Here is a 72,089-nt window from a genome sequence, read left to right on the forward strand (position 1 = left end):
TTCAAAAATTCCATCCATGTCCTATTTTGTCCATGAACTTAGAAATTGGTCAAATTTTATTTAAACCCTCCTAATTAATATTCCAAAGCAATTTCATACTAAAAACTTCTAGAATGCAAGTTTTGTAAATTATTCGATTTAGTCCCTAATTTCAACTTAAGCACTTTATGCATAGAATTTCCTGACGAAATTTTCACACAATCATGCAATCATATCATGAACCTCAAAATAATAATAAAATAAATTTTTCTACCTCGGATTTGTGGTTTCGCAACTACTGTTCCGTTTAGGCCCTATTTCGGGATGTTACATTAAACAATATAACATGTTAGTATATATGTATAATTAATAATATTTATTTCATTTCAATTATTTAATACCAATTCTACCATTTCATAACTTTATATCATATTCACAATCCAAAACATTATAATCATTTATATACAACCAAAATCATTTAACTTAATGTATACATATAGTTTATATGCAACTACCTAGTACATGCCACTTAACCAAAGGAAGAAATACATCACCAAAATCTTTTTGTTCGAGTCGGGTTTGTTTTGGATGCTAGACCGGATCCGAAACTCTAAAGACCTGCGCACGGAAACAACCGTACGCTGAGTATTTCATACTCAGTGGTATTATTATAAATCAAAACTATTTAACATTAATAAATTACAAACATCAACCATAAATTTTATAATTATTTAAACTAATTTTATATATAATTATTTTACTTCATAAATCTTAAATTCATAATTCATTTTTCTCATACCAACTCAATTCATAATTTAGTTCATACATTCTTTCTCATACTTTTCAATAGTGCCAAAACAAATAATCTCATTTTCAAAATTTTATTTCAATTATTTACCCTATTAACAAGGCTCGGACTCTGACAGATACGCGGATTCCACCCAAACACACTAGAATGTCCAACCCAAACACACCTGGAATATTATAAATCCTCCATAACACACCAGTAAGGCATTTAATGCCTCTTCGGACAAACCGAAGTATATAATAACATAAATCTCTTCTCGGCCGAACTACAAATCTCCTCATCACATCACAAATCCAATGGCATGCCATTTGTATCAAATCTAGTCCAACAAGTTAATAGGGTATTATTTTATTTTTCCAATTTCGATTTCATTTACACACAAATTTTCAATTCACAATCAATTCAAACTGTAATACCCTGAAAATTTTTATAGTAAGATATTATCCTTGATATAGTAAAATAAGGAAATAAAGTGACAAAAAGGGAAATTTTGAGTTATGTCAATATTGAGAAGTATATTATGATATATTAATTCAAGAAAGGACTAAATTGTAAAAGTGAGAAAAGTTTTGTTGCACAATAGTAAATATTCATAATTTGAGGGGTTAAAGTGTAAATATGAAAAAGTTGAAGGACCAATAGTTTAAATAATTTAAGAGTGGAATGATCTAGAAACTAAGGAAAATGGATGAATTAGGACCAAATTGAATAGATGAAGAACTATGAGGGACTAAATTGTAATTTTATCAAATTAAATGATGACTCAAGGATGGAATTTTAAAAGATAATGAAGGGCAAAATGGTCAATTGGAAGAGAGAGAAATCTAGAAAGTAATAATGATGCTAGAGATATTTTGATATTTTATAATTATTTAATTAGATAAATATTATTTTATTAATACTTTAATAAGATATTTTATTATTATTTTATTAGTATATAAAGAAAGAAAGAAGAGAAATTCTCATCCATATTTTCCCATGCACTAACGTGAGAGAAAGAGAGGAAGAAAGAAAGTTTTGCTTTCTTTACAATTTGGTCCTTTTACAAAAAATTCACCATTTTCACCCAAAAATCAAATGAATTTCCATAGCTACCAAGAGACAAAAATATTAAGGAGCATGGAGAGTTAGAATATCAAGTTGGATTCAAGAAATAGAAGCTGGAGGAGAGAGAAAATCAAGTTAAAGATTACTATCAATAGAACAAGGTAAGTATATCAAGATTTCAATATGTTTTTAAGTTTGTTATTATTGACAAAGCATGGAAATAATGTTATAGTAGAGTTTTCTTACATAAGGTCCTATGTTTTTGATATGTTAGTGAAGAGAAAATAAGAGAAAGTGATGAGAAATGGTATAGAAAAAGAAAATAAGGGTGTTATAACATGGTAATTAATAGCTTGCACAAAAACAGTTTGGACAACAACAGTAGACTAACTTTGAAAAATCACCATAAATTTTAGAAATCGAATTAGAAGATGAAAAAATATGGAATTAAATATTATTGAGTATAGTTTCTCATAGAAGAAATAGTGTAAGCAATGGATTTGTAAATTTTCAGATATAATGAATTTTGTGAGACAAGGTCAGAATGAATTCGGGTTCCCCTGTTCTGACTTTTAAAAATCATAAAAAATTCAATAAAAATAATTATGGGCTTAAATTTATATTTATAAAATCCTGAATGAGTATATTTTTAATAGAAACAAACAAGAACATCATTTGAATTCTGTATGAGGAGATAATTAATTTTTGGTGAAGAGGGGTCAGAACTGTTAGACAGCAGAATAGGGGTAACTTTAAAGAATAAACTGTACTTATTGGCTAAACCAAAAATTCTGAAATTTTTATGGTAAGAATATATATGAGTATAGATTTAGGGAAAATTATCGGATATTAATTTGGAGTTCTACAGATCCAGATATAAATAATTTAGTGACTATGATGCAGATAGACAGCTTGAATATTCATAAAAGTAAATAATAAAAATTATGGATAATGTTACTTACAAGTGTGTTATCTACATTAATGATGTGGAATGGAGAGGAGGAGGAGGAAAAATATGTATGAATATTCATCTAGCATGGCTAATTTGCATATTTTAGGCTCAGGGACTAAATTGAATAAAAGTAAAACTTTGTGGGCAATTTTGTAAACATGTCAGAAATGACCAAATTGCATGAAATGGATTATTTTATTATTTAAATTACAAAATTGAATGAAATTATTAATTTAGTTCAAGATCAGGGGAAAACATGTTTTAGGGATTAAATTGAAAAGTGTTGAAATTATGAAAAATTCTGATATTTTATAGAATTCATGGATTGTTATCAATATATATGAGAATAATAGCTGGAAATAAGGATTAAATTGTAAGAATTTTATTTTCCTGACCCTAAGGATGAAATCGTCATTAATTAAAAGTTTAGGGGCAAAATGGTAATTTTGCCTAGAGCATTAATTAAATGCATTAGAATATGAAATGAATGAAAAAGATGATCAAATTTATTTATAAAGATCCGGACGACTCAAATATGAGACTTGATTGTGGAAAAGAAAAGATATCAGATTAATGAAATTATAAACACAAACAAGCAATGAGGTAAGTTCGTGTAACTTGAATTATATTCTTAAATGCTTGAGATTGTATGTTATTTATGTGAATATGATTTGAATGTTCATTGTATGAAAATTTATGAAACATTGATAAATTTGATAAAAGGAGAAGAAATCCCGGTTAAATGAAAGGAAAATTCGATGGATCTCTGAAAAAGAATTGACGGTAAAAAGGATCTAGCCCGGACGGGTGATCCTATCCTAATATAGCCCTCCTGAAGAATATGTGTAAAATGGATTTAGCCCGGACGGGTAATCCGAATTAGGGTCTGAATTTGGCCTGGACTGGTAATTCAGATCCAAGCTCATTAGAGTAATTGTCGTTGCAGGGGATTTAGCCTGGACTGGTAATCCCGACAATACTCTATGAGTTTATATTACAGGGGATTTAGCCTGGACTGGTAATCCCACTGTAAGGATGAGGTTCGCGGGAGTGTGCTCTCTGATATGAAATGTGTAAGACCATGGTTGAAAGATACCATGGCAACCTGATATGAAATGTGTAAGACCATGGTTGAAGGATACCATGGCAACCTATGTGTAAGACCATGGTTGAAAGATACCATGGCAACGTGACATGAAAAGAATAAGACCATGGTTGAAAGATATCATGGCAACATGACAGAAAATGAGTAAGACCATAGTTGAAAGACACTATGGCATCACGTCAAAGATAAATAAGACCGTGGATGGGAGACGCTATAACATCTTTTGAACAATTGATATTCAGGTAAAATGTATCAGATGACGAATGGTTATATGAAATGGTTGTGTGAAATGTTTACAAGAACTGGTCATATGGAAATATATGTACAAAAGCGTTGTATGAAATAATTATGAAAATGGATAAACGAAATAAGTATAAGTACATGGAATATAATTTATGTTAAGTTTGATATAAGCTATTACCAGAATAAATATACATAAAATATATGGAAATGATGAAGCATAAAATATTGATATAATGAAATCAATGATATATGCTTGTGAAGAAACGGTAAGAGCATGATATGTTTCATGACATGTACATATATGATTATCTTTGATATGTGGATACAAGGAAATTATGTAATTGAGACTATTATTAAACTCAAGTGCGACATGTCGAGAAAATAGATATATCAATGTTGAATTTATATGAGATATGTGCAAGTATACTAGCAATGTTGTTGTTTGATGCTTATACAAGTGCCAAACTGTTGATTGAATGGTAATATATTGATTTTATATGATGCATTGAATCGGTAAGTATTTTAATTTTTTTTAAGTGATCTGCAAATGGTAGTAATGCTCCGAAACCCTGTTCTGGCAGCGGATACGGGTTAGGGGTGTTACACAAACATCTATTATTTTAATTCATATATAAATTAATTTCCACACATACTCATATTTACATTCAAATATAATACTTACCTTACCTTAATTATTCCATAACTATAAATTCAATATACATTTAATAAATAGTTTGAGTTATAGTAATACAAACCCGAAACACGAGTTTACTCCTCAACGATCTTTTCTTTTCCTTTGGATGTTGATGCCTCGTTTTCCTTGTTAGCTACAAAAATAATAATAATAATAATAATAATAATATAAATTATTAATTACAGCATTAATTTAATAATTAATTGAATTTTTATTCAATTTATTCCCTAATTCTCATTTAATCCTAATTAACTCTTTTATTTGTTTTATTTGATTTATACTTCATTTCTACTCAATTTCCTTCCATGTTTACCCTAAAAATTTAATTTTCATTATAAAACCCTAATTAAAATTTTCTTTCAATTTAATTTCCTAAAACACAAAACTTATAGCTTCTTTTACAATTTAATCCCTTTTTCAATTTCTAACTTAAAATTCATTCAATTAAATCCCTAATTCTTCTTTTTCTTCAACATGAACTTTGTTTAAAAGCTTTTAAACTTTCAAACTATCAAATTAATTTCATCAAAACCTTGTTTTAAGACTTCTAAAACATCAAATTTAAGAGAAAAGGACTAAATTTAGCTTACCAAACAAGTTTGAAGCTTCAAAATCCCAATTTTCCCCTTTTCTTTTCTTTCCCTTTTCTTCCCCTGTTTTTCGAATGCTCTCTGTTTCTTATTCTGTTTGTTTCTTTTTATTTCATTCTTTTATTCTTTTATTTACTTTATTTATTTAATTAACATATATTATAATATATTTATTTTAAATATCTATTAAGCATTTAATTATATTCACACAAGTGTACACCATCAATACCATACTTTTGTCACCATTTATTTTATTTTATTTTTTTCACACAAGTATTTAATAATTTAATTATTTAATTAACAAATATCTTTTACTTTAATATTAAGTAACTTAATTATTTTATTACAAGTATACATGTATCTATTTATTACAAATGTACCAATATTTTTATTACAATTGTCATTATTCAATTTGTTTGTCAAACAAAAATTTCATAAATTAATTATTTAATTAATAAATATCTTTAACTTAATAATAATAATAATAATAATAATATAAAACCATACTAATAATTAATAATAATAATAATAAAATCTTAGATTTTTTTTAATGCATATGGCGCCTAATCTTTTGTAAATGGTTTAATTACCATTTTAATCCTTTTTATTTTCTATTACTTTAGAATTAAACTTTTACCCCTTATTCAATTTAGTTCTTTTTACTAATTTCTCTAAATTAAGCTAAATTCACTTAATTAAAACCTAATTAGACACGCTACTAAACTCATAAATATTTCTAATAAGTATTTTCGAACTTATTTAACTAAGGCGGAAGCCCTATAACTCACTTTTCCGGTGCCCGTGAATTTTGGGTCATTACATTTCTCCCCCCTTAATAAATTTCGTCCTCGAAATTTACTTGAGAATAGCTGAGGATATTGTGCTCTCATCATTTCTTCCGGTTCCCAAGTCGCTTCTTCCACACTATGACTCCTCCATAACACTTTTACTAGGGGAACCTGTTTATTTCTCAGCCCTTTTACTTCTCGAGCTAATATCTGAACCGGCTCTTCTTTATAAGTCAAATCAGATCGAATTTCAATATTTTCAATAGGAATAACATGGGAATGATCTGATCTATATCTCCGAAGCATCGAAACATGAAAAACATCATGAATTTTTTGTAATTCTGGAGGTAAAGCTAGTCGGTAGGCAACAGGCCCAATTCTTTCCACAATCTCATACGGTCCAATAAAATGTGGACTAAATTTACCTTTCCGACCAAATCTCAATACTTTCTTCCATGGGAAAACTTTAAGAAATACCTTGTCTCCGACTGAATATTCAATGTCTCGACGTTTCAAATCGGCGTAAGACTTTTGTCTGTCGAAAGCCGCCTTCAATCTGTCTTTGATCTTTTTAATTGTTTCCTCTGTTTCTTGAATCAATTCAGGCCCAATTACTTTTCTTTCATTCAATTCTGTCCAACATACTGGTGATCTACACCTTCGACCATACAGTGCTTCATACGGGGCCATTTGTATACTAGATTGAAAACTATTATTGTAGACAAATTTAGCTAATGGCAAATAACGTTCCCAACCTGATTCAAAATCAATAATACAAGCCCGAAGCATATATTCTAATATCTGAATTACCCGTTTGGACTGTCCGTTGGTTTGCGGATGAAAGGCTGTACTGAAACTAAGTCTAGTACCCAACAATTCATGTAACTGTCTCCAAAACCTCGATGTGAATCGAGGATCTCGATCCGAAATTATTGACATCAGAATACCGTGTAATCTAACAATTTCCCGAATATACACTTCTACAAGCTTCTGCAATGACCAATCTGTTCTGACTGCTATAAAGTGAGCGGATTTGGTAAGTCGATCAACAATTACCCAAATAGCATTCGTTTTGCTCGCCGACAGTGGCAATCCAATAACAAAATCCATTGTAATACGATCCCATTTCCACTCAGGAATACTAATAGGCTGAAGCAATCTGGTAGGAACTTGATGTTCTGCCTTTACTCGCTGACATGTCAAACATTTATTAACATATTCAACTATGTCTTTCTTCATTCCTGGCCACCAATATAGTTCTCGTAAATCACGATACATCTTTGTTCCACCAGGGTGCAAAGCAAAAGCACTATCATGTGCTTCTCGAAGAATTAACTCTTTTAGTTCAGAAGTAGCTGGAACACAAATCCAGTTTTGAAACCTCAAACAATCATGCTCGTCAATACTAAAACTCTTGGTTGTACCATCCTAAACCATTTCTCTTTTCTTCAATAATCTATCATCTTTCATCTGAGCTGCTCTAATCTGATCAAACATCATCGGCTTAACCCTTAACTCAGCTAACAAGCTCCCATCATCATTAATACTGAGTCGAGCAAACATTGCCCGTAATTCAATTGCAGCTTTTCTACTCAATGCATCCGCTACCACATTTGCTTTTCCCGGATGATAATCTATAACACAATCATAATCTTTTAGAAGCTCGATCCACCGTCTTTGTCTTAAATTCAACTCCTTCTGTGACAGAAGATATTTAAGACTTTTATGATCCGTGTAAATGTAGCATTTTTCACCATATAGGTAATGCCTCCAAACCTTTAAAGCAAAAATTACTGCAGCTAGCTCCAAGTCGTGTGTCGGGTAATTACGTTCATGTGGTTTTAACTGTCGAGATGCATAAGCTACGACCTTCCCTTCTTGCATCAAGACACAGCCTAGACCGCTCAGAGAAGCATCACTATACATGACAAAATCTTTCCCCAACTCTGGTAATGTTAATACCGGTGCCTCTATCAACATTTGCTTCAAAGTCTTAAAACTCTTCTGGCACTGATCATCCCAGATAAAAGGAACATTCTTCTGCAATAGTTTAGTCATTGGTAGTGCTATCTTCGAGAATCCATTTACAAACCTCCTGTAATACCCAGCTAAACCGAGAAAACTGCGCACCTCTGATACATTCTTTGGCGCCTTCCACTGAACAATTTCTTCGATCTTCTTTGGATCAACTCTAATCCCGTCAGTGGATACTACATGTCCTAAAAATACAACCTCTGATAACCAGAATTCACATTTACTGAGCTTTCCATACAACTGTTTCTCTCGCAAAATTTGTAGAACTATTCGAAGATGCTGATCATGTTCTGCCTCTGTCTTCGAATATACCAATATATCATCAATGAAAACCACCACAAACTGATCTAAATACGGCTGGAAAATGCGGTTCATCAAATCCATGAAAGCAGCTGGGGCATTGGTCAATCCAAATGGCATTACCAAAAATTCATAATGGCCATAACGAGTACGGAAGGCAGTTTTAGACACATCACTTTCCTTCACCTTCAGCTAATAATACCCGGATCTCAAATCAATTTTTGAAAATACTAAAGCTCCCTTAAGTTGATCAAACAAATCATCTATACGAGGCAACGGATATCGGTTCTTGATCGTCACTTTATTCAACTGTCGATAATCAATGCATAACCGCATAGAACCATCTTTCTTTTTAACAAACAACACTGGAGCTCCCCAGGGTGAAATACTTGGTCTAATAAATCCACGATCTAGTAAATCTTGTAACTACACCTTCAACTCTTTCAACTCAGTGGGCGACATTCGGTACGGAGGTATAGAAATTGGTGTTGTACCTGGATACACCTCAATAGCAAATTCAACCTCTCTGTTAGGTGGTAAGCCCGGTAATTCTTCTGGGAATACATCTGGAAACTCACATACAGTCCTAATCTGACTGCACTGACTCCCAACTGAACCAGAATTAATAACGTATGCCAAGTATGCTGGACAACCTTGCTGCAGTAATTTATTACCCTTCATTGCTGAAATAATGCGTGTCGAACCACTGGTACAGATGCCATTCACTTCAATTCTATCCCTATTTTCTGTCTGAATACTAAACCTCTTTTTATAGCAATCCAAAACTACCCCATGTTTATATAGCCAGTCCATACCCAAAATGATATCAAAATCACCAAAAGGCATGATTAACAAGTCCACAAGAAACATTTTATCATGTATTATTAACGGGTACCTCCGACATACTCTATCTACTGACACCGTTTGTCCCAAAGGGCTAGACACTTCTATAGAAACTCTAGACATTTTAGATTCTAACTTCCCCGATTCAACTAGTTTTGAATTTATTAATGAGTATGACGAACCCGGATCAATTAAAGCATAAATAGGCTCAGAATACAATAGAAATATACCTGTAACAACGTCATGTGCATCGCCCTCCTCACGGGTCCCGACTACGTACGCTCTGGCTGGCGCTCTGGCCTCTGACTGTTGTGTAACTATATCACTGTTTCTTCTGACACCTCCACCTTTAGACACAGAACCCGAACCACCCCAACTAGATCCTCTGCCACGAACAGTAGGTACTGATCTTGTTACAAAATCCATCGTGATGCATTCTCATTTCCATCGTGATGCATTCTTATTTCCACTCAGGAATAGAAATAGGTTGAAGTAATCCTGTGGGAACCTGATGTTCTGCCTTAACTCATTGACAAGTTAAACATTTAGCCACATACTCGACCACGTCTCTTTTCATTCCTGGCCACCAATAAGATTCTCACAGATCGCGATACATTTTTGTTCCTCCAGGATGCAATGCAAAAGGACTATCATGAGCTTCGTGAAGTATCAACTCTTTCAATTCAATAACATCCAAAACGCAGCTTCGGTTATGAAATCTCAAGCAACCATAATCATCAATGCTGAGATTTTCTAATATGCCATTTTGAACCATTTCTCTTTTCTTCTATAACTTGTTATCATCTAACTGTGCTGACTTAATCCAATCAAACATCATTGGTTTGATTTTTAGTTCAGCCAACAAGCTTTCATCGACATTGAAACTGAGTTGAGCAAACATTGCTTGCAAATCAAATGTTGCTTTTCTACTCAACGCATCAGCTACGATGTTAACTTTAATGGGGTGGTAATCAATAACGCAATCAAAATCTTTCAGAAGCTCGACCTAATAATGTTGTCTCAAATTCAACTCATTTTGAGATAAGAGATATTTGAGACTCTTATGATCGGTATAAATGTGACACTTTTCACCGTAAAGTTAGTGTCTCTAGATCTTTAGAGCAAAAACCACAGCAGCTAGCTCTAAATCGCCCGTTATATAATTGTGTTCATGCATTTTTAGCTGACAAAGCGCATAAGCAATCACTTTCTCATCTTGCATCAAAACACAACCAAGACCGCTCAAGGAAGCATCACTATAAACTACAAAATCTTTTCCCTATTTTGGTAAAGTAAAAAACGGCGCTTCAGTCAACATTTGCTTCAATTTCTCAAAACTTTCTTGACACTTATCGTTTGAGATGAATTGAACATTCTTATATAACAACTTTTTCTCGGAAAAGCTATCCTCAAAAATCCATTTACAAATCTTCGGTAATAACTAGCTAGTCTAAGAAAACTATGAACCTTTGACATATTCCTAGGTGCTTTCCACTGAACAATTGCCTCGATCTTTTTCAAATCAACTCTAATTCCATCTGTCGAGATAACATGACCCAAAAATATAACCTTTGATAACTAGAACTCACACTTATTGAGCTTTCCATATAACTGTTTCTCTCGTAACACTTGCAAAACAATTCTGAGGTGTTACTTATGCTCGGATTCAGATTTCAAATAGATCAAGATTTCTTCAATGAAAACTACCACAAATTGATCCAAATACAGTTGGAAAATATAGTTTATGAGATCTATAATGTCGTCGAAGCATTATTCAACCCAAAAGGCATCACCAAAAATTCATAGTGGCCATAACGCGTATGAAACGCCATTTTAGATACGTCACTATCTTTCACTTTCAACTGATAGTACCTCATCTCAAATCTATCTTGGAAAAGACAGAAGCTCCTTTAAGTTGATTGAATAAGTCATCAATACGGGGTAGAGGGTATAGATTCTTAATCGTTAACTTATTCAATTGCCGATAGTCAATACATAGCCGCATTGAGCCATATTTCTTTTTGAAGAAAAGCACTAGAGCTCCTTAATGCAATATACTAGAGCGTATAAAGCCGTAATCCAGTAAGTCTTGTAATTGTAACTTTAATTCCTTCAAATCCGTGAGTGACATATGATAGGGGGACATTGACACCAAAGTTGTACCAGGAAGCACTTTTATTGCGAACTCAACCTCCCGATCTGGTGGTAATCCTGGTAATTCCTCGGGAAACACATTAGAGAATTCAAAAATAGTTCGAATTTTACTGCACTAACTATCACTAGAATTAGAATTGATAACATAGGCTAGAAAAGCTTCACAGCCTTAATTGAGAAGTTTATCAGCTCGAGTTACTGAATTGATACGAGTTGAACCACTCGTTCGAACACCATTCACCTAAATCATACCACCACCTTCACCATGAACCACAAACTTCCTTTTACGACAATCCAGAATCATCCTGTGCTCCGTAAGCCAATCTATACCCAAAATCATATCAAAATCGCCAATCGACATAATCAACAAATCAACAGGGAATGTTATATTCTGTATCACTAATGAGCATCTCCTACACACATGATCCACTAACAAAGATTGTCCCAATGGACTAGATACCACTATCGATACTCTAGACATCTCAGATTTTAAACCTCCCAGCTTAATCAATTCAGTATTAACATACGAATGCGAAGATCCCGATTCTACCATAGCATAAACAGGTTCTAAATGTAATAAAAAGACATGTCACAACGTCATTAGTATCGCTATCCTCATGTGTCTGCACCACAGAAGCTCGGGCTGGTGTTCTAGCCTCCAACTGATGAGTAACAACATTGTTCCCTTTTCTAACACCACATCTTCAAAATGAACCACCTCGACTCGATTCGCAACCTCTAGGAGCAGGCACAGATCTCTGAGAAGTAATAGGTGTAGCATTCTCATTCTTCGGACATTCTCTAATAAAATGTTCCGTCGATCCACAATGAAAACAACCACGAGTTAACTTCTAACATTCACCACGGTGTTTTTTCTTCTAGTGCTCACAAATCGGAATATTAGTATCCCTGATTGGACTTAGCATACTACTCGTGAACACAGTCAGTTGTCGATCACGATTTCTATCAGGTCTATCTGACTTAAAATTTGACCTCTAGCTACCATGAAATTCTTTTGATCTCTTCGGTTGTGGATTTGAAATAGCAGTTCCAGGACGCTTTCTGGAAGTGCGGGTAACCTTAGCCTTTTTTTAAGTCCCAAGGCTTATTCTACCATATTTGCTCGTTCAAGTAAATCCACAAACTCAGTAATTCTGTGCGATACTAACTGTACCCGTAACTCATCGCGTAAACCACGCAGAAATTGCTTGCAACTATCAAGTTCAGTCGGCACAAACTCAACGGTGTATGATAAACCGTAATTTATACATATTTTTATCCCATGCTTAGCACATTTATGGATGATTTCTCCTTAGATTTGGTGAATTCAATGCTCCTAATCCTTTAATTTCATGTTTTATACTTAGGTGAGCATAGAAGAGTAAAAAGAGCGAGAAACGGGCCGAAAATGAAGAAAATGGATGAACAGGGGAAATTAACACGGCCTAGACTTCCTCACATGGGTAAGCCACACGGCCTTGTCCATTTCCCAGGATCGATGCACGACTTACATGGGTAGACCACACGTTCGTGCCTATTTAACAGCCTTGACCACGGTCTGAAGCAATCGTACACGGGCGTGTCCCTGTCGAGCCCAAGTATAGTTTTATTCGGAAAAGGCCACTTTTGAGGGCTCTTAGGCATTCTTAAGCCTATTTAAAAACCTGAGGAGGCACTGAAAAAGGGGACACGGAGTAGGAGGCAAGGAATTACTCAAGGAATGCCGATTGATCCATCTTAGAAGCGGGATTCATCGTCAAGACTGAAGATTTCCCTTCAATTTCCTTCAGAAGTTTTGGGTTTTCTTTATGTTTTGTTATCTTCATTCTTTTGAGATGTTTTCTTTCATAATTATGAAATAAAACCCCTAAATACCTAAGGGGAATGAAACCTAAGACGGATATTATTATTATCTGAATTGCATGATAAATAGTTGACTTGTTCCTAATTATGTGTTCTTAATTCTTGTTTTAATATTCCAAGATATTGATTCAAGTTTATACGTTTATTTAGAGGAGCAAAAGTCCCCGTCTAAGAGTAAATTTGTCATAATTAAGTGGAGTTGATTGCACGCCTAGAGATAGGGTGACAAGATTTTGCCGGATTAGGGTGAAACCTAATAAGGGAGTTTATAGATCAAGTTAATGTAACACTATGGTGTTAATTAGAAAGAGATTTCAATTAATCAACCTAGGGTTAGACGTTATTAGTCTCGAGAGAGATAATAATATAACTTAGGGATTTCTACGGATCAAGTCAAATGAATAAATCGTCTGATTCAGAGTTAAATAACAAGTGAAGTCTAGGTGGATTTTCCTTGGGTATTGTCTTCATCAATCGAGTTTTCCCAAAAGCTTTTCCCCAAATTTTCTCTCTACGCACCCTTAGTTTAGTTAATTAGTTTAGATAAACAAATCCCTTAATTTTTAGGCTAGATAATAAAAAGAAAGTAATTACTAGTACTCTTGGTTCCTTTGGGTTCGAAAATCCGGTCTTGCTAAAACTATACTATTGTTCGATAGGTACACTTGCCTTCATCGTGATAATAGTTAGTTTCAAGAACAATTAATTATAAATTTTTTAAAACCTATCGCGAATATCACGTACCAGTGTACCTACTAAGTCGCGAAAACTCTCGCTCATAATCCACCACAGACATTCCACCTTGTTTCAACATAAAAAATTCTTGTCTTCTATTATCAATATAAAGTTCGCCGACATATTTCTTTTGGAATTCCTTTTGGAAGAATTCCTAATTAGCTTGGTTTGCGGATATGTGACATGACATGGATTGCCACTAGGTATATGCTTCTCCTTACAATAAAGAAACAACACATATAACGCTTTCACGCGGGTTGCATTCAAGTTGTTGCAAGATGCAATTAAGTGATTCAATCCAAATTTCAGCTATGGAAGGATCAACTCCTTTCAACCCCAAAAACTTAATGGCAACATATCTCTACAGTTCTTTTATCGGAGCCTGTCAAACGGTAGGTGCAAGCGCTATAGTAGATGTAGTTCTCGCAAGCCGCTGAAATGCATCAGTGATAACTCTAAGTAAATGTGAATCACCTGCTCCATCATTATCATCTCGCTTAACATTAGGTTGTTGAGGACCAGTTGGGTTAACCTTTGGAGTTAACGACTCCGTTGCCTCACAATCATCACTATGCTCATCACTAGAGTAGAACTCTTGTTGCACTTCATTATCTGATTCATTTTCCATCTTTTAACTATAGAACGAAAACAATTATCATCAGCATCCAAATCCCAACTCAATTTGACTCAATTATGGCATGTACCTCTAGACTCAATTCCGAGCTCAATTTAGTTTGAGAATCGGCTAAACCTGCAAGTTCTGATACCACTAAATGTAACACCCCTAACCCCTCCCTATCGTCAGATTAGGTTCATGAGCATTACTAACTAATCAAGCAATTAATTCAATCATAATCAACATATAAACTAACTAATAACATTATAATATGCATGGATAAGTCACGAAAATATGATATTTTAATGCTAGAATATTATACAATCGAATAATGATTCATGCTATGCAATGTTAAACTTGGTCTTCCACTGTCTGCACTCTTATCAATATTTATCTCTTCTAAAATATCAAAATTCGGATACATACAAGACTATTCCAATTATTAGCATCAGAGTATTAGTCCATACTCCGTCTACAATTATCTTTTTAATTATCTTCGATGATGTTAGTGGAATGCACTTAATTTAGGTTTGCTAATCCATCCCAATTCCAAAAATAGTTACTCTTACAGCCCCTATTACGAGTCTACGGAACCCTAAAAATAGTTCAAAAATAGGCAAGGACTTATTTGATACAATTATGGAAGTTTAGGAAATAATTACAAAATTTTTAATTGTAGGGGTCACACAGCCATGTAGGCATTCAAAATAGGGACACACGGCTGTGTGGGCATTCAAAATAGGGACACACGGCCGTGTCATAGCCCGTGTCTGTGCCAGTGTAACTCACTGACTTGGGTCACACGGCCAAGCCACACGCCCGTGTGCCAAACCGTGTAACCTTTCGAAATGGCCTCGCACACCTCTGTGCTAGCTATGTGTCTCACACGGCCAAGTCACACGCCTGTGTGTTTGGCCGTGTGGACCTAAAATGTGCCTTAAACCACAAGTTTACCATTTCCTATTTACTTGGACGCTAAGCAACTCAATTGCTAATCCTTTAACCTATGCAAAACACTATTAAACATGCCCAAAAATACACCAAATTCATCACCTAATATGCCTAACCAATGTACCATCATTGGTACCACATTTTATATGTTCAAATACATCAACAACACATCAAACATTCAAGTTTTTCATTCATATCACACTTACCATATTTGAATCATATCACACTTACCATATTTGAACTAACTTCCAAACTTCTAAAGTTACCAAATATGAAGCTAAGCACATACCAAGCATTATGCTAAGCTACCAATTTTAAACTATCACATATCAAAAGATAAACTAGGCTAGCATACCAACATAGCCTCAACTTCAACCATATACACATTTAACCATCATTTCACTAACAACTAAGTTAACAACATCTTATTAATGATATCAACAAAAGACTCCTTAGGTACATGCCCTTACTATCAACACACTTGAGCTAGGGATTTGTGATTTGATGCTGAGTCGATAATAATTCGAATAGTACCTAGCCTGCGCATGGAAAAACAAAACCGCATACTGAGTAAAACTCAGTGGTATTTCTATAATCCGAATAACATAAACTTGATATAAGTATTTAAAATGAAAAATGCAACAAGTAAGCTATATTCATGTGTTCAATTCAATAGTAAATTTTTTGCTCATTCCTTATTCACCTCTACTAAGATTTTCACATGTTGAAATATATAAGTACATATATATCAATGGCATTTCATTTAACATTTGAATACATCATCTCATGCACTAGCATGATTCATATCTTTGATCAATACTTGAATTCATCAAGTTTCACATCTCAATTCATCATTTCATGTTTCATTTCTCATCTCATAATCATTTCTTATATTTATCGTTTCAATATTTTCTCATCTCATAAATTATTATTTGACTTTCCCCTACTAACATGACACGGACTCGAACGGATGCACGGATCCAACCAGCACACCAATTTGGCACCTAGTGCTTTATTGGATAAATTTGAAGTAATAATTGCGCCCAACGCTATATAAATTAACACCCAGTGTCTTTTCAGTTAAACTGAAGCAAATTGGCACCCAGTGCCTCATCGACTCGAGGTCGAAGTAATCCCTGAACTCTTCCTATCCTATGTCATGCCCTCTATATCCGACTCAACCCGATACAATTAATAGAGATTCATTTCACTTTTCAAGACACCCAATGTCTCAGTTTCATGAATAACATATAAGCATATATTCAACTTGATAATAATCACATTTTTCCCCCTACGCACATATTTATAATCTATATATTACATAATATACAAAATCAATCCATTTCATTTCAATTATGAATTTAATTCAATTCCCAAGTACCAAGTACTTACCTTAATTGCTTACCATATGCAAACAATTATATATGCAATAATCTACTATTTAATTCGTATTATAGAAACACAAACCATGATTTCCGAGCTATTCTACGTTGAGTTTATCCTTTCCCTTTTTACTCGAGGATTCCAATACGAATTTAGCTATGGAATAAAATAATTAAATCACATTAATATTACACATTTCAATTTCACATTACATTTCAATTTCCACACTATATTTTGCTTATTCTTCAATTTAGTCCCTAAACCAGGACTAATTTTAATCATCACATTCAACTTCATATTTTTGTACTAATTTCACTCTATACCAAATTTAGCTTCCTCTTTTCCAATTCAACCCCTTAATTTGGAAATTTTCACAATTTAGCCCCTATTGCTCAAAATTTGCAATTTATTCTACAATTTAATCCTTATATATTTCTAACTTATAAATCTATCAATTTAATCCCTAATGCTAAGACTATACAACATTTACAACATTTAAAATCTTACTCAATGTTAAAATTACAACATGGGTCGGATAGCCCTAGGTACCGGGATTCTAAAAATATAAAAATTACAAGAAAATGTACTAAATTGACTAACCAAATGAAGTTGAAACCTAGAAACCCCTTATGGCCGTGCGTTTATCTCCTTTTTTTCTTTTTTCTTTTTTTTTCTTCAATTTATTTGTATGTCTCCGCTTTCTTTTCTTTTATTATTTATTTCTTTTTAATTTTCATTATTATAATATATATACATTAAAGTTAACATATATAAAATATATTTATTTTCATGCATTTAGCTAAGCCCATGGCCGGCCACCTATTTACCAACATTAATTAAGTATCATAATTGCTAATTTAGCCCTTTTAATTTATTTCAATCTATAATTCAACTTTTATACTATACGCGATCTAGTCCTTATACTATAATAACTCTTAATTCATGCAAATTCACTTAATCGAAACTTAATTAACTACACAACTAACTTCGTAAATATTTATTAAAATATTTACGAATCCAATTTACGGGAACGGAGTCCCGAGAATGCACTTTCTAACACCCCTAACTATAGGGTCATTACAGAAATAGTTCTAGAGTATATAGACACCTTAAACCAATTATCTGACATTTTTACAAAACCATTAGACAAAGAAAGATTTTGGACACTTAGGGGAGAAGTAGATTTAACAACCTTTCCTTGACTTTGTGTTACAATCTTCTTGTACCTTATTTGATTACTTTATTGCAAAAAGGTTGTTGAGTATAGATTTCATGGCTTTTATCTGCAAAAAGGTAGGGGGAGTTTCATGTGAAAAACTGTTCCATTTTAACTTAATTTCCTTTTACATTTTAGAGACGTGGTATCAACTTCGTCATTTTTTTAACATATCTTTTGTTCATGCATTTCATGCATTTTACTCACACTACATATCTTTATGCATATAAAATGTTTAGGAACAATTTTAGAGTCATTTTAGGACCCTTAGAAAACTATACAACCTAAAAATCTCGTTTTTACTGTTTTACTACACTTGGAAAATAGAATGGTAATTTGGTATTGATACCAACTTAAAAATATCGATAATTTTATAAAAATATCAATACGCGTGAAAAAATATTGATACCACTGGGGTTTTAAAGGTACCTGTTGCTGTTTTAAACCAAAGAAGCCTAAAATTTATTTTTCCTTTCCATCGAAAAACCTCTCATCTCCTCTCCAATTTTTTTTTCAAATTTCTTTAATTTTTCAAAAAATAATGGCTCTTTTACATCTTTAAACATACTTTTCACAAGATTTGCTCATCCTTGCTTAGAGATTTTTCCTATTTCAACATTTTTGAGGCAAATGACTAAAACTTTCAACTTGTTGATTTTGACAAATGTAGGTAGAAATCATGTTTGTTGATGATTTATTGGGATATTTTGAACAATATATATCATGTTTTATTGCAAGAGGTCACCTATTCCTAAATATCTTTGTTAAAATTTTTCCCAAACCTTAATCCACCAAGTGTTTGACAAAATTCTTTAAAGAGATTTTTTTTTTGTTTTAGTGTTTTTTTAAGTGGTTAATAGTTAGTATAGCCCCAAGGAAGCGTTCTAGGACTAGTGCATCTTCTTCTAATCCATCTAGTGAGTTGGAGTCATCATTAAGCACATGTTTTCAAGACTCACACACTTGGTATACTTTTAACTCATATTTTGCATCAAAACATGTTTGGGAGGCTAGGAAAGTTGATATAGCTATGTTGGAGGCTATTACTTTTGCTTATCTACCTATTTTACAAAATTGGGGGTGGATGGAATTTTTAAGTGTTTCTTCACTAACTTATTTAAATCTTGTTCGAGCTTTCTTTTCAAATTCCAAACTCGAACATGATGAGTCTAGCGATATCATTACTGCCATCACCTCAGTTTTAATGGGAACTCCTATTCTCCTCACTCTCGAAGAGTTTCGCGATTATCTTCACTTACCTTTCGAAGGTTCCTTCGATGAAAAAGGGCATTTTGATCCCTCCCTTTTTATCCAGTCTGGATCGACATCCGAACTCAATCCCCATAATCGTGTCCTCTATTTAATTCTCACTTGGAACCTAAGACCTATAAAAAAGCATGCCAAGCTCCATTTAAATCCGATAGGCATCCTGACCTTGCACTTATCTTGTTTAATTACATTACGAAAGCTATCGGGAGAGGGATGAATAAAAATATCACTCTTTTTCATGGTACGTATTTTTCATACATTTTTAGGCAATTAGGCATTAGCACCAATGGAGACACCCCCGTTTCTTCTAACCAACCTATTAGTTATGGGGCCCTTCATCATGCGGGATATCATTTCAATGCTGCCACCAACACTTAGATGAAACATAACCATCCGACGGACAATGAAGATGATGACCTCGACGTTGTTTTTGATGATTGCTCCATCAGCTTCTTCTTCGGATGTTGTTCCACCCTCCTCCTAGGTTAATAGTGCTATCTTCGATGCTATCCATTCCTTAAGCGACGACATTCAAGCTCTTAGAGAAGATATTAACTCTCATCTCTCGACTTTGGAGACGTAAATGGCATCTCTCTTAGCCCATTTCCCTTTGACGCCTCATTTCTCCCCTCATCATGATGATTAGACCAGCTCTAAACCATACATTTCATTTTCATAACATTTGCACCTTTATTTTTATGTTTATGCCTATATCCTTTTATTGCACTTTATTGTTTTCTTTGTATTTTAAGATACAATTTTTTTTAAATGCTCATTCAACTTTTTTTCTCCTTGACATTTATTTGTCTTTTGATATAACAAAAAGGGGATGAAGAAAATGTAAATTAAGGTAAATTTATTGATTACTCTTTGATGATAACTAAATGCAAATTTTTGTGACAAATTATTTTTCAAGTAAAAATGAATGCCAAATTCAATGACAAATTTTATTTTGGCCTTAAATTTAAAACGTCTTTTACTAAGGGGGAGCAATTATTCAAAAAAAAATACCGAATGTTTTGTTATATAGAAAAGGTGGAGATTGTTAAACTAAGCTTTATCTGATAAAAGATTTTGATATAACAAATTAAAAGTGTTTTTGAATATAAGCTAATATTGACAAAATAATTTTTAAACTTGAAGTCTAAAAGATAAAACTTTGAAACAATTTTAAAATCAAGTGCAATTGATTTTAACAAGTCAAAATGATTTCAATCATGTTAAAATCATTTAAATATTTTTTCAAACAAGTCAAATTTGCTCCAGGACAAAAGGTATCGATACCTTATGGATAGGTATCAATAATTTTGTATATATCGATACCTTTAGAAAAATTGAGACCAAAAAGACATTCTGTTTTCAGAAACACTAAAAATTATCGATACCATGCTTTTGGTATCGATACTTTTTGAAAAAAAATCGATAAATTTCTTAAAAATGATACCAAAATAGTATTTTGTTTCTTATAAACCCTACAAAGTATCAATTCGGTATTGATACCTATTTTAGGAAGTATCGGTAAAATATTTTTTAAGTATCGATTATTTCATTCCAACGGTCACTGAATTAGCATTTATGACAAAGAATATCGATACCCTTTCTGGAGGTATCGATACTCGCAGTTGCAAGTGAAATAAATGCTCTGGTTTTACATCCCCAGCGGCCATATTAACCTCACCAACAACCTCAACGGCTGGAAATCTATTAGGGGGTATAAATACCATCTTTCAAAGTCCTACAACATTCAAGAAAGTACTTTCAAGCAAAAATCATTAATCAAATAACCTTAGAGCTTAAAATTTCATATTCTTCTTACATACACTTATGAGCTTTATCTCTATTCTCTTGCTCAAGTGTATCTCATTGTATTTATGCTTCAATTTTCAAACAATTTTATGTTGTAAGGATTGTTTCTTTGTTTTCTCATTTGTATCTCTTTGAGAGGGTTTGAAACTTAAGATTTAGGGTAGAAATCTTATGGAGTTGTAAGATTAAACATTGTCCTTAAAGGTTGAACAAATTAGTGAATTTGGGAAAATCCTTAGTGGTGGAAAGTTAAGGTAGTGGAGTAGGCAATTGGGGTCGAACCACTCTAAATTCTTTGTGTTCTTTGTTTCATTCTTACCTTTTCTTTCACCAAATTTTTTAAAGGTCAATTCACCGCCCTCTTAGCATTTTCGATTTGCTTCCTCGAACTATCACATTTAAAAGAAAAAGGACACCCAATCATTTGTTGACACATATACATATTATGTATAGTTGATAAAATAAATACTAAATATGATTTTTTTTAATTTGAAAATAAATTAATAAAATAAATAAAACAATAAATTTTGCTGAATTTTTTTTGCCTTAATTTATTTCTAATCCCAAGAAAAGAAATGGAAAGAATTCTTCATTTTTTTTTCTCTTTGGTTTTTTGCAAAATTCTTTTTTATTTTATTTCTTAAATTCCAAAATCATTGCTAGGAAGAAAACATAGTTCATTTGATGTAACACCCCCATACTTGACCCGATCGTTGAGTCAAGGCATCATGATGTCACATTCGTTGTCGAAGCAACTATTGGAAATTTTAGATCAATTTATCATATTATTTAATTAATGTAGATCATTAACTAATTATAGTAATAATTGAATTTACGGTAGAACTAATTATGAGTTAAAGGAGCTCATTAAAATATCCACAATTGATCAAAGGCCAAATTGTAAAGTTCATAAAGATTTTTGAACTGTTGCCGCGACGTTGGGGTTTCTACATAGTGACATGGCGAACTTGTCATCGTGACATCTTCTCCATTTTTCTACAAGTTCCACATTTTATTTTTATTTATTTAAATTATATCATTACTTGAACTGTATTCAGATGTCATAACCGCCGCTTCATTTTACATATCATCCACTTATATCTATTTCTAATCTCAAGTCCTCATAAAAACGTGATACTCAATCAAAGATACAAAATTTATTAAATTAACACAAATTTTAAAGTTTTACAAATAAGACCATTGGAGGACTTGCACTTAAAAAATTAATTTACCCACTTTATGTATATTTCATATTTATTTCTAAATTGTGCCAATCAATTTAATTCTTCATAAAATTTTAACAAAGAATTCAATATCACACCAATTAAAAATTATTTATTTATTATTTTATCAATTTGTTTAAAATATATCCACATGTATTAATGATTCCATCACTTACAACCATTTTGAAACATTTCAAACTCATCTACTATATATATATTCATATATTTTTTCCTCCTCCTCCTCTCCATTCCACATCCTTTATGTATATATTTGTTAAAATTTTTAGCTTTTAGTATGTAACATGCTTATATGTAACATTATCAATAATTCTACTATTTACTTATGTGTTCATATCAAAGCTGTCCACTTGAGTCATAGTCACTAAATTATTTATATCTTGAGCTATAGAATTCGAAATTAAGACCCACTTGATGTTTTTGAAACTAGACTCAAATATATATTTACCATAAAAATTTTAGAATTTGTAATTTAGCCAATAAGTACAATAAATTCTTAAAAATTTTCCCTGTTCTACTGCTTGACAGCTTCGACCTTTCTTTACTAAAAATTAATTATCTCCTAGACAATTTTTTTATGATTTTCTAAAGTCAGAATAGGGGAACCTGAAATCAATCTGACATTGTCTCAAAAAAATTCATATATCTCATAATATGGAATTCTTTTTCTTACATCATTTCTTCTATGTAAAACTAGACTCAATAGGCTTTAATTCATACTTTAATTAACCACTAATTCAATTTATACAATTTTTGGTGAATTTTCAAAGTCAAACTACTACTGCTGTCCAAAACTATTTTAGTGCAAAATGTTGATAACCAAGTTTATAACACCCTCCTTTCCTCTTTCTACAATATTTCCTATCACTTCCTCTTATTTTCCTTCACTAACATATTATGAACATAAAATTTTATATAAGAAAACTCTATTTTAACATCATTTTAATGCTTTTTCAATAATATCAAATTTAAAAATATATTGAAATCTTGATGTTCTTACCTTGTCCTATTGATTTCAAACTTTAATTTGATTTTCTCTCTCCTCCAACTTACATTTTCTTGAACCCAAGGTGATTTTGTTGTTCTCCATAGTCTCCTTATCACTTTTCTCTTTTGGTGATTATGAAAATTCCTTGAAATTCTAGGTGAAAATGATAGATTTTTGGTAAAAGAACCAAATTGTAAAGACAACAAAGTTTTCTTTTTCTCTCCCCCTCACTCATGTTGGAAAGATGGGAGTATCCTCTCTTTTTTTCTTCATCTTTCTCTCCTTTTATACTAGCTATTTATAATAAAATATTAGTAAAATATCTCATTAAAATATTAATAAAGTAATATTTAACTAATTAAATAATTATAAAATATTATCAAAATATCCAACATCATCATTGCCTTCTAGAGTTCTCTCTCTTTTTAATTGACCATTTTGCCCTTTATGATCTTTTAAAATTCTATCCTTGAATCATCACTTAATTTGGTAAAAATGCACTATTGGCCCTATTAATCCATTTGGTCCCTATTAATCCATTTTCCTTAATTTCTAGATCCTTCTACCTTTAAGATGTTTGCACTATTGACCTTTCAACTTTTCTATATTTATAATTATGCCACAAAATTTTTCACATATTTACAATTTTAGTCCATTCCTTAATTTAATACATTATGTCTTACTTGTTGATTTAACTTTCTTTTGATATCTTACAACTTTCGTTTTCGTTGATCTTATACTTTTTTTTTGCTAAGATTTTATCTCATATTATTATTTACTACAAAGAGGGTTTTGAAGATGTTACATTTGGTCTTGTCGATATCTCAATTGATTTGTGTTAAAATTGAAATCAACATTTGAAACTATTCAGAAATCAATTCCCATTTTTTTTAATTCGATTTATTTTGAGTTTTAGAAATCATTGGGTTTTTTTTTAAATTGAAAACCCACAAATTAATTTGTTTGTTTGTTCCATTATTAGTTAAAAAATTAAATTAAAAAATGAAAAATTTATTAATCACACAATTCAAGTACAAATCAACACATTATACACATGAATACATTTTATTCATTTTAATCTTTATACATCCTAATAACTAAAATGCTCATTTCTCACAATTTACCCGATCAAATTTAAATCCAACTTTATAAATATGGTACATGAACCTCTTACAAGTATTATTTATTATTAACCTTCAAAATTTTTATTCTTTACAAATAAAACCCTTAACCAAATAATTTAAACTTGATTTTAACTTATACACTACCATCTATCACATTTATAACATGATCTTACTTGATTTATTTAACCCATTTCATACATAAATCTTAAGCTTCCTACATAAAAAATTTAAAGCTTTTTAACAATAAAACCCAAACTAAAATCATTTTTTCACTGATGACTTAATACTTTTTGGTCATGCTGATGATAGTCAAGCTCGGGTCATTAAAAGCATTCTGGATGAGTTTTATAACTTTAAGGCATCATATCAATTTGCGAAAGACAAATATATTCTTTTCAAAAAGTGTGGACGATAGCTTTGGGAGACGTATAAGTGGTTTTTTTGGTTTTCAAAAAGTTACAAATTTGGGACATTATCTTGGTGTGCCTCTTTTTTGTGACAAGGTTACTAGCAGCACTCTGCGTTTTGTGGAGGAAGGGTGCGTAGTAAATTGTCTAGCTAGGATGCCAGTCAACTCTCTTTAGCTGGTAGGGTTACTTTGGCACAATCCGTTCTTCTCTCGATTCCCAATTATTTCATGCAAATAATGATGGTTCCCAAAGGTGTTTGCGATGAGATTGAGTGCATGGTTCGAAAATTTATTTGGGGAGTTCATAATGGCAGCTTAAAAACGACCTTCGTTAGTTGGGATTCGGTGTGCCAACCTAAGTCTCACAGAGGTCTTGGTCTTAGACAGTTGAAAGACCATAATACCTCATTCATGAAGAAGGTTGGTTTTAACATCATTTCAAATTCCAATGCCTTCTAGATTCAGGTTCTTTGGTCGAAATATAGAGTCATTAGTGATTTATCAGAACATTTATCAAGATGTTTTTTTTATGGAGATCCATTTCTAAGGTATGGCCCCTCATTTTTAAGAATCTGGTTTGGTTAGTCGGAGACAGAAATAGTATCAAATGTTGGAAAAGACCCCTGGATTCCAAATTGTAGTCGTTTATTAAATTTTATTCCTTCCTCTGCTAACCTTATTCTAGATTGTTCCCTTAGTATTATAGTTACGGGTGATGGCTCTTGGAACTTGGACCTTTTTAGACTTTGGGTGCCAGGGGATATCATCAACAAAATAAGAGGTGTCCCATCACTGCATCTTTCGTCAGGTTCAGAGAAATAGAGTTATTTCGGGAGCTACCTCGACTGACTCATTCTCTCTCAAAAGTTCTTATGGGAAGGTTTGTAAAGGCACTTTCAATTTAAAAGAATAGTTCAGAGAAATACCTTAAAAGTTTAAAGGCCTTCATCGGATCCATTTTTTCATCTGGCTAGCTCTAAAGCAACGTCTCCTTACAAATGCTGAAAGGGTAAGGCGAGGCTGTAGGAGTAGCAGTGCTTATAGCCTTTGTGGACATGATTATGAGGATGTATTGCATATACTCAGAGATTGTCATACTGTCAGAGGTATTTGGGATAAACTTATTCCACAACAAATTCTTTCTGAATTCTACACTAGATCTCTTCTCGGCTAGATGAAGAACAATTTTTAGAGCCATCTTTCTTCCTCTTTGAATAAAATTAATTGGGTATGTCTCTTTGGGAGTATCGTGTGGCTCATTTGGAAGAATCGAAACTTGTTTATTTTCCAAGGCAGTTCGTGTAGTGTTGATGAGATCATTAAAATCTTATACAGTTGGGCAAAGCAATATTCCTTTGGTTCAAGGATTCCATCTCATAAAGACAAAGTCATCTCCATAACTATCCTTTATCTAATAGCTAGGTGAGTTTGAATATAGATGGTCTGGTTAGGTTCGACGAAGGCTTTGTAGTAGATGGTGGCTGTGTGGGGGATTATAATGGTGAATGGATCATTAGTTCACTAGATATTTGGGTAATTACATTTTATTAGAGGTAAAGCTTTAGGGGTATTGGACATGTTGAACCTTACTTTGGATAGGCGTTTTGAAAGGATTCTAATTCAAATAGATAATATTGAAGCTATTAATGTAATCATGGAAGATTCTTCGAGGGACTCTAATCCTGCCATATTTAGGAGAATTCATCATATTCTAAAGAGGGTGAAGTAGTGGGAAATTCAGCATCGTAACGCCCCAAAATTTATATTTTTGGTTCTGTTAAAATTTGACACACAACTGTGTATCTGCTTCAGTGATTAACTATTTTGGGTGTGTGACTGGTCCCAAGTTCAAGTTTTAGCTTGGGCAAATTTTTGCTTTTGAATGATTAAACCCCTAGCTCTAATCAGTAGGCTTATTAATATATGTTGGTAAAATATGTCAGAATGGACTTGCTGGTCTGGTGGTTTAGTGGAGTGTTTGGTGTTGGAAGTTTTAAGTTCGAATCCTAACTATGGAATAAGTAATATTTTTTGCTCTAAATTTCAGCTAGAGTTGCGTTGATATGGGGAATTAAGTGGTGGTATGTTAGTAGGGTTAGTGGGAGGGAAGTCAGAAAGTTATCAGATTTTCTGAACAGTTCTATTTTCAAAAAGTTTTGGCTCTCCTTTTTTCTCAAAATTCTCTGCAGTTTCTTTACCCTATTCCCCTCCATTGCTGAAATTTCACTAAGGTTTCCCCTTTATCTGCTTCTTATTCTTTCACTCTTTTATTTTCCTTCATTTCTGCTAGTGCTTGTTCGAATTCGGTAAATCGTTTTTGATTGATCTTGTGTAACATCCCAATTTTCGAGAATTCTATGAATGTTAGCATAAATTTAATTATGTTAGTGGGCCTCTAGAAGGCCCAAGCTTAAGATAGAACCCGGCAATTTTAGTTAATTTTTGTTCCATAAGAAAAAGGGGGTGAAATTATGAAATAAAACCTATGTAAAAATGTTTGAAAATGTTATAGGCTAAATTGAAGTGGCCAAATAAATAGGAGTGCAAAATAGAAAGATTTGCATGCAAACCTCCCATTTTACATGAGGTGGCCAGCCATCATATTGTTGTAGATAATATGAGCACTTGATATCCATAATTCATGGTACAAATTGATAATGAGTTAGGTAAATATTCCATGACAATGGATTAGGTAAATGTTTCATGATAATAATTTAGGTAAATATTCCATGATAGGCATTTCATATCTTTTGTATTAAAAAATTAAATGGATGAAATATGAAATTTTATTAAAAGAAAAAGGGGTGAAAAGAACAAAATTTTATCCATCTTTGTTCATCATAGCCTAAAGTTAGAGAATAGAAAGAAGAAGAGAAAGCTCTTCAATGTTCGGTCACTTGGGAAAGAAAATTGAAGGTAAGTTCATGATAGTTTGCTTTTATTTTGAGGTTCATGAGTTCTTCTTAATTCTACCTTAACCCTTGAAGCATATTTTGGTTTTTAGTTGTGTTGTGAGCATTTAGTCATGAATTAAAATAAAGAAAATGGTTGTTGCTTCATGTTCTTTTGATAAAAAATGAAAGATAGGTGAAATTGAGCCAAACAAATGAGCATGCATGTGCCTTAGATGTTAAAGGAAAAAATCGGCTAACATGTTGTGCTTTAAAATGATGAAATAGAGATTATACTTAAGCAAAATCATAGATATGTGATGATTGATTAGTGATATACATGTTTAAATAACATGCATGCAAGTTATGTGTGAAAGAATGATTTGGTAATAAATCTGCTTGGGACAGCAGCAGTAACGTGACTTTGAAAAATCACCATAAATTGTGAGAGATGAGTTAGAAGGTGAATAAATTATGTAATTAAAGCTTAATGAGTCTAGTTTCAAATGAAATAAACGAGAACATATTTTGAATTCTGTACAATGAGAAATTTAGTTCGTAATGAAGAGTGGTCAGATTAGTCAAACAGTGAAACATGGGAACTTTAAGAAAACTCTGGTATTGATTGGCTAAACCAAAAATTATGAAAATTTTATGGATAGAAGATATATGAGTCTATTTTCAGGGAAAATTAACTGAACTTGATTTGGAGTTTTGTAGCTCCAGTTATAAATGATTTAGTGACTGTTGCTCAAAAAGATAGCTTGTAGTGAAATTTTGATTATGTGGTAAACATTGACAAAAAATTTGTTAATGAATTGCCTATTGATTTCTTATAAGCTTACTATGATCTGTAGGTGTGATTGGCCGAATATTGTAAGGGGTTATACGTAGTTCGTATTTGAATAGTTAGATTAATATGTTAGTAATCCAACTGTAGGCAGTTCGTGTGTGGATTTCGTTAGCATATCATCGCAAACAGGTGTGTAACAACACCCTCGATCGGCAAAAGTCGAAAAGCTGAAATGCCAAAAACTGATATTTTGTAGATTTACGAGTGTGCGAATGCTCCCGAGGTAAATCGATTAATGTTTTTGGTAAGCTGTAAAATTTAGACTGCAAATTGCATGATTTTTGTGCCCTCGATATTTTTGGGCTTAATGTGTCAAAATTAGAATGATAGGCCAACGAGCCCAATTTGATAAGAACTCTCGGTACGTGATTCTGTTAGTACGTGAAAAGTAAGAATATGCATGAAAAATTCTAAAATAGATAAATTACTAAAATACCTTTTAAAGTGAAAAATTTACAGTTTTACCCCTAGTAGATAAATTACCGAAATACCCCTAAGGTTAAACTGACCTAAATGCATGTTTGACTGTTGTTATTTACTGCATGCCATGTTATTATCCGATGCATGGGATTAGAATATTGACGGAGGAAGTACTGAAAGTGGCTTGTCCATGTACTAAAGGCTTTGCCTCAATTTACTGTTAACTGAGCAGTAAGGCTACAACTGTGGAGTGTTGGGCTGGGTGGGTTGAGCTATTCCCCACATGGAGTGTAGGGCTAGTACGGGTGGAATGTAACGGTTGGTAGGTTGAATAGTCTCCCCAAATGGGCTTGCATATGTTATTGATGTTATATGTATTTTGAAATAGGCCTATGGGCCATACTGTTATCTGAATAAGGGGCTAAGGCCCAGTTTATTGTAATCTGAAAAGGACTCTGGTCCAATACCATTGTTACCTAAATGGGCTTAAGTCCAATAGGCTTGAGCTGACTTAAGTTTTGAATGAGATTTCCTTACACATTAAGTTTCCCCAAACTCACCCCTTTTATTTTCATCTACGCAGGAAATCCCCAACCGGAGTGGGCTTGAAGCTGTGAAGGAATTCGGAGTGACCACCCGTTCTGAAAGGTTTGGACTTTTAAATGTAATAAGGTCGTTTAATTATTTTTGATGGTTTTAATATGTATTACTAAGTTAGGTATTACTTATTTTAACTGTTAAATTGGATAACATTAGGGCGCGTTTTAAAAAAAAATTGATTTCAAAATAACACGACAACAAGCAAAGCTTCCGCAATAAAAGTATTTTCCATAATTAATCACTTTTCCTGAAAAAGACTTAATCAAATCGGTTTCCTAAAAATATACATGACGTTAAAGTATGACAATGACGGTGTGCATGTCTAGGATTGGATCCGAAGGGAGCTTATTACTTAGGTAATCTGATAGACTCACCTCCGCTTTTCCGGTTTCCTACCTGGTGCACAACTTCCATTCAATTTAACCTATAATAAAATTATCTTTTAAAACACTAAGTAAGTTTTTCTTGATCAACAATATAAAATGTTTTTAACGCTTCGATATGGCATGTCAGATTCGGCCACAATGTCTGGACCGGGTTTGGGATGCTACATCTTGTGGGTGTTTTTTCTTTTCTGAATCTTGGTTAAAGAGGGGTTTTGGCTGGTTGTAAGTGTTAATTGAAGGGCTGAATATCATACATCAGCGTTCTAAGGGCATAGAATTCCTATTATTCATTAGAAGGTAAGGTTGTAGATGGTTTTCGAGAATTGTTTGTTCGTAGCAATTTGGATTAAGTGACTGAAGTTGTGTTTTATTGTCGAATATAGGTTCTGGAGTGCTTGGGAGTGATTACATGTCGAAATCGAACCAAGTCTGTACTCAAAACACCAAAAATGAAGATTGATGAAATGTTGAAAAAGCATTATGTCGACGCCACTCGAGCGTGTGATCGCCCATGTGGAAGGTCGTGTGACGAAACACGGGAGTGTGAGCAACGAGCCAGGCTGTGCGCTCCTCACACAGTCGTGCAATGGTTAGGTAAGTCGTGTTTGACATATGGCTCGACCAATTTGGGCCGTGTTGGCCACACGTGTGAGCCCACACGGGCGTGTGAGATGTTGGGCTAGGCTATGTGATCCACACGGCCAAGGCCAATCTGGGCCGTTTGGGCTACACGAGCAGATCACATGGGCATGTGAACCCAATTTAATGATTTGTTTGCTAAGGTTTCACGGGTCGCCCAAGACGACTGTGAACCTACTATTGGGTCGGTAAGCAATGCTTTGATTCCCTAATTGACTGAATGATATATGTATAACTGTATACTGAGCATGATTAGAATAATGAACTGATTATATGCATGACACTATGCGATAACATGCTATGACTGTATGTTGCATTGCATTGGGATGATATATGTGGAGAAAGTGTACTGAAAGGCTTTAAGCCTAATACACTGATAGCTCAGCTACAAATTACTATCTAGTGCTACTTTCGGTACTATTTTAGACTATATTTAATTTGTATACTATCTGTTTGTTTACACGGAAAATTACACACTGAGTTTACATAAACTTACCCCTCCTGCTTAATCTGGGCAGGTAATTCCCAGACTTGAAGAATCAATGCAACAAAGGACATGGTGGTGGCCACACAAACCTAAATTTTTCTTCAACTTTGGGTATTTTAATTTTAAATTATATTCTAGGGTAATTTTTAATGTAAATTACGAATTTTCTGGGACTTTGACTTAATTTGAGTTATTATTTATTTTTTTCGAATTTATAACTGCTAAGACGTTTAAATCAAAAATACAAAGTTTCCTCTAAACACGCGATTTACTCAAAACAACTTAAAAAAACTTCCGCAATAAATTTTACAAAAAAGTTTGACTAGATAAGTAACGATTTTAAGGTTAAGTGAAAACAAATAGAAAATTATTTTATCGTAACAACCTAGTTTCAACCACTATCACGAGACATCACCATGGTATCACCAGATTCAGCTAAAACGTCTAGACTAGATTTGGGTTACTACAAGCATATTTTAGGAAAAGATAACTTAATTATTGATAGCCTGATTAAGATGGTTCGTACTAAACGACTAGGCTCAAGATTGTTTGAATATCCATCTTTGAAGGTCTAAGTTTATTAGCTTTGTATCTTACCAAATTAGTCTTCAAAGGTAACAACAATAGTGAAGACTTGGAGGAAATATTCTTTTCTTTTGTTTTGTCGTTTAGTGGAATAAAAAAGATGAAAGAAAATTATCTCTCTCTTTCCTTCCACCATTTAATCATTAATAATAACTTTTAGTTAATAGGATAATTAATAATCAATGGTTAGTAAGTCTACAATCCTAGCACGCTTGTGTCTGCTGCCTCTGGCAAGAATTTAGGTTTCCTTGTTTCTTCTGTCTTTTCTTTTGGTTATCTGTGTTGTGTCCCTGAAAAATAATAGAGAATGAATTATCCCAATCAATGTTCAATGAAGAGGAAGAGGTTGCTATTCAAATTCAAGAGGATCCTAGTACAAAAAGAATGGGGAATATTTTCAATTAGAAGGGTGTTTTTTAACAGCAAGCATAATTTATTTTATAACCATGAAAAGCTCAATGGCAAATTTGTGGCATCTTGTTAGGGGTGTTCGAATCCGAGATTTAAGGGAAAAAGGTATATGAAAAGCTCTCCAAGGACATATTGGTGGGAGGATTAGTTGCAAGTGTCTTTAATGTTGACCCCTTTCGCGGTTCAAGTACATGATGTGCCTATTGGTTTGTTCTCTAGCAATTAAGAAATTTCTTGAGGTATTTTATGGAATATGATGTGTCAAATTTGGGGAAAGAACATAGAAAATTTATGCAGATCAAGGTCAATTGAAAAGGAAGAAACAAATCGAGTTTCTTAAAAAGTGGAAAGCTAGGCCATATTGATTCTTTTTGTGAGCCAAAAATGACGCTTGGAGTGGAAATCACTGAAATGGGGTGGGATTTGTCAATAAGAGCACAATCCCAAAGAGATTTGGCTATGAACAGTGTCTCGTTACGAAGGGAAGGTGAGGCAATTATGGGTGGAATTCATGAGATAAACATGGGATCGAAAAATGGATAGCGTAGGGTGAAGCATAGGATAAGTTATGGGAAGTCTTTTAATCCAATTCTTGGCTTTAATTTGAAAGGCAGTTTATACGTGCTGGTACGGAGCAAGATAATTCAATGACTAATCACACCCTAAATATGTTGGATCACAATTTGGAGGATGTGGCCCTAGTAAGAGAGGAGCTTGATGATTTACTAAGAAATGAGGAGATAAATAATACCTCAGCAAGAAACAGGAGATTGGTGGACCTTAATCACTTATTTATCAACATCTGAAGTGGATAACCGACCAGGTACAATGAAAATTTTAAGTTGGGACATCTATGGACTAAAGAGTCCAAGGAAAGTTAGAAGACTTCAACATTCGCTGAAAACTTATCCCCATATAGTCTTCAAACTTTTCAAAATTCAAATGGAAAGAGTTCAACAGAGATGTGGTTTTGTGAGTGGTATTAAGGTGAACTCGGAAGGTACTAAAGGAGGGTTATGTTTGGCTTGGCAGAATGCCATTCATATTTCACTACAAATGTTCTCTAAAAGGCATATTGATGTGGTAGTGAAAGATAATGAGAGACGTTAATTGGCAATTTACAAGTTTTTATGGAACTCTATATGCACAAGATATAGAAGATTCACGACCTGTCTTGAAACATCTAAATAAAAAAGAGAATGTCACTTAGTTAGCATGTGGAGATTTCAATGAAATTATGTATGGTTTTGAAAAAAAAGGGTAGCCTACCCCAGGATGAAATAAAGATGGAAATGTTTCGAAAAGCTTTGGAGTTTTGTCAACTACATGATGTGGGATGCTTCGGCATATGGTTCACATAGGAGAGAGGTAATCTCCCAGATACAAATATACCAAAACGTCTAGATAGGAGGTTGCCAATGATAAATGGGTTTATTTGTTTTCGGAAGTAAAAGTACAGCATTTGGTAGATTCTTTTTTTGATCGTCCTCTTTTAATTGATACAAAAAAGGAAGGAAGACCGCAAAATGGAAATTGTTCTATAATTAAAGCCTAGTGGTTTTTGGAGGATTCCTTTGTTGACGAATCTAAACATTTATGGGTAACAACATTGATCGATGTGTCTATGATCAGGTGATGATGGATTTCCAGCAATCTTTTATCAGAAGTGCCAGCATTTTATTGGAGAGGAAGTAGTTTCACTGTGTATAATTCTTGAATGGAGATATGTAGGTCAATTCAATTAACACAACTCATATTGTGCTCATTCTAAAAATTAACAACCCATCTGATATGTCACAGTTTAGGCCTATTAGATTATGCAATGTTATTTATAAATAATAGCGAAAACTATAGTGAACTGATTTCTAGAAGTGATTGATAAATGCATTGATAGTGCTCAAAGTGCTTTTGTGCCAGGAAGAGGATAATGTATTGCTTGCTTATGAAATATTGCATACTCTAAAATAGAAAAGAGTGGGGAAAAAGGGCCATATGATGGTAAAACCAGATGGGTAGATAATGATTTGAATGGAATTTGCTCAAAGATGGGTTGATACTTTTATGAAATGCATGTCTAATGTTTCATATAAGGTTATGGTCAGTGGAATTGTTGGAGTAACATTTCGTTCAACTAGGGGACTTAGACAGGGAGTCTTTTCCTAATATGGGGAGAGGACCTTTCTCTTCGTATGAGAATAGCTACAAAAGAAGGTAAGTAGAAGATATCCACAGATGTCCCATTTATTATTTGCAAACTACTGCATTCTATTTGGGGAGGCAACAAGTAGAACGGCTGCTGTTCTCAAGATCTTAAACGAGTATAAAAGATGTTCGGGATAGTGTGTGAATTTTGATAAATCAACTGTTTTTTCAGTAAAAATACAATGGAGGAATAAAGAAGATGAGTTGTCAACTTGTTGAGAAGTCAAAGTTCAAATGAACCAAAACGATACCTAGGTTTGCCGAACATGGAGGGACAAAAAAAATTAATCTTTTTTAGGCTTTGAAGGATAGGCTAAAGCAGCGCATTGACAATTAGAGTACTAGATTTTTATCGCAGGGTGGAAAAGAAGTTTTCATTAAAGCTGTCTTACAAGCCATTCTGGTATATTCAATGGCTTGCTTCTTACTCCCAAAATCTTTATGCAATGAAATGGAATCAATTGTTGTGAAATTTTGATGGCAAAAGGGACATGGAAAGGGGGGAATTCATTGGTGCTCTTGGAAAAATCTTTGTAGTTCAAAAGAAAATGGAGGTTTGGGTTTTCATAATCTTAGCCAGTTTAATATCGCATTGTTAGTCAAGCAGGGTTGACATCTTTTTAATTATCCAAATTCACTTTTATCCAGGGTTCTTAAAGCAAAGTATTATCCGCGGTCTGATTTTCTAAGTGCAAAGTTGGGGAGTTTACCTTCTCTTACCTAGAAGAGTATTTGGGCTGCAAAATGACTTCTTCTTCAAGGGCTAAGTTGGAGAGTTGGGAGAGGAAATGCCACATCTCAATTTGGATGGATTGGTGGATTCCAAGGGTAGAACCTGTTATTTGGCAGAATAGAGATGACAATGGAGAGCTGAAATTAGTATCAGATTTAATTGATGGTACAAGTAAGATGTGGAAAACAGAGGTTATTACTAATACCTTTCAAACGGACATTGCTCAATGAATTTTGCAGATTCCACTTGCAGTATCAGACTGTGAAGACATGCTTGTTTGGAAAGGTGAACCTTCTGACAGTACGGAGCTCCTATAAACTATTACAAGATACTAATTCAGATCCTAATAGCTATTTATTACAAACCGATACTAAAGAATTCTACAGAAAACCATGGAATTTACAACTTCCATAAAAAATTCTACTTCTATTTTGGTGGATATCCTGAAACTATATCCCTACACTAGCCAATCTCAGATGCAAATGAATAACCACAAATGTGAGATGTCCTTGATGTTGCTCCGGGGAAGAGGATAGCTTCCATGTCTTTCAACAATGCCCTACAAGCATTGAAGTATGGCAGAATCTTAATATGGCTTGGGTTACAGCACATCTAGATCAAAATATTAGGACATGACTTACTTGGGTTTTCAAAAAAGGCACTAAGGAACAGTGTCAGATGTTTTGCTGTGCTCTGTGGATTATATGGAGCTTGCAGAACCAAATGTTGCATGAAAGAAAACTCGCATCAGGAAGGGATCTAGTACAGAAAATACAGAGCTATTTAACAGAACTAGAAGGAGTAGGAAAGAAAAAGCGTACCTTGGGGATTGCTAGAACACAGGGGCAAAGAGAGGAGACAACAAGGGACATAGTACAGTTCGATGCAGCTTTTGACATTCGAGACTGGAGGGGAGAGATTAAAGCCTAAAAAATGACCCTTCATGCCAATGTTTCATGTCCGTGTGTAGCAGAGGCCCTTGCATGTTTACAGGCAACCAAGTTAGGCATTTTAATGGGTATAAGATCAATCACGCTTATGGGGGACTTGAAAACAATCATAAAAAAATGTCAAGCGGCAGATATGGATAAATCGATTGTCGGAGCGATTATCAGAGATATCCAAAGTTGTAAATCTCAGTTTCAAGAAATCATTTTTTGGTTTATTCAAAGATCAGAAAATATTCAGGCCCATAAGCTAGCGAAGGAAGCATTAGTAAAAGGGGAAAAGATGTACCTGGTAAGGGATGTGCCGATCTGCAATGAAGTTGCTTTGGAAGAGGAATGGCCAAGGAACCTAGGTTGAAGAGATTTCAAATAAGAAGTGAATTGAAAATGATAGCAGATAGAGGAAAGATTTTTTTGTAACTGTTATCTACTGAGCAGGTGTGACGTTTCGGCATAGAAAGTTGGGATTTTAATTGCATCCAGCTGGCTGATTAGACTGGGAAATGATCATAGGTTGCTTTTTCTTTTATTTATTATTTCATTTTCTACTCTAGTTTTCTTTTGTTTTAAGGCTTGTTGGGCTATTTCCTATGTGTAGCCCACCCTTTGTTTTTCGGTACAGTCTGCAGAACAGAGCCCAATCCTATTGGGTATTAGATTTTTGTCTTGATCCTTTATTTATAATATCCCAGTCAATTTATTCAAAAATAATAATCAAGGGTTAAAATCATAACATGGTTAGCTTAGTGGAGTTTTATGGCCACGATCACATTAATTATCTAAACTAATTTAGTATTATTTTAATTGCTATTGTAACATTGACGTAATTATCACTTTTAGGTCCTACCAATTTCTAAATCAATTCTTAATCGTTTTGGTCACTAAACAATTTAATTCCTATACTATTTATAAAATATTTTATTAAATTAATTCCACTTAACGGTTCTATCTTAAAATTTTGGAGCCACACATAAATGCTCGATTCAAATTTTCTGCTAACTTGATTTACTAATTTTGACCTTTAATTCGAATTTTCTAATGTCGTTGAAATCTTGATCGTTACAATTAAAGTAGTATGCATTAATGTAATTAATACTTGTTATATATATTCCTACTTTAATCTATTCTTAACACAATGAATTTGAATTATATTAGCACCACTGAGTATTCAATACTCAACGTACAGTTATGTTTGTTTCTATGCGGAGGTATTGGACATGAGTAAACATAGATTTTAAGTGGTCAAGCATCCAACTCAAAAACTCAACTCGAAACACACCTTTTTACCTCTTTTGTATGTATATATGTGTTGGTGTTAAAATGACATGTATCTAGTTGTTTTGGGCATGTCATTTAAGTGGTCATTTTGGTATATTTAGTACTTGGCTTATAAGGTTTTATGAGATGAATTTTAATCTTTAATTAGTAGATAATTATGCTAGTTTATATAAGTTTGATTATGTGAATTAGTTAATTAAAATATGATACATTGATGATTATAATTTGATAATGTTTGGTTGTGTTTGTATATGTTAAATTGATTGTCTTGTTTTGGTATAAATTTTAGATATATTTAAGGTACCATTTGGCACTGTTTGATCACTTGAAAATGTGCATTTAAGGTTATTTTACCATTGAGTTTCGAGATAACATAAAAATGTCTCGAGGCAACGTAAACATATCTCGAGACCATAAGAACAAAATTTACCTTATATTTTGACCTACATGCTTAGTGTCTCGAGACTTGGCAAACTAGTCTTAGGATAATCCTATTTAAGCCTGGAGACAAGTGGTCTTTGTCTCGAGACAAGTAAACTTTGAAGCTAAATTAATTTTTCCCAACTCCAGGTCTCGAGCCAAGAACCCCTTGTCTTAATACATTCAAACATTGAAGCTAAAATAAGTAAACCTACAACCATTCACCTTGTACTAGCAATTGTTGTTCAAAATAAGTAGTCACTTCAATAGATTGATGTAAAAAATGTCTTTCTACAAGGTTATCTTGATGAACAGGTTTATACGAGGCAACCATCAAGTTTTGAAGATCTGAATCATCCTGACCATGTCTTTAAATTAAAAAAAAGGTGATACAAGGACTCAAGAAGGCGCCTCAATAATGGAACAAATAACTCACAAAATTTTTATGAAAATTGGCTTCAAATAATTTGCCTGTGAAGAATCCTTATTTGTCTATGATGACTTTGGTATTTCAATTTTTCTACTTGTCTATGTAGATGAAATTATCATGACTAGTAATAATTCAATTGTTGTCCAATAGGTTATTACTTCTATTTCACAGAAATTTCCACTTAAAGAACTTTATCAAAAATTTTTCTTAGGGTTGAAGTAATACCAACTAAAAATGGTCTATTCTCGACAAAAAGAAAATACATTTAGGATATCCTAAATGAAATAGGGATGCAAGAAACAAAGGAGTTTTTACTCCCATGAGCTCCTCTCACCATTACAAGCTTTTAGATGAGTTTGACCATACTGATGCCATTATATACCGAAAAAACTATTGGGAAACTCTACTATCTTTCCTTTACAAGACCTGATAGTCTGTCTCCTATGAACAAACTTTTTCAATTTATGCATGCTCCATCATACATACATTGGCAAGTAGTGAAACACATTTTTTGGCACTTGAAACAGACCTTCAACTATGGTCTTTAGTTCACTTGTCATTTGGATCCGAATCTTTATATGTAATCAGATGTTGATCGGGCAGGTGATTACACTAATAAAAAATCGAAAATTGGTTTTGTTCTTTATTTTGATCCAAATCTAATAAGTTGGTCCTTAAAGAAATAATATGCAATTCCTCGCTCTTCCACCAAAGCTAAATATCAAGCAATCACAATGCTGACTCTAAAACTCTTTGGGTTATGAATCTGGTAAAATAGTTCAAACTTTCACTATCTCATCCTTCGAAAATCTTTTGTGAAAATCTAGTTGTGACATCTCAAAGTCAACATCCAATTATGTATAGCAAAATGATGCATCTTGAAGTGGATTTACATTTCGTTCATCATCATGTTTAGAGAAAAATTTGGATATCACACACATTTTTATGATCGATCAAATTGCCAACACAATTACAGAAGCACTACCCAAAGTAGCCTTCATGCATAACCTTAACAAGTTAGTTGTTGCTCGACAACCCCAAACTTGAGGGGTTTTATTGCCTAACCAAGTCATGAGAAACCTAGATTTCTTATTTGAATTTTATGTTGGAAAAATCTGGTTTAGAAGATGACTTTCAATCATAAGGAAAATTTAAAATTTTAAAAATCGAGTTAGTTTGTGATATTTATAGTAATCTTTTTTCCCTAAAAGTACTTGTGCTTTGTGTGAGATGGATATACATCATTCCCGACTTTCAACCGAACAACCTTCTCCGTTATCCTCGTACCCCAAATTTGTAATTTATTTTATGAATAATTGTTAAATTAACTATACACAAAAGTTCTTTCAACTAAAAAACTTTTTTCTTAGATTTAAACCACTCCATGCATAATCCAATTCACTCGCTTCCCCATCATACATACTCATTTCATGAATGAGTCACAAGATTTTCCTTTTGACATGTTGCAATTAAACGAAGAAGGTTTGATGAATGAAAATTTTAAGGAAATTAAGAGTTGATGACCAAAGATTTAAGTTTTTGTTTTGGATATTTAGAAATTAGGGATTTTAAGATCGATGAAAAAAAGTTGAGGAAAGAGCTTGGATTTCATGTTTTTATCATGTCATTGTTATGTTTTTTCTTAATTATTTTTTCGTTTATTATGATACACATGAAAATTCATGTAAGATTCTTTGTTGGAAAATGAACAATTTGACACGATCTAATAGTTTTAAGGTTAAAAGAGGCAAAAATTATGAAGCACTAATTTAATTATTGGTATCATGATAAATTTAACCCTTAAAGTTTATATTTTTTTTGTCAAATTGGCATTTATTCTTTTTTTAGTTAAATTTGACCCCAACCTTTTTTTTAAAAAAAGCCACATTTAACCATCAATCTTTCAAAAAAACATTAAATTGTTATTTTTAATGAAATTAGCGGTTAAAACATTAAGCCTATATTTTGTTTGAAAATGGGGAGAGGAAAAAGAAAGGAAAATAAGAAAAAGGGTTGTTGGATAATTTAGGTTAAAGAAAGTAAGAGAAATTGAATATCTATTATTTTTCTTAGAAGTTAAATTGTTTTATGATAAACTACAAAAAAAAAGTCACTTATATATGGTTTAAATTATGTTTTGGTCACTAAGCTTTAAATTGTTATGAAATAGTCACTAATGTTATTAATTAATAATATTTTAGTCACTGTGCCGTTATCTAACATTAAAAGGGTTACGAAAGTCTGATGTGGCACAAATTGTGTCATTAACTGCTGACATGGATTCTATGTCATCGCCCTATAATCTAAACAAATATTTTAAAATTTTAAAATTTTTAATTTTTTAATTTTACTTTATTTCTTTTTTCTTCTTCCTTTTCTTTTTCTTTTTCCATGTTTCTTATATTTTCCTTTCCTTTTTATTCTTTTTCTTTATCACCATCTTCATCTCACCAAGAACATTCACCATTATCATCTTCAACATCCAGCTCCTATCTTCAACCTACTAAACCTACTAACAACTCATGAACCAAGATCCCCAAACCACCAAAAATAGAACAAAAATGTCAACAGCAACGAGACACCAAGCCCATAAATCTGGACAGTGGAGAGGAAAAGCTTGGTGAAGCTTTAGAGCTCCATTACAAATCCCAAGAGTGAAAGTGAAGCTTAAGAGTAGAGGAACAACATACAAAAAATGAGGGGTTGATCTGATAGTTGGGGAGGGTGATCGAAGAAAGCTAGGTCGCAACTTTGGTTTTAGATCTAGGAAAATCGATAATGATTTTGAAGAAACAGAGGATAGATTTTAAAAGAGCATGAGAAAACAAGTTTGGAGGTGAAGCAAGATTTTGCCAGCCACTGGAAATGACGGTTGGCGCGGTGACTCAATACCGGAGTTTCCAGATTCTGAGTTTTGATATGGAACAATCAACAAGAATGATTAACAACAACCAACTGTTTAAATTTTTGTTATTTGAGTCAATGTAAAAACATTGCGTTTAAGTCTTAGTATTTTAATGAAAATGGTACGTTGTGGGGAGGGAGTTAGGGTTGTGTCCAAAATGGTTCACTTAAGTTAAATGATCGTTCAATGAAACGGTGCAACTTAGGAAACATTACTGTCACCTACCAGTGTGCCATTCCATGGCTTTTACTCACCCTTTTAATGCCCAATCAAGAAAGGGGAAGGCAATTAAGAAATATAGCTTAGTTTTCTTTCTATTTTGAGTTTTCTCCCTTAACATATGTATTAGAGCCTCAATGATCCTCATGGCCAATAATGGAGTCACCATGCGACTGCAAAAGGAGATAGGCTTGATGCAACATGAATTGTCTCAACTGCAAATGGAGTTAACATGGATCGATGCCAAACTAGATTCTTGTTTTAAGAACCATGACAAGTTCAAAGGAGAAATTAGATCTGAGTTACAATCCCTTTTTGATCAATATCTAGGGTAATCATCGATGAGTGCTGCTGGCTTACCTCAAGACAAGGGCAAGGTTAGCTTGGGAGTCCTCTTATAACAGTCCATTTTTCAGTGGTGTTAGAAACAGTGGTTATAGGACCACAAATCCGATGAGTGAGTTTGTAAATATCATTAATTAATATTTATGAGTCAACTATAATATTAATGAGATTTTGATTTAATAAATTTCATTAATTGATCATATAGTTAAGTATTTGTGGTTGTCCTAAAAGTCAAGTGTTTTTGGAAAATGAGGTATTAGAACCTTGTTTCTGAAAATTGAGCTTGTAAATATTTTTGGGGTTACTATTTAGCTATGTGAAGGTTCGGTTCGAAAATTTTATATTTTGGTTAGTTAATTAGTTAAAAAGGACTAAATCGTAAAAGATGTAAAACTTAATTGTTAATGAATTAAAACGGTTAGATGGATTAATTATTAAATGAGGGAGGATTTATATGGTAAATAGACCATAGCAAGTTTAGATGGATGGTTTTGGGCTTTTAATTTGTTAAAATGCATGCTTGATAAAATGGTAAAGTTGTAATTAATTAAAATTAAATAAAGTACAATAAAATAAAATAAACACCATCTTCTCTAAATGGTTCTTATACTGAAAATTGAAAGAAAAAGCCATGGGAGAGTATTAAAGGTTCGACCATTTTAAACAGTTTCTTGTAATTTTTATATTTTTTAGATCGTTGCAACTAGGACCAGTTAACCCGTATCTCCTTTTTTTGAAACTATTAAAGATTTTTTTATTTTTACATTAATGAATCTTAGTTGTTCTTGTGTTAGATGATAGATATATAATCTAGGTTGTTGTTTAGGACTATTATGTAAAAGAATTTTAGTTAGTTTTTAGTTAAAGGACTAATTTTATAAAATAATATAATTACATAGAATTCTTGTGAATTTTGAATAAATATGGGCTGTATTAGTTTAAAAAAAATTCTATTAGCTTGGGAATTTATGAAATTTTGATTAAATTTGGAGTTTCGGGTTTAGGGGCTAAATTTAGAGAAACGAAAAAGTTTAGGGAAAATTTCTAAAAAGATAAAAACCTAACGGTCATGCTTATAAATGAGTTGATAATATTTTTGAATTTGATAATTTGAATTTAATTATTATATTTAGATTTAAGAAACGAATCAATCAATTGATAAACGGGGGAAAAGGAAAAGTTGTCAAGTAGTTATCGTCGCGTGTGGATAGCTACCGTATTTTTGTAAGTTCATACCGTTATCATTTATTATATTTCACTATTAAATGTTGTTAATTATATATATATTTAAACTACTGAAATGAAATTTGGTCTATACATGAGATTTCTGACTGATTTTCTGTTTTGGATCGAGCTCTAGCATTTGTTGCAAACTTGGATATACATTTTTTTCTGGATCGAGCTACCGTATTTTTGTAAGTTCATACCAGTATCCTTGATTATAATTCATTATGAAATGTTGTTAATGATATATATATTTTTAAACTATTGAAATGAAATTTGGTCTATGTGAAATATACTGAATTTTGAAATATTTTCGATGGATCGAGTAAAAATTTCATACATAAGATTTTTGACTGATTTCCTGCTTTGGATTGAGCTCCAGCATTTTTTGTGGACTCGGATATACATGTGACTCAGATTTATCCTGGATTAGTAATTCGTTATCATTTTAAAGGTTTAGCCTTGACTGATAACCTTACATGTATACCTAGCCTTGGTCAAGCTAGTTTTTTATGTTGTCATTGGTTTAGCCTGAACGGGTAACCTGAGACACTTACTCTGTATTTGACTAGCTCATACGAGCATCATCTGTTTCTGGTCTTATTGAATACTTTTACAAAGATTCATCGAAAGAATAAATGTTATTTGATACAAAACTGTTTCTTTGGAGTAAACAAATTATGAACTCTGAGTATGCATAAGTTTAAATGGTTACTTACTGGGAATTGTTCAATCATGTTGTGTTAAGGTTAACATTTGGAAACAGTTATATGAAAATAATTATATGAAATGTTATATGAAATGTTTACATGAATAGATATGTTAAAAGGGACTTTTGAAATGAACACTTAAAATGGAAATGTGAAATTGTTAAATGAATAAATGTTGAATGAATGGTATATCAAATGTGTTTACTTGTATATGTTCTATTGTTGAGCTTACTAACTTGTGGGACTTGTGATGTGTTTATGAGCCTTTAAAGAAATTAAGCATCAATTGTATGAATTGTGCCTATTTGGTAAGTTTATGTTTATGATTTATACAAACTAACTAAGCACTAGTTGCTTACAATATTTGTTTTCTTTTTCTGTAGATCATCGAAAAGTTCGATCGGTTGGAATCAAGTTGGAGCACATACACACTATCCATCCTTCATCTCAGTAGAGTTTTGGTTATTTTGATGTCGGTTTATAAATGGCATGTACTAGGAGCCTTTAAATTATTTTGTTTATAATGATGTTGTTTATAAGCTAGTTTGGGTAAGCTTTGTGATTATATATATATGTTTGGTATCTGTAGGCTATGTGTGAGACTTGAAGTGCTTTTAGTTATTGTTAAGTGCCTATTGTAATTAACTTGAGATATGGTTAATAGTTGTGATGAAAAGGAGGAAATGGCACAACTTTAAGGTAATGCTTTGTAAATATTGAGAATGTGTTTGTTTGGATGTTTATTTTGTGGTACCAATGAAGGTACATTGGTTAGGTACTTAAGTTGATTGCTATTGGTGTACTATGGTGTGTTTGATGCAATTTAAATAGGTAAAAATGGTTAGAATTAGTTTTGTCTTGGTGTTTAAGAAAGAGTTGATGAATTGGCTTGCATTAGGGGTTATTTTGGAAGTACATGGCCTGGGACACAGGTTGCGACACGACCGTGTGCCACACACGGTCACCCACACAACCATATGTCATTTTAATTTTAAGTGCAAGTTGGTCCACACGGTCTCAGTGAGTTACACAGCCTGGTGACACGACCGTGTGACCTTACTTCAAATATACACACGAGCGGGCCCATGGGCTGGAATATGACCGTCTGTCCAATATTTCAAATTAAACACGGTTAGCTACATGGCATGGGCTGTAACACCCCTAACTCGTAACCGACATCGAATTAGGGTTACGAGGCATTACCAGACAGATAGAACATTTCAGACCAATACAGAATAACATATATTAAATATCATTAATACAGAGGCATTCATAAAAAAATCATTTATTAATACAGTCTACAAGACCTAAAACATACATTTAAGAAAGGTTGGAACTAAAACGAATACATTTAGAATTTTCAGAACTCAGCCAATTCTTTCAAACTATTAAAGTCACATGCCCGTGCGACTAGGCCTTGTGTCACACACGGGCACTAGACACGCCCATGTGAACCACCCGTGCCAAATATAGGTCTTATACTGACTTTTTCACACAGCCAATAGGCACGCCCATGTACTATGGCCGAGTGATACTTAGCTAGCTACTGACTTTAGCCCACGGCCATATGACACACCCGTGTGTCAAGACCGTGTGGTTCTTAGGAGAATACTGCTTTTCTTACACGACCACAAGGCACGCCTGTGTCCCCTGACCGTGTGGCACCAACCAGGCTTGGTTTAAGCCAAATTTGTCGTCCCTTTTTGGGTCCAATCCTACAAGCAATAATACAACATTCATACCAAATTTCCAACCAATTCCATGCTCAAAACATGCTACATTATAACAAAAACATATTAGCTCATAAAACACTACAACCATACATCATTTGGCACCATCAACCAAATACCAAAACTATATACAACATTTCATTTGCTAGCCAACTTCTATGGCATAATATATACACATCAAAACTTATATACATAGACCTTCTAGCCTATACATGCCATATTTTAAAATATGTACACTTTCAAAAGTACCAAAATGAGATCGATAGTGTGGTGACGATCCTCGACTATCCCCGAGCCTTTAGTAGCTACGATAACTGTAAAACAAACAGTAAACACACATAATAAGCTACAAAGAGCTTAGTAAGCCAAATACAATTGGTCTAAATGCTAAAGCATATAAGTACAATTCAACCATATAGATTCATAACCATTTCATAGAATAATTCATAAACTTAATCATGCTCCTTTGTTTGCATATATGTCATACTTCATTTCCATACATATTTCACAGAGACAGAATTTTTCATATTCAGAAATTTAGTACGATACAAATGTACTTGCATAGGTTATACATTTGATATACTCAACTTCAGATTTCATACGCTATCATCAGATGGGTCAAAAACGATATAGATGCTCATAAACAAGTACAATGCCGACGTCCCGGACGTGGTCTTACATGTAGTACAATATCGATGCCTCTGTTCCAGACAGGATCTTACACGAAATTAGATACGATGCTGATGTCCCAGACATGGTCTTATACGTAAATCCCAATCGAGGCCTATGTCCCAGACACGGTCTTACACGATGTCTCAGACAGATGTCAACTTTGCTTAGGAACATATAGAGCTTTTCAAATATTATCATATTATCATACTTCACTCTAAACACGTAATTGTAATTTGACTTACCTCAGACGAATTTCGTACGGAACGAGTCGACTATTCGACTATTTTAGATTTTCCTCGATCTAAATCTGATTTTCTTTGTTCTTGATCTAATACAATACAAATTCAACCATTAAATCATTCATTTCATTCAATTTAATCCATATACACATATTTAGGGCACTTTGCTTTTTAGCCCTTACATTTTCACACTTTGACAATTTAGTTCATTCTTCACAAAATCACCAATATACAAAATTTATTTGCAACAAAGGCTAGCCGAATTTTCATGGCTTCTATATAAGCCCATACAACATGTTCAATTCACAATTTAGTCCTTTTTCAATTCACAATTTAGTCCTTCAAAACCTCATTTTCAAAATTTAACCCAAATAGCTCAATTTCATCAAAAACTCAAAGACAAAACTTATGAACCATCTACCAAGCCTTTATAATTCATTAAAAAACATCACAAAACTCATGATATCAACAATGGCATTTCATGAAATCTTTAACAGAAACAGAAATTCAGACATGGGCTTTGAAGAACACGAAGGAACGATCACAGAAACGTAAAGATTATCAAAAACCGAGCAAAATGGACTAACCTATTCACTCATGCAATGGCCGAATATTTTGAAGCTTCAATGGCTTCTTCTTTCTCTTAATTTTTGGCTGAACAAGGAGATAATATGGCCACTTTCATGTTTTTATTTTATTATTATAACTTTAATAATCATTTTTCCCATTTTACCCTTTGTTATAAAATTATCCATTCACCTAACACATGTCCAACATTGTCCACTTACTATATCAATGGTATATTTGACATGCAATGACCCTTATTTTAAAAGCCAAGCCAACTAGGTGCTTTAACATCTAGCACTCAACTTTTACACTTTACGCAATTTAATCATTTTTTATAATTAAGCACAGAAACAGACAAATTAAATCATAGAAATTTTCACAGATGTAAATTCACATATCATAGACAAAGAAAATAATATTAAAATATTTTTTAGACTCGGATTTGTGGTCCCAAAACCACTATTTTGACTAGGGTCAAAACCGGACTATTACATGGGCTTTGTCACACGATCTAGTCATACGACCGTGTGACCCATGTTTCCAAAATTTTTATATTTTTCTAAAATTTTCTGTTTCATTTCAAATTAGTCCATGAATGTTCCCAAACTATTTTTAAGGCTCTGTAGGCTTAATTTAAGCCCGTAAAGGTATATTTGCTATGAATGAATATTGGAATTTAATGTTAATATTTTAAATTGATTAATTTTTCTATCTGATGCTAATTGTTTCAATTTGTTCTATAATATTCTGTAACCTTAATTCGACGACAAAGACAGGTTAGGGGGCATTACACCTCCACCAGGGTTCCAAACAAAGGAAACCTTAGCTATGTCGCCAATGACAGACTTGGGGTATTTGGGAATAGAGGTGAGCATGGGCCGGGCCAGGCTAGGTTTGGGCTGGGCTTGACTAAAAATTCAGGCCCGATTGCTAGGCCCGGACCTGGCTTGGCCCACCCATATTAATTTTTATATTATTTTATATAATTTTAAAAAATATATAATACATTAAAATATTAAAAACATCAAAATAAATATTTCCCAACAAATTGAAAATAAACTTTAAAAAATATGTATACTTAAATAACACTAAGATAGATGCAACTTAACAAGCAAATGTCTCTAAAATAATAATAAAATTAACAAATGTCTTTAAAATAATAACAAAATTAACAATAAAATAATTTTTATACAATATCCAAACAATAACAACAAAATAGTAGCAACATAATAGTAAAATGGTAGCAAAATAGGGAGAAAATAAAAAGAAAATAATATTTAAAAAATCAGATCTTTTTTCCTTTAGTAAATTCAGGCCAAGCCGGACCGGGCCCAGGCCAAAAATGCCTTACCCGAGGCCCGACACGTTTTTTAAACAGGTCTTATTTTTTTGTCCAAGCCCTTTTTCGGGCCTATATGTTTGCCCAAACCCTCCTACATTTCAGGCGGGCTTTCGGGCTGGGTGGCCCGACCCATGCTCACCTCTATTTGGGAACTCTCTCTCAAGCCAGTACAATGGACACAATAGGAAAGGCCCTTAAGTTAGTTTTCCCTCAATTCAATGGAATAGATTTTAGGGGTTAGTGGTCTAAGCTCGAGCAGTTCTTTAAGGCTGAGAATGTAGGGGATCATGCCAAGGTCAATGTGGTAATGCTACATTTGGAGGGTAAAATCTTTAATTGACACCACTTTTTTGCATAAAGGTAAGGTGGTCTACGCCAAATTACTTAGGAGGTGTATGCTTGGGGATTGAAAGAATTGTTGGGATTTAACGCCTTTTTGGACCCTATAGATGAGTTGGTTTCCTTTAAGTAGCTGGGCACAGTGGATCATTACCATGATAAATTTGTGAGTCTTCTTAACCAATTGTATTCACCTGAGAATTATGCACTGAGTATTTTCATTAGCAATCTTAAAACAGGAATTAGACAGTATCTAAGATTGTTTAAACCTAAGATTTTAGTGGAGGGTTATCTGATTGCTCAACAAGTGAAAAGTATTGTGTTCAATACCCCAAAGGGAAGTGTTTCTGTAGGAGGAAGCACGTTATTCCAAGCCCATGTGCCCTAAGGTTAAGGGGTACAATTCTATTGGAAGTCCCACAGTTCCAGAAAGACACACTTCTACAACCACTAGACACAAGACTCCTACCAAATCACTTTCTCAGTCTGAAATGGAAGAAATGAGAAAAAAAGGTTTGTGCTTCTGATGTATCTCCAAGTAAACACCAAGGCATAAATGCATTAAGTCTCAATTTTACCAGTTTGTGATAGAGCCCCAATTTGAACAAGAAAATAAGGTTAATAGTCATTCATTTGAAGAGTTCCAAGACTGGCCTGAGAAATTAGAACCCTTGGATTATGAGGTTGAGTTTTTTGCACTAGTTGTATCATTACATTCCCTCAATAGACCTTGAGGCCAAAATACCATGAAACTATTAACTCGAATTAGCCAGTTGGAAATCATTATTCTTGTTGATTCTAGAAGTATACACAATTTTGTGGACACAAAATTGATGAGAAGCTTGAATATACTGATAGAATAATCTTGCCAACTAAGAGTGATGGTCACTAATGGGGTTAAGTTGTCCACTCAGGGACTGTGCAAAGCTATGTCTTGAGAGGCACAAGGGAACAAGTTTATCATTGATTTTATGGCTCTTCCTATCAATGGGTGTGATTTGGTTTTTGGTATTTAGTGGCTACTCTCACTAGTATCGATTACCTAGAATTTCTCTTCTTTGACCATGGTATAAGAGTACCTAGGAAAATCTTGTATCCTCCAAGGTATTCTTCTTGGTGGCTTCCACATTCTATCTGGTTTTCAGTTGTCCAAGTGCCTTAGCATAATGGGGCATAGTCCCTGTCCTATGCTTCTTACTTTTAATACCCAAGAAGCTTTGGCCTTACCTTCCCAGTCTTTACATAAGGATATCCGGATGCTTTTTGAAGAATTTGAGGATGTCTTTCAAATACTTAAAAGGTTGCCTCCTATTAGGATGTATGATCATATGATGTATTTATAGGATGAATCTCAAGTGGTTAAGGTGAGGTCCTATAGATACCCTATAGATACCCTATTGTCTAGAAGACAGAAATAGAAAAGCTCATCCAGGAAATGTTGCAGGCTAAAATCATTAGAGACAACTTTAGTTCCTTTGCATCACTAATTGTAATGGCGTAAAAGAAAGATAGTTGTAACAGTTTGATTTAGACCCTAGTCGGAATAGTGGTTTCGAGACCATGTAATCGATTTTGAAAAATATTTTAATATTATTTTCTGTGTCTGTGATATGTGAATTTATATCTGCGAAGTTTCTGTGATTTGATTTGTCTGTTTCTGTGCTTAATTATGATAAATGACTAAATCGCGTAAAATGCAAAAGTTGCATGCTAATTGTTAATGGGGTTAATTGGCCTTGGGTTTTAAAATAAGGGTCCTTACATGGTAATTATGCCATTGATAAGGGTAATGGACATTGATGGACATATGGTAGGTGAATTTTAATGTTTATAACTAAAGGGAAATATGGTAATTGGTGTAATAAGTCAAATTTAATAAAATAAAGGCCATTGCTTGTTTATTTTCTCATCATCTTCCACTGATTATAGAGAAAAGAAACAACCATTGAAGCTTTGTGATATTCGGCTATTACATGATTAATTAGGTGAGTTTATTTTGCTCGGTTTTTTATAATTTCTACGTTTCTGTGATCGTTGCTTCGTGTTCTTCAAAACCTATGTCTGAACTTCTGTTTATGTTGAAGATTATGAAATGTGCCATTGATTATTATATGAGCTTTGTAATGTTTTTATAGGGATCATGAAAGATATAGGTGAGATTATCATGCTTTATTCTTGAATTTTTTATGGAATAGAGCTATTTGGGCTAATTTGTGAAAATAAGGTTTTAAAAGACTAAATTGTGAATTAAATATGTTATTTGGGCTTGTATGGAAGCTATGTATATTTGGCCAAGCTATAGTCTTGGTGAATTTTGCATATTTGTGATTTGGTGAAAAATGGACTAAATTGTCAAAGTGTGAAAATATAAGTGCTAAAATGCAAAGTGCCCTAAATATGTGTTCATGGATTATTTTGAATGAAATGAATGATTGAATGGTTGAATTTGAATTGTATTAGATCAAAAACAAAGAAAATCAGACTTAGATCGAGGGAAGTCCAAAATAATTGAATAGTCGACTCGTTTCTGTCTGAAATTTGTACGAGATAAGTCAAATTACAATTACGTGTTAAATTGACTAAATTCTACGCATACAAACTGTATTGAGAGCCTGATGAATAAATTTCGGGTAAACTTCGATATTATGCTAGTATCTGAAAAGCTCTGTATGTTTCTAAAAGAACGTTGACACTGATCTGAGATATCGTGTAAGACCATGTCTGAACACAAGCCTTGATTTGAGATTTACGTGTAAGACCATGTCTGGGACATAGGCATCATATCTGATTTCGTGTAAGACCCTGTTTGGGACAGAGGCATCGATACTAAATTACATGTAAGACCACGTCCGGGATGCCGGCATTGTACCTGTTTATGAGTATCTGTATCGTTTTTGAATCGTGTGATGATAGAGTACGAGATATGGGAATGAATATATGAAATGTATAATCTATACAGGTACGTTTGTATAGTACTAAATTTCTGAATATGAAAGATTCTGTTTCTGTGAAATAATGAATGCGAAGTATGTATGAAATCATGGAAATGAAACATGACGTGTATACAAGAAAATGAGCATGGTTAGGCTCATGAACTATTCTGTGAAATGGTTATGAATTCTTACTGTTGAATTGTGCTTTATGTGCTTTAATAGTTAAACCAACTGTATTTGGCTTACTAAGTTCTTTGTAGCTTACTCTGTGTGATTTCTGTTTGTTTTACAGTTATCGTAGCTACTGAAAGCTCGGGGATAGTCGAGGATTGTCACCACTCTATCGAACTCATTTTGGTACTTTTGAAAGTGTAAATATTTTTAGTATGGCATGTATAGGCTGGAATATCTATGTATTTAAGTTTTGATATGTATATATGTTATGCCATAAGAGTTGGCTAGCAAATGATATGTTTGAGCTTAGTTTTGGTATGGATTTGAATAAGTTACTGAATGATGATGATTTAGCTATAGTAAAGCATGTTTTGAGCATGGAATTGGCTGAAAATTTTGGTATGAATGTTGTTTAATGTTGCTTGTAGAAATGACCCAAAAAGATGTGTCAATTTGGCTTAAACCAAGCCTGCATTGTGCCACACAGTCGGGGCATACGGGCATGCCTTGTGTCCGTGTATGCAAAGCAGTAGCCTTCTAAGACCACACGGTTAAGACACATGGGCGTGTCATATGGCCATGGGCTTAAGTTAGTAGCTAGATAATTATCACACGGCCATAGCACACGGGCGTGTCTGTTGGCCATGGGTGAAAGTCAGTATTTATGCCTTGTTTTGGCACGGCCTGTTCACACGGGCGTGTTACATCAACATAACTGAAAAATTTTCTGAGTTCTGAAATTTATGAATATGTTCGGTTTAGTTCCGACTGTTCTTAAAAATATGTTTTAGATCCCGTAGACCTTCATAAGAGTGGATTGTAGATGATTGCCTATGTATTAATTTTATATGATATATGTGATTCTGAATTGGTCTTATATGTTCTGTCTGTCTGGTAATGCCTCGTAACCCTAATCCGATAACGGTTACGGGTTAGGGGTGTTACATTTTTATTGGTATCAGAGTTATGGTTTAGTTGTTTCTAGGATTACCATAGCGTATGTGAGTCTAGCTTTACATGTCATATATCTGAAACTGCAAAAGTATGGTGAATCCTGACATTGAAATGTGTTTTTATATAGCAAATGGATCCTGATAGAGCTGTAGCTGACGATGTGGAAAGTAATGCACCTGCTCCCGCACAAGGCACGGTGCAAGCTGATTCTCGACCAGCTATAAGTAGCCGTGATAATGAGGCTAAACAAGTCTTCTATCAGATGATGAGTGAATGGTTCACCCAATACATTAGAACCAATCCGGCTGTACAACAACCTCCACCCCCGGTTAATCCTCTTCAAACTTCTGATATGCCATGAGTGAATCCGGTACAGTTTAGTAAACCACCAGTTGATAAGATTAGAAAGTATGGGGCTAAAGAGTTTCGAGCTACAACGAATGATGATGCTGAAAGATCCGAATTCTGGTTAGAGAATACAATAAAAGTGTTTGATGAAATGTCTCTGAATCCTGAGGAATGTGTAAAATGTACCGGTTCACTTCTGAGAGATAGGGCGACTATTGGTGGAAAACTTTAATATCTGTGGTTCCAAGTGAATGGGTTACTTGGGATTTCTTTCAAGCTAAATTTCGGAAGAAATACATTAGTCAGAAATTCATCGATCAGAAACGTAAAGAGTTTCTCGAGTTTAAACAAGGTCGTATGTCTGTTACTGAATACGAACATGAATTTGTGAGATTGAGTCAGTATGCTCAGGAATGTGTATCAAATGAAGCCATAATGTGCAAAAGGTTTGAAGATGGACTAAATGAAGATATCCATCTGTTAGTTGGGATTTTGAAGATTAAAGAAATGGTAGTGCTTGTTTAGCGAGCTTGTAAAGCTGAAGAATTAAGTAAAGAGAAAAGAAAAGCTGATTCTGAAGCTAGAGATGTTAGAAAAAGATCTTTGAGTAGATCATTTCAATCTGTGTCAAAGAAATTTTGAGATGATCATAGCCATTCAAATGCTGATGTAGGACATTTGAACTGAGATCGAGCCAGATCGCATTCGAATTTCAGAGCTCCTGCTACTTCTGTTGCAAGTGTCGAGAATGTCCGATCTGAGAAACCTGAATGTAAACACTGTGGTAAAAGACATCCGAGAAATTCTAGATTGAATGACTGAGCCTGTTTCCAATATGGATCTCTGGACCATTTTGTAAGAGATTGTTCTAAACCTGTTAAGCAAGAGAATGTACAAAATTCGAGACCGAACAACACCTCAGTTAGAGGTAGACCTTCCAAAAATACGGGAAATGCAATTGGTGGTCAAAGAGCTACTAGGGATGCTGTTGTTAGATTTGAGGCCAGAGCACCTGCCAGAGCCTATGCTATCCGAGCTCGTGAGGAAGCCTCGTCTCTAGATGTGATTACTGGTACTTTTACTCTTTATGATACTTCTGTGATTGCATTGATAGACCCTGGATCAATGCATTCTTATATCTGTATGAATTTAGTACACAGTAAGACTTTTCCTGTAGAGTCTACTAAATTCGTAATTAGAGTATCGAACCCTTTAGGCAAAAGTGTCTTACTTGATAAAGTCTGCAAGAATTGCCCGTTATTGATTCGAGATATCTGTTTTCCTGCTGATCTAATGCTTCTGCCTTTCGACGAATTTGATATAATTCTGGGAATGGATTAGTTAACTTTGCACGATGCTATTGTGAATTGCAAATGAAAAGTCATTGATTTAAGGTGTAAGAATGATGAGATAATTCGAATTGAGTCTAGTGATCTAAATGGATTACCAACTGTGATATCTGCAATAAAAGCACTGAAATATGTGAAGAAAGGCTGTGAAGCCTATTTAGCTTATGTGTTAGACTCAAAAATGAATGATAAGAAAGTCGAATCAGTGCCTGTTGTCTGTGAATTCTCTGATGTGTTTCCTGAAAAATTACCGGATTTGCCTTCAATTCGAGAAGTCGAGTTTGGCATTGAATTAGTACCTGGTACTACTCCGATTTCGATAGCTCCATATAGAATGGCTTCAACCAAGTTAAAGGAATTAAAATCTCAGTTGCAAGAATTGACCGTTCAAAGATTTGCTAGACCGAGCTTTTCACCATGGGGTGCTCCTGTTCTGTTTGTGAAAAAGAAAGAAGGCACAATGAGAATGCGTATTGATTACCGTCAGCTTAACAAAGTGACTATAAAGAAAAAATATCCTCTGCCCAGAATTGATGACTTATTTGATCAGTTGAAAGGTGCTACTGTGTTTTCAAAGATAGATCTGAGATCGGGTTACTGTCAGTTACGAGTAAAGGACTCTGACATTCCGAAAACTGCTTCCAGAACGAGGTATAGGTATTATGAATTTTTAGTTATGCCTTTTGGATTAACAAACGCACCTGCTGTCTTTATGGATTTAATGAATAGAATTTTCAGACCGTATCTAGATCAATTTGTTGTTGTATTCATGACATATTTATTTATTCATGTGATGAATCTGAGCATGCTGAACATCTGAGAATAGTATTACAGACTCTGCGAGATAAACAGTTGTATGCAAAGTTCAGTAAATGTGAGTTTTGGTTGCGAGAAGTTGGTTTCATGGGTCATATTGTATCAGCCTTTGGTATCCGAGTTGAACCGAGCAAAATTTCTGCTATTTTGGATGGAAAGCCTCCGAGAAATGTTTTTGAAGTTCACAGTTTTCTGGGACTTGTTGTTTACTACAGACGATTTGTAAAAGATTTCTCTATAATAGCAACTCTGTTGACGAAGTTACTTTAAAAAGATGTGAAATTTGAATGGTCTAAGAAATGTTAGAAAAGTTTTGATCGGTTAAAAGCTCTGTTAACTGAAGTTTCCGTACTTGTGCAACCTGAATCAGGTAAAGAATTCGTTGTTTACAGTGATGCTTCGTTGAACGGACTCGGTTGTGTTCTAATGCAAGAACGAAAAGTTGTTGCTTATGCTTCGAGACAGTTGAAGCCACATGAAAAGAAATATCTGACTCACGATCTCGAGTTAGTTGCTATTGTGTTTGCCTTGAAGATTTGGCGTCACTATCTGTTTGGTGAGAAATGTCATGTGTTTTCTAATCATAAAAGTTTGAAGTATTTAATGACGCAAAAAGATCTGAATCTACGACAGAGGATATGGTTAGAGTTATTAAAAGATTATGAACTTGTTATTGATTATCACCCGGGAAAAGTAAATGTTGTTGTTGATGCTTTAGTCAAAAATCGTTATTTTCTTTGCGTGCAATGAATGCTCATTTAGTTCTGTCTGATGATATCTTGGTTTGTACCGAACTGAAAGCAAAATCCTTGTTTATACAATAGATCTGCGAGGCTCAGAAGTCTGATAATGAATTAATAGCAAAACGAGCTCAGTGTGATTCTGAATTCCGAGTTGATGTTGATGATTGTTTGAGATTCAAAAATAGACTTTGTGTTCTGAGAAATCCAGAGTTAATTATTTTGAGTGAAGCTCATAGTAGTAGATTTTCTCTGCACCTAGGTAGTACAAAAATGTATAATGATTTGAAACAGTATTATTGGTGGTCCGGAATGAAAAGAGATATCTTTGATTTTGTTTCTAAATGTTTGATATGTCAGCAAGTTAAAGCTGAACATCAAATGCCATCTGGTTTGTTACAATCGATTATGATTCCTGAGTGGAAGTGGGATCGAGTAACCATGGATTTTGTTTCGAGTTTGCTCCTGTCTCCTAGAAAGAAAGATGCAATTTGGGTTGTAGTTGATCGTTTGACGAAATCAGCTCATTTTATTTCGATTTGATATGATTATTCGCTTGATAAATTAGTTGAGTTATACATTTCCGATATGGTGAGATTGCATGGTGTGCCATTGTCTATAGTGTTAAACAGAGATCCGAGATTCATGTCACGATTTTGGAAGAAGTTGCAAGATGCTCTGGGTGCTAAATTGCACTTTAGCACTACTTTTCATCTACAAACGGACAGTCAATCTGAGTGGATTATTCAGATATTCGAGGATATGTTGAGATGTTGCATTCTTGAGTTTGAATGTATGTGGGAACAATATCAACCTTTGATTGAATTCGCTTATAACAACAGTTTTCAATCGAGCATTAAAATGGCACCGTACGAAGCTTTATATGGTCGCAAACGCCATACACCTTTGTATTGGATGGAGCTCAGCGAAAATAAAATTCACGGAGTTGATTTGATAAAAGAAATCGAACAGAAAGTGAAAGTGATCCGAGATAGTTTGAAAGCAGCTTCTAATCGTCAGAAATCATATGCAAATTTGAAAAGAAAAGGCATTGAGTTTGAAATCGGTGATAAAGTATTTCTGAAAGTATCTCTGTGGAAGAAATTGTTCCGATTTGGTAAAAAGGGCAAGTTGAGTCCGAGATTCATCGGACCGTATGAAATCATCGAACGAGTTGGGCCAGTTGCTTATAGATTGAGACTACCATCTGAGTTAGAAAAGATACATAATGTGTTTCATGTATCGATGCTTCGACGATACAGATTTGATCCTTTGTATGTAATTTCACTGTCTGAGATTGAAATTCAGCCTGATATGATTTATAAAGAAAAGCTGATCCGTATATTAGCTCGTGAGGTTAAAGAATTACGAAATAAGAAAATTTCGTTAGTCAAAGTGATGTGGCATCGACATGGTATTGAAGAGGCTACGTGGGAGCCTGAAGATTAAATGAGACAACAATATCCGAATCTGTTTAATGGCAAGATTTTCGGGGATAAAAATCCCTAATGGGGGAGAATTGTAACAGTCTGATTTAGACCCTAGTCGGAATAGTGGTTTTGAGACCACATATCCGATTCTAAAAAATATTTTAATATTATTTTCTGTGTTTGTGAAATGTGAATTTCTATCTGCGAAGTTTCTGTGATTTGATTTGTTTGTTTCTGTGCTTAATTATGATAAAGGACTAAATCGCGTAAAATGCAAAAGTTACATGCTAATTGTTAATGAGGTTAATTGGCCTTGGCTTTTAAAATAAGGGTCCTTACATGGTAATTATGCCATTGATAAGGGTAATGGACATTGATGGACATATGATAGGTGAATTTTAATGTTTATAACTAAAGGGCAATATGGTAATTGGTGTAATAAGTCAAATTTAATAAAATAAAGGCCATTGCGTGTTTATTTTCTCACCATCTTCCACTGATTATAGAGAAAAGAAACAACCATTGAAGCTTTGTGATATTCAGCTATTACATGATTAATTAGGTGAGTTTATTTTGCTCAGTTTTTTATAATTTCTACGTTTCTGTGATCGTTGCTTCGTGTTCTTCAAAAACCATGTCTGAACTTCTGTTTCTGTTGAAGATTATGAAATGTTCCATTTATGATTATATGAGCTTTGTAATATTTTTATATGGATTATGAAAGATATAGGTGAGATTATCATGCATTGTTCTTGAATTTTTTATGGAATAGAGCTATTTGGGCTAATTTGTGAAAATGAGGTTTTGAAGGACTAAATGCTGAATTAAATATGTTATTTGGGCTTGTATGGAAGCTATGTATATTTTTCCAAGCTATAGTCTTGGTAAATTTTGCATATTTGTGATTTTGTGAAAAATGGACTAAATTGTCAAAGTGTGAAAATGTAAGGGCTAAAATGCAAAGTGCCCTAAATATGTGTTCATGGATTATTTTGAATGAAATGAATGGTTGAATGGTTGAATTTTAATTATATTAGATCAAGAACAAAGAAAATCAGACTTAGATCGAGGGAAGTCCAAAATAGTTGAATAGTCGACTCATTTCCGTCCAAAATTTGTACGAGGTAAGTCAAATTACAATTCTGTGTTAAATTAACTAAATTCTGCGTATACAAACTATATTGAGAGCCTGATGAATAAAATTCGAGTAAACTTCGATATTATGCTAGTATCTGAAAAGCTCTGTATGTTTCTAAAAGAAAATTGACATTGATCTGAGATATCGTGTAAGACTGTGTCTGGGACACAGGCCTCGATTTGAGATTTACGTGTAAGACCATGTCTAGGACATAGGCATCGTATCTGATTTCGTGTAAGACCCTGTCTGGGATAGAGGCATCGATACTGAATTACATGTAAGACCACGTCCGGGATGCCGGAATTGTACCCGTTTATGAGTATCTGTATCGTTTCTGAATCATGTGATGATAGAGTACGAGATATGGGAATGAATATATGAAATGTATAATTTATACAGGTACGTTTGTATAGTACTAAATTTATGAATATGAAAGACTATTTCTGTGAAATAATGAATGCGAAGTATGTATGAAATCATGGAAATGAAACATGACATGTATACAAGCAAATGAGCATGGTTAGGCTCATGAACTATTCTGTGAAATGGTTATGAATTCTTGTTGTTGAATTGTACTTTATATGCTTTAATAGTTAAACCCATTGTATTTGGCTTACTAAGCTCTTTGTAGCTTACTCTGTGTGATTTTTGTCTATTTTACAGTTATCGTAGCTACTGAAGACTCGAGGATTGTCGAGGATTGTCACCACTCTATCGAACTCATTTTGTTACTTTTGAAAGTGTAAATATTTTCAGTATGGCATGTATAGGCTGGAATATCTATGTATTTAAGTTTTGATATGTATATATGTTATACCATGAGAGTTGGCTAGCGAATGATATGTTTGTGCTTAGTTTTGGTATGGATTTGAATAAGTTATTGAATAATGATGATTTAGTTATAGTAAAGCATGTTTTGAGCATGGAATTGGCTGAAAATTTTGGTATGAATATTGTTTAATGTTGCTTGTAGAAATAACCCAAAAAAGGGTGGCAATTTGGCTTAAACCAAGCCTGCATTGTGCCACACGGTTGGGGCACACAGGCGTGCCTTGTGTCCGTGTATGCAAAGCAGTAACCTCTTAATACCACACGGTTAAGACACATAGGCGTGTCACATGGCTGTGGGCTTAAGTCAGTAGCTAGCTAAGTATCACACAGCCATAGCACACAAACGTGTCTGTTGGCCGTGGGTGAAAGTCAGTATGTATACATTGTTTTGGCATGGCCCTGGTCACACTGGCGTGTGACATCAACAGAATTGAAAAATTTTCTGAGTTCTGAAATTTATGAATGTGTTCGGTTTAGTCCCGACTATCCTTAAAAATATGTTTTAGGTCTCGTAGACCTTCATAAGATATGGATTGTAGATGATTGCCTATGTATTAATGTTATATGATATCTGTGATTCTGAATTGATCTGAAATGTTCTGTCTGTCTGGTAATGCCTTGTAACCCTAATTCAATGACGGTTACGGGTTAGGCATGTTACAATGGTAGTTGGAGGTTATGTGTGGACTATAGACAGCTTAACCAACTCTATCATAGATAAGTGTCTAATACCTATCATAGAAGAACTCCTTGATGAGTTAGGGCAAGCCACTTATTTCTCAAAGTTTGATCTGAGGTATGTTTATCATTAGATCAGAATATGGGAAAGGGGCATTCATAATACAACATTTAGGACTCATGAGGGTTATTATGAGTTCCTAGTCTTGCCGTTTGGCCTGACTAATTCTCCATCAAACTTTTAGTCTTTGATGAATGGGGTTTTCAAGCAATTGTTGAGGAGGTCAGTGTTAGTATTTTTTGATCATATACTGGTCTACTCCACTGGTTGGTCAGACCATATGACTCATTTAAGGGAGGTATTGCATCTTTTGAGACAACACCAATTATTTTCTAGGAAGGGCAAGTGCAACTTTGGCACTACTCAGGTGGAAAACTATGGTCACATTATCTCTAGGGGGTCAGTTTCCATGGATCCAGAAAAGGTTGAATAAGTGTTCAATTGGCCAACACCTCAGTTAGTCAAAGACTTTAGAGGATTTCTAGGTCTATCAAGATACTATAAAAGATTCATAAGGAATTGTGGAGTTTTGGATAAGCCCTTAACCACTCTCTTAAGGAAGGATGTGCGTTGGAAATGGTTTGACACCACCTAGGTAGCCTTTGAAAAACTCAAGCAAATAGTTTGCTAAGCACCGGTTTTGACCCTTCCAGACTTTCAAGAGTTTTGTGTAGACATGGATGCTTGTGGTCAAGGATTGGGAGCAGTTTTACAGCAGGAACAATATCCCATAGCCTTTTTCAGTAAGGGTTTAGGAGTCAGACACCGAGCCCTATCCATTTATGACAAGGAAATACTAATAATATTGCTAGCTGTAAAAAAAATGGAACCCTTACCTAGTTGGAAGGTATTTTCAAAAAAGGGCAGACCACCAAAGTTTAAGATTCCTTTCTGTTAGATAGGCCATCACACCATATCAATAGAAATGGTAGCAAAAATATTGGGATATAACAACACCATCACCTATAGGAAGGGAGCTCAGAATACGGTGGTTGATGCTTTGTCTAGGAAACTTCATTCCCATGATGGCTAGCTCCTTTAATGCGTGGGAAGTATTTCTTAGTCTAAGGTATCAGGCCAAATTGTAGACTTTTACCTTATTAACACCACATTGCAACAAATCTTCCATGACCTTTAGCAGCAGCCTCAACTACATCCAAAGTATTCTTAGGATGGCAAGATTTTGAAAAGGAAAGGCAAAGTGGTGGTGGGGTACAACTTCAGGCTCAAGAGGACTCACTTGGAATATTTCTATAGAGGGGCTTTAGGGGGCATTCAAGAATTCATGCCACAAGGAAGTGGTTTTCAATATTGCTTTACTTGAAAGGAATATCTAAGGATATGTAGTAGTGGGTAAGAGAGTGTGGTATATGTCAAATATGCAAACATGATACTTCAACATCTTCAAGTTTGCTACAACCTCTCCCTATTCCTAAGCGTACTTAGGAAGCCATTAGCATGGATTTTGTTAAAGAGCTGCCCCTATCCAAAAGAAAAAAATAACATACCAGTGGTGATTGACAGGCTAACAAAGTATGGTTATTACTTAGCCTTATCACATCATTTTACTACTCTCACAGTAGCCCTAAACTACTTGAATCATATCTATAAGTTGCACAGTGTCCTTGAGTGCATTGTTTCTAATAGGGATAAAGTTTTCACTAACACATCCTGGCAGGCACTATTCAAGAAATTTGGCACTAAGCTCCATTTTTCCGTTGCCTATCACCTCCAAATAGATGGCCAGACTAAAGTTTTAAATAGGTGTTTGGAGGGGTATTTGATGTGTATGCTAGGAGAGAAGCCTTCTAATTGGGTTCTATGGTTGCCACTAGCTAAATGGTGGTATACTACAACTTACTATTAAACCATATAGACCACTCCATGTAAAACATTGTATGGTTAAGAACCTCCTCACCACATGCTCTATTTAAGTAGATCTTCTCAGGTCGCCACTGTGGATCGTAGTCTACAACAAAGGGAAGTAACTCAACAAATGTTGAGGTTCCATTTAAAAAGGTCACATAAAAGAATGAAGCAGATGGCTGAGAAGAAGATATCTAATAGAGAATTCCAAGTAGGGGATTTAGTCTACTTGAAGCTCCAACCCTATAGGCAGCATTCTGTGAGAAAAAGGGGAAATCAAAAGCTATCACCGTGGTATTTTGGTCCCTATCCAGTGGCAGCTAAGATCAGTTAGGTAGCTTACAAGCTGACTTTTCCTGCAAACGCTCGCATTCATCCTACCTTCCATGTGTCTTAGCTCAAGAAACACATTGGCACAAACACCTAGCTCTTTTACATTGCCTTCTATAGATTTAGATGGCACCCTTGTTAAGGCACCGGTTAGGGTACTTGAAAAAAGAATGGTGAAAAAGGGAAACCAAGCAGCTACAGAAGTGTTGGTGGAATGGGCCAATACTTTCCTATAGGATTCGGCTTAAGAGAATTTGGTTGATTTTTAGCAAAAGTATCTATTGTTTGATCCTTGAGGACAAGGATTATGTTCCAGTGGAGAGTACTTGATATGGAATAATCAGCAACAATAGTTAACAACAACCAACTATTTAAATTTCTATTATTTGACTCAATGTAAAAATGTTGAGTTTTGAGTCTTAGTATTTTAATGAAAATAGTGCGTTCTGGGGAGGGAGTTACGGTCGTGTCCAAAACAGTTCGTTTAAGTTAAATGATTGTTTAATGAAACGACACAGATTAGGCAACATTACTGTCACCTACCAAGTTGTCATTCTGAAACCGTTACTCACCTTTTTAATGACCAATCAAGAAAGAAGAAGGCAGTTAAAAAATATAACATAGTTTTCTTCTTTCTTCTCTCTGATTTTTCAATCCATTTTCTCTCTATTTTCTTCTTTTTCCTTGATTATTTCTGTTTCAATTTTTCTCCTTTAACAGGTTTGGCTTTTAGTTTTACATAATTGGTAGAGCAATTGAGTTTTGGAGAGAACATGGAGAAAAAAATGAAAAAGAAAGTGAAATGGAAAGAGAAAAAACAGGAAAGGGAACAGAAAAGGAAAAAAGTGGGTAGGCCTCACATGCATTGGAAAGAGAAAAAATTATTATATGTATATATTATTTTCAAATATTAAATAGAAATTACATGAATAACATGTCAGTCGTTAACGACACAATTTGTATCATGTTAATACTGTTAACATTGAATCATGGTACAATGATTAAAATATTACAAATTGATAACGTTAGTGATTATTTCGTAAGAATTTAAAGTTTAATGGCCAAAACGTAATTTAAATCATACATAAGTTACTATTTTTTTTTTGTAGTTTACCCAATTTTTTATTTACTTCAATTTAGGGAAAAAACCAGGGAAATGAAAGTAAAACAAAATCAAACAAAATTATGTAGAATATCTTTTTTGTCATCTATTTATTTTTATAAATAATGTTATAATTGTAAAAACTCATTGGAATTAACCTTTCCTTATCTTTCCTTTCCACCGTTCATCCAAACAAAATTGTTAAAGTTACTTAAATCTATGTTAAAAAATCACTTGACTCTCATTTCTTTCATTAATTTTAAGGTTAAATTTTGTTATTAGTCCTTAAACTTTGAGAAAATTATAAATTTAGTCCCTATGATTTTATTGATCAATTTAATCCATGTACTTTTCAAAGTCACTTTTATTCCTTACACTTTTTAAAATTTGAAATTTTAGTCCTCACCAAATAATAGCAGTTAAATCTATTTGGTTAATTTTAATTACTAGTCTTGTACTATGTGTACAGTTATGGATTTAGTCCATTTTCTCCAATTTGATCTATGCCTTTTGAATTTTGAAATTTCAATGTTAACACAAATGGTAGTCATTAATCCATTACTTGGATTTGTAGTGGATAATATGTAAAAATAATATGTTGACATGACATTACACATATGATAATTTGTTTGAACATCAGATTTTAGAAATATTAGAACTTAACGAATTTAACATTTACTGTTTGCTGAGGATTGAAATTTTAAAATTTGGAGAGTACAAGGACTAAAAAAGACCAAATAAAAGTACAAGGATCAAATCCATAACTTTTGCAAAGTACAGGGACTAATGACAAAATTTAACCTAATTTTAACTATACAAATCATATATATTCATCTACTTTCTTTAGCTTTCCACTCTTTTACTTTCTTTTTCCATTACTACTTTTAATTTAAAGATAGTGTAAATTTTTAAACATAGCAACCCAAACAACAATCATTAAAAAATACATGTTGAGTGTGCCACATATTTCAGTCAAATTTGAAATATAATCTCCTAGTTAAACTTTGTTTATTTGTTTCAGTCGAACTCTGATTAGTATAGATTATGTTATTATTATTTGACCTACAAATTTAGCTTATAAATAGGCTCTTTTACAACCTTAGAAAATACACCAATTAAAAGATTAAAACTCATAACACTTTTGGAGAATTTTGTGTTTACGTTCTGAGGGTTCTTTGTTTTCGGGTTTTAGAGTTTAGTTTTTATCTCCATCTTTTGTACTCTTCGTTTTTTTGTCATTATAGTAAAATACACCTATGGTTTTTTATCCTCTTTGGAGGGTTTTTCCACATTAAATTGGTGTGTTCAATTTCTTAATTTCTTCCGTTATTTTTTACTTATTCGTTGCTTAATCAAATTGATTCCCAACAAGTGGTATCAAAGCTAGTTCAATTTTCATAGATCAACCCGTTTAAAGATGACAACAATAAGGTTTGACATTGAGAAGTTCGATGGTGTCACAAATTTTAATATGTGGCAAGTTTGGATTATGGAAATTCTAGTTAAGACTAGCTTGAAAAAGGTCGTTACCGGGAAAAAGCTCGAAAATCTAGATTAGATAGAATGAGAAGAGATTGATGAAAAGGACCTGTCTACAATACAGTTGTACCTCGCGAATAGGGTATTGTAAGAGGTATTGATGGAGAAAACTTTATCCGCATTGTGGAAAAGGTTAGAAACTTTTTATGTGACTCAGTCTTTAGCTAACCGTTTAGTGTTGAAACAACATCTATTTACATTTCACATGAACGAAGGTGAGCTTCTGATAAACCGTAATTTATACATATTTTTATCCCATGCTTAGCATAATTTTGGATGAATTATCCTTAGAATTGGTGAATTCGATGCTCCTAGTCCTTTAATTTCATGTTTTATACTTAGGAGAGCATAAGAGAGTAAAAAGAGTGAAAAACGGGCCAAAAATAGAGAAAATGGGTCAACATGGGAAATCAACACGACCTGAACTTCCTCACACAGGTAGTTCACACGCCCGTGTCCATTCAACAGACTCGAACACAGTTTGAAGCAATTGCACATGGGCGTGTCCCTGTCGAGCCCAAGTCTAGTCTTATTCGGAAAAGGCCACTCTTGAGGGTTTAGAAGCATTCTAAACCCTATATAAACACCCCAGGAGGTACCAAAAAGACACACACGGAATAGAAAGTAAGGAATTACTTGAAAAAAGCCAATTGATCTATCTCAGAAGCTGGATTCACCTTCAAGACTGAAGATCTCCCTTCAATTCCCTTCAAGAGTTCTTGGGCTTTCTTTATGTTTTGTTATCATTATTCTTTTGAGATGTTTTCTTTCATAAATATGAAGTAAACTCCCTAAATACATAAGGGGAATGAAACCTAAGATGGATCTTGTTATTATTATCTGAATTATATGATAAATATTTGACTTGTTCTTAATTATGAGTTCTTAATGTTTGCTTTAATATTCCAGGATATTGATTCAAGTATTGATGTGCTTATTCAGAGGAGCAAAGGTCCCTGTCTAAGAGTAGATCTAACATAATTGAGCGGATTTGATTGCACGCCTAGAGATAGGTTGACATAATTTTTCCAGATTAGGGTGAAACCTAATAAGGGAATCCATAGATCGAGTTAATGCAACACTAAGGGTTTTAATTAGAAAGAGATTTCAATTAATCAACCTAGGGTTAGATGTTGTTAGTCTCGAGAGAGATAATAATATAACTTAGGGATTTCTAAAGATCAAGTCAAGTGAATAAATCGTCTAATTCAGAGTCAATAACAAGTGAAGTCTAGGTGGATTTTTCCCTTAGATATTGTCCAAATCATTCAGTTTTCCCAAAAGTTATTTCCCCAATTTACTTTCTGTGCATTCTTAGTTTAGTAATTAGTTTAGATAAAACAAACCCCTTTATTTTTAGGCTAGATAATAAAAAGAAAGTTAATACTAGTACATTTAGTTCCTTTGGGTTCGACATCCCGGTCTTGTCATAAGTTATACTATTGTTCGATAAAGTGCGCTTGCCTTTGTCGTGATAATAGTTAGTTTTCAAGAATAGACATTCATAAATTATAAAACTTATCACGATTTGTTCACATCAGCTTCTTAGAGATCACATTAGTCAAAATATTAATTTTTTGAATGATTTACAAAATGTTGAAGTTAAGATTGACGATGATAGTCAGGCTATGCTATTATTATGTTCGTTACCCTCTTCATACAAGTCTTTCAGGGGGCCTTGATTTATGCCAGAGATAAATTCTCGTTCGAGGATGTGAAGGGTTATTTGTTGAGTAAAGACAGTTCGGATAGAAAGGCAGATAGGCAAGCTTTTACTTGGTAGCATCAAAGAAGTGAGACAAAATGTGTCGCTATTGTAAGAAGTTAGGTCACGTCAAAGCATGTTGTTATAAACTGCGAAATAAAAGTGCTGCTGAGAGTAATGAGGAAGATGTAGCTAGTGCTAATTTGACCAAAAAAAGCGGTGATGATTTCTTATTAGTGTCAACAGGCGATAGCTCTGAACTTACGTCTAAGTGGATCCTAGATTTGGGATGTTCTTTCCATATGTGTCCCAACAGAGAATGATTCTCCACATATAGTTCGGTTGAAGGTGGAGTTGTGCGCATGGGAAACGATTCATCCAGTAAGGTAATTGACATTGGTATTGTTAAAATCAAGATGCACGATGGGACGATTAGGACACTCTCAGATGTTAGGTATGTACCTGATTTATGAAAGAATCTCATCTCCTTGAGTATTTTAGACTCGAAAGGTTGTAGAATCAACATCAAGTTGAACGGCATTAAGGTGTCTCGTGGGGCTCTCATTTTGTCAAAAAGTAAAAGAACCAGTAGTTTTTATATTCTAGAAGGTTCTACAGTGACTGGTGAAATAGGACGTCCTTTGTCCATTACGGAGTCGAAGTCAACTCGTTTGGAACGGAGGCAACTTGGTCATGGGAGGGAAAAAGGTATGACCATTTCATTGAAGAGAGGTGCTCTTTTGGATGCAGGTTTTGAAAATTTAATGCACTGTGTTCGTGAAAATCAAACCTGGGTTAGTTTTGATTTGGCAGTGCAAAAGTCAAAGGCTAGAAGTCTTCCAACTTCTAAGCACAGATTCAACTTAGTTAATTTCTTACATAGTTCAACATAGGATCGTGGCAAGCTTTCGCAAAGATGGCGTTGTAGAAATACAAGTCAAGGTGGAGATTTGTTGAGTGTGCTACGTATTTCAGTCAAATTTGAAAGATAATCTCCCAGTTAAACTATGTTTATTTGTTGAGTGTGATACGTATTTCAGTCAAATTTGAAAGATAATCTCTCAATTAAACTATGTTTATTTCTTTCAGTCGAACTCTGATTAGTCTAGATTATTTTATTATTTGACCTACAAATTTAGCCTATAAATAGGCTGTTTTACAACTTTAGAAAATACACCCATTAAAAGATTAAAACTCATAACACTTTTGGAGAATTTTGTGTTTACATTTTGAGGGTTCTTTATTTTCGGGTTTCAAGGTTTAGTTTTTATCTCTATCTTTTGTACTCTTCGTTTTTTTTCCATTATAGTAAAATTATCTTTGCCCGCGGTTTCTTATCATCTTTGGAGGGATTTTTCCACGTTAAATTTGTATGTTCAATTTCTCAGCTTCTTCCGTTATTTTTTACTTGTTTGTTTCTTAATCAAGTCGATCCTCAACAATACACACGTACTTAGTGCTAAATTTTTGTCATGCCAACATGAAATACACGTAGGCTGTCACACGAGTTGCCACGTCAACATTATTAAAAAATTAATGTTTTGGTTAACATTTCTATTAAAAATATTTGACTTTTACTAAAAATTTAATGACTACATTTAACTCAAAAATCAAATAAAGGTCAAATTACAAAAGATATAAATATTGAAAGTTAATTTATTATTAAACCTTAATTATTTAAGAAAAAAGTTAGGGCTAAAAATATTACACTACCTTAGAGAAACAATAGGGACTTGAAGAAATTGGGGCGAAGAAGCAAGGGAATTAGAAGTTAATTGAAAGGTAAAGTTTTTTTTAATTGTTTTTATATATTTTAATTAATAAAAGAAATTAAAATTATTAAAGAAATTAAATTTTTTTTAGTCAAAATTAGGATACTGATAGCAATAACTATTTCTCTCAAAAAAAATAAATTGATCATGAAATATACTTCATTTTTATGGGTAGGAATCGAAACCTAGCCTCAAGATTAAGGGACGTGGTGAACAATTATCGCATTGAATCTCATGGTTAGATTTATTTATTTTTTCTAAATATACCTGACACATTTATTTAGTTTTTTTAATATAATTAGCTGAAAATGTAAAATGGCTAAACTATTAATAGAGAACTTTTTGTGCAATGTATTTATGGGTTGTTAAGTAGCATACATCAACTTGATCCAAAAAAATAAATTAGATACTAAAATGGATGGAGCCGACAAGTTAGAGGAACCAAAAGTTAGATTAACCAAAAAAAGAATTACAGATTTTCAAATTAAACTTAGGGATTGTCAAAGAAAGCCAATCGCCTGTTCTTTCTCCTCTTGCAATCAACAGCTAATGACTTAATTCGTAAAGGCTTTTACAGCTTTTAGGGCTGGTGTTTCTCAGACGAATTGCCCACTAAATCTGAGGGTTGATCTTGTTGACTTTGTACTGGTTGCATCTGGATATCTGATTTCTTTTTCTCCTTCACAATTACCTGTCTAGGCATCACTTCTAACAGGAAGCTTCCTCCATTCCAGACTGACGCAGAAACCTTCAGTATTTGGAAAATCACGTGGAATTTGTATGATAGGAAGATGGAGACAGTGAGTGCCATGGTTGCCACTGTAAAAATGGCTTGACATAGAATGTACATCAGGAATCGGTTTTGATCCCCAAGCAACCCACCTAAACGCCACCATATGTTATTTGCTTTCTTGGCCTTCTTCGAAAGTTCCCTATTATACAAACAAATCATCAGCTAGAACGAAGAGGAGCTGAAGCCAGGCAGCATAAATATATAAAACTATTGATGTGATGTAATGAAATAATAGAAAAAATACCTGTAAGATGTCATGACTTCAGGATCTCTTAATAACCTCTGCCGACGTAGCACGTTGACAATGAGGAAGTAAAGAACTTGCCAGAGGGTATAAGCAGCTAATGGAACCCCAAACAGCCAAGTCCAAAGGTAAGCTTTGTCTTCTACGTAAGGCCACGAAATTCTATGAGATGTTCCTTCAGGCTGCATGTCTTCGAAGGTCACTGGATTCCACCATCGGATTGTGAAAAAAACTATTCCTGAAAGCAAAAATTATCATATTTGGCACCAAGAATATTTGGACTAACTAAAAGAAACATTAGCTTCTCCCTCTTTCAACAGAAGCCTTGACTACCAACATCAGATGGTTGCCTTTTCCAGAAACACCTGCTTGGTTGCTCCAAAATTTGTGCAACACTTTCCTGCCGTATTCCCTGATTTTACTACTCACAATGACAATGCCATCAAAGGTAGAAACCATCGACACTTTTCACAGGTCGAGTAGGATTTCTCGTATCACAATAACAAAAAAATGATCTAGCTGCTGGGTTTGGTAGTTTCAGAATATACTTGAAACTAAGGTCATGGAATGTCTTTCAACTTCTATTGGAAAGCTGATGTTATCTCTAATTATTTTTCTTACAGGATGTGCAGAAACATGACCAAGTATAAAAGATTTTTCATTTTCTGTTATCCCTAATCAAAGATGTGAAGAAACATGACCTAATAAAATGTTGCTCCAACTTGTATGCACTATCCCTTAGAAGGGCTATATGCTAGATCACTTTTTGGACAAACAATGTCTCTTAGCTCTAAAAACAGATGAATCAAATTATCAAACCCCGCATAGGCAAACTATGAATTAGAACTCCTAGTTAAACAACATACTATCAAAATTTTACCGCAGGGCATGTTCTAAAAAGGGGGAAATTCCATGATATCTCAGCTTCCTTGAACCTCCTTGAAGGCTGACGATTGATTCCATAGAGATGGCTTTCTGATTCAAGTCACGTCCAGTTTTGGTGATTCAAGTTTGAGCAAGTACAAATCATTGAATGGGCAGAATCGGTCAAGGGATATTTGAATGATGATCAGCAATTTATTTATTAGGATATATACAACAGAAATTTAGAATCTTGGTAGTAGGAAATTTTTTTCTGTCTGCCTATATGTACTACAGCAGATAATCCAGATAGTACATAAAAAATATGAACATTCCATTGAGATTGTAAATGAACCTTATAGGTAGAATTTTTTAGCTGTTTTTAATATTACCTGTCAACAACTTCATATTGCGATAAACTTAGCTATTGTTATCTTCCATATATGACAAGTATAAGTTCAAAATTGAATGTTTAACAACCTTGAAATCCCAAATCACCTCCTGTCCCCCCTTTCCTTCCATTTTGAAATTAAAATGAAAACAAAAATAACAAACTTGCTGTATCTAAAGTGCATTAGAAGTATAGCAAGTGCAAATAAGGAATCGCAAACATACCAGGTAAAAGATGTATAAGGACGCTAATAATTTTGTCAACAGAACTAAAAACCAAGCTACAACGCCAAACAATGAGTGCCCATGCTAGTGGCCCCTACAGGTAGAATCCAGAAGACTGAAGAAGTTAAAAACAAACCGTTCACCATGGTGATGTATCATGTATGTAAGAGACTAACTACCATAGTCTGTACCTCGGCAAATGAGAAGCAAACCAAGAAAAGCTTTTCATTACTTGGATAAAGAAGAAGATCAAACAAGAAGATTGTGTTGGCATAATAGCAGAAATCCTGACACATAGAAATGCTAAATCTTCATCAGTTTCTGCTAATTTTTTTATAAATTCCACAAGAACATGACCAAATCTCATAGAGATACAACTTACCAGAAGATAGTAATGCCATTTCTTAAAGCGGTAGTATATCCACCGAAGGGGAACGAAGATGACATAGAACAAACAGTACACATAAGGAATATCTTGTGGCCCTAAAGAAAATGAATGAACATATTTAATTGATTCCAGAGCCAACAATTTCTACAACCATTTCCATTAATTCAAGGCTGAGAGTGTACTTACTTGCTCCCAAGAGAAAGCAAAACCCTCCAAATCCAAGAACCCCCAAAAGATGAGTCACCTAAACATAAAAGTCCCAAAAAAGGGAAGGAAAAAGGAATCTAAAATTATAACTTCAGTTCCAATGTTCTTAATGACAAATCCATTTATCATACATTAATACCCGCAATTATATACATACGACAAACATAAAAGTAAATCAAAGAAAGAACATTCAAACGATTACCTTGTTGATAAATCGTTCGTGTTCTTCAGCTTGTTTAGCAATCTTAACAGCATGTTTCGACAAAATCTTCTTCGTTTGAACCGCTTGTTTAGACAACATCTCCTTCGTTTTTGCTACTTTCTGTGTGACAGCAAATATAACACCAAATCATTAGAAAAACAACAGAAAATGATAAAACACAAATATTGATTCAAAATGGCCGAAAAAACGGAAAGGATGCATGAAGGAATCGAACTCTGAATCGCGGTTTCCCCGTCCCGGGTGTATCCCCATTCACAATGATGTCCTCCCCGGGTTCATC

The 72,089-nt window shown here is 33.8% G+C and overlaps 1 protein-coding gene and 1 long non-coding RNA gene across 3 annotated transcripts in view; both read right to left on the bottom strand.

The window, feature by feature from the left end:
* Positions 1-31,959: 31,959 nt before the first annotated feature.
* On the bottom strand, positions 31,960-36,797 carry LOC107897714 (uncharacterized). Of its 2 annotated transcripts, none has more exons than XR_001684261.2 (6): positions 36,582-36,797; positions 36,167-36,323; positions 35,987-36,055; positions 35,551-35,904; positions 35,333-35,447; positions 31,960-32,289 (listed from the first exon to the last, which is right to left on the bottom strand). It is a non-coding gene; the product is annotated as an uncharacterized lncRNA (long non-coding RNA). The 2 variants fall into 2 exon arrangements; XR_001684260.2 differs by having other exon boundaries at positions 35,323-35,447; positions 36,582-36,792.
* A 32,008-nt stretch (positions 36,798-68,805) lies between these two features.
* Positions 68,806-72,089, bottom strand: part of LOC107897713 (glycerophosphocholine acyltransferase 1) — a 3,386-nt gene continuing 102 nt past the window's right edge. The window contains exons 1-8 of the mRNA XM_016823261.2: positions 72,024-72,089; positions 71,789-71,908; positions 71,566-71,623; positions 71,374-71,474; positions 71,183-71,278; positions 70,992-71,085; positions 69,516-69,753; positions 68,806-69,410 (exon numbers count right to left, since the gene is read on the bottom strand). The exon at positions 72,024-72,089 is cut by the window's right edge and continues 102 nt beyond it. Of these exons, the coding sequence (XP_016678750.1) occupies positions 69,059-69,410; positions 69,516-69,753; positions 70,992-71,085; positions 71,183-71,278; positions 71,374-71,474; positions 71,566-71,623; positions 71,789-71,908; positions 72,024-72,089 (1,125 nt within the window). The 3' untranslated portion in view covers positions 68,806-69,058. The remainder of the gene's footprint in view (positions 69,411-69,515; positions 69,754-70,991; positions 71,086-71,182; positions 71,279-71,373; positions 71,475-71,565; positions 71,624-71,788; positions 71,909-72,023) is intronic.

The sequence above is a fragment of the Gossypium hirsutum genome, chromosome A06 (assembly GCF_007990345.1).
Source record: "Gossypium hirsutum isolate 1008001.06 chromosome A06, Gossypium_hirsutum_v2.1, whole genome shotgun sequence".
NCBI classification, from domain to species: Eukaryota; Viridiplantae; Streptophyta; class Magnoliopsida; order Malvales; family Malvaceae; genus Gossypium; species Gossypium hirsutum.